This window comes from Anastrepha ludens, chromosome 2 (genome assembly GCF_028408465.1).
Source record: "Anastrepha ludens isolate Willacy chromosome 2, idAnaLude1.1, whole genome shotgun sequence".
Lineage (NCBI taxonomy): Eukaryota > Metazoa > Arthropoda > Insecta > Diptera > Tephritidae > Anastrepha > Anastrepha ludens.
This window is the reverse complement of record NC_071498.1, coordinates 57,649,703-57,721,597: the sequence shown is the minus strand read 5'-3', so window position 1 is coordinate 57,721,597 and position 71,895 is coordinate 57,649,703. Positions and strand designations below refer to the sequence as shown.

At 35.7% G+C, this 71,895-nt stretch overlaps 5 protein-coding genes and 1 long non-coding RNA gene across 6 annotated transcripts in view; 3 read left to right on the top strand and 3 right to left on the bottom strand.

The window, feature by feature from the left end:
- LOC128871540 (arrestin domain-containing protein 17) overlaps positions 1–834 on the bottom strand; it is a 4,524-nt gene extending 3,690 nt beyond the window's left edge. The window contains exon 1 of the mRNA XM_054113375.1: positions 574–834. Coding sequence (XP_053969350.1) covers positions 574–688 — 115 coding nt within the window. The 5' untranslated portion in view covers positions 689–834. The remainder of the gene's footprint in view (positions 1–573) is intronic.
- LOC128871542 (uncharacterized) lies at positions 101–1,715 on the top strand. The gene is made up of 3 exons (XR_008456040.1): positions 101–442; positions 1,545–1,580; positions 1,639–1,715. It is a non-coding gene; the product is annotated as an uncharacterized LOC128871542 (long non-coding RNA).
- A 995-nt stretch (positions 1,716–2,710) lies between these two features.
- Positions 2,711–8,185, top strand: LOC128871539 (PAX3- and PAX7-binding protein 1). Its single transcript, XM_054113374.1, has 14 exons — positions 2,711–3,098; positions 3,221–3,630; positions 4,851–5,085; positions 5,160–5,339; positions 5,494–5,812; positions 5,974–6,163; positions 6,235–6,358; positions 6,425–6,613; positions 6,693–6,841; positions 6,902–7,106; positions 7,173–7,365; positions 7,447–7,606; positions 7,680–7,843; positions 7,913–8,185. The coding sequence occupies exons 1-14, from the start codon at positions 2,873–2,875 to the stop codon at positions 7,962–7,964; spliced, it is 2,796 nt and encodes a 931-aa protein (XP_053969349.1). The 5' UTR covers positions 2,711–2,872; the 3' UTR covers positions 7,965–8,185.
- Positions 8,186–9,687: 1,502 nt separating this feature from the next.
- LOC128857709 (E3 UFM1-protein ligase 1 homolog) lies at positions 9,688–12,800 on the bottom strand. Its single transcript, XM_054093455.1, has 9 exons — positions 12,604–12,800; positions 12,345–12,543; positions 11,812–12,282; positions 11,414–11,744; positions 10,885–11,341; positions 10,683–10,827; positions 10,457–10,622; positions 10,037–10,384; positions 9,688–9,969 (listed from the first exon to the last, which is right to left on the bottom strand). The coding sequence occupies exons 1-9, from the start codon at positions 12,678–12,680 to the stop codon at positions 9,830–9,832; spliced, it is 2,334 nt and encodes a 777-aa protein (XP_053949430.1). The 5' UTR covers positions 12,681–12,800; the 3' UTR covers positions 9,688–9,829.
- A 2,156-nt stretch (positions 12,801–14,956) lies between these two features.
- Positions 14,957–22,929, top strand: LOC128871538 (E3 ubiquitin-protein ligase RNF123). The gene is made up of 18 exons (XM_054113373.1): positions 14,957–15,259; positions 15,405–15,651; positions 15,953–16,098; positions 16,186–16,671; positions 16,739–17,008; positions 17,079–17,161; positions 17,229–17,428; positions 17,494–17,809; positions 17,902–17,965; positions 18,036–18,189; positions 18,332–18,520; positions 18,587–18,700; positions 20,195–20,321; positions 20,704–20,866; positions 20,929–21,289; positions 21,389–21,754; positions 21,815–22,058; positions 22,141–22,929. Exons 1-18 carry the CDS (start codon positions 15,096–15,098, stop codon positions 22,458–22,460), a joined length of 4,014 nt encoding a protein of 1,337 aa, XP_053969348.1. The 5' UTR covers positions 14,957–15,095; the 3' UTR covers positions 22,461–22,929.
- A 6,523-nt stretch (positions 22,930–29,452) lies between these two features.
- LOC128871537 (soluble guanylate cyclase 88E) lies at positions 29,453–42,802 on the bottom strand. Its single transcript, XM_054113372.1, has 9 exons — positions 42,410–42,802; positions 39,396–39,883; positions 38,938–39,061; positions 38,582–38,717; positions 35,713–35,839; positions 35,434–35,638; positions 34,080–35,356; positions 33,123–33,689; positions 29,453–33,026 (listed from the first exon to the last, which is right to left on the bottom strand). Exons 1-9 carry the CDS (start codon positions 42,575–42,577, stop codon positions 32,849–32,851), a joined length of 3,270 nt encoding a protein of 1,089 aa, XP_053969347.1. The 5' UTR covers positions 42,578–42,802; the 3' UTR covers positions 29,453–32,848.
- Positions 42,803–71,895: the final 29,093 nt, after the last annotated feature.

Sequence of the window (71,895 nt, the reverse complement as noted above, 5' to 3'; positions counted from 1 at the left end):
AAGTAAATCTGTGGAAATGCAAACGTGTTTTTGTATATTTTCAAATATAAAATAGATGCACTTAGGCTGGTGCAGGCCCACGGGCGTAAAGGGGGTCATTGCCAGCCGTCTATAGACAGAAATCAAAAAAATTAAAATAACAAATCATACTCGTAAAGTGAGGCACGAAACCGCTTTTTCAAGTTTCGTCGATCGCTAGACAAAATCAGCAACACCAACTTCAGCGTATTGAGGAGATTTGTCAGTATTGGGCACGCAAAATTTAAATTACATTGGACTTTATTGTATACATAGTACGTGTAGCAATGGAGCCGGCTAAACCTAATTCAAAAGAGGGGAGTTAGCATTGAATGTTAACAATGTTCCCTAGTAATGGGTGAAGAGTTCAACATATAATCGACTGCTCCACAATGCGATGATGTGATGCGCTATGTCGTCATAGGTGAGTAATGCAGTCGAATTAATTCACTAAGCCCAAATTTAATACTAGTTTATGAAGTAAATTTTAATGCTGAAAGTATGCGCATGCATATGTATTTTGAAATTTTATTGTAATATTTCCGACATTCCTACCTCGTACTTTTTTCGTTGAATCGAAAGTCAATTTCACCTGTCCGTTAATTGTTTGACCAGCATAATATGTATTCCATGGGTTGTCTAATTGAATTTCACAACCTTTCAGTCCCATTTTTACTTTTATAATACACGAAAAAATCAAACTAGAATTAAAGTTTAATTTAAATTTTATATTTTCCTAATAACAAGATTATAATAAGTATTCGCTCACGAAGTACTGGACTATTTAACACACCCAACTAACTAACAGCAGCTGCTGTAGCTACCAGTCATAGAAGCAGACTAATGGAGTGTGCTGCCGTATTTTACCAATATTCTGATGAGGTAGTTCACGATGATTCGGTTAAAATTGCAGTTGCTAGTACTAATAAAATTACCAGGGTATTATTTCCTATTAAACTTTTTGATGAGTCTTTGTGATTTTAGAACAAGTTTGTGGTTTATTTAAATAGTTCGGCAAAAAATTTTAATAAAAATTAGAACTGTCCTCAAATAATTTACTGAAGCACTATTTGCTACCATAGTCGATGAAATTGTATTGTATTTCGCGTGCATTTTGTAACTAAGGCTAAATGATTGTACCTCTATTAATACACATTCCAGTGAAGATTACCAACACAGATTCAATTTAGGAAAATAGCTGCTAAACTGTGCACGTTTGTTTGTCAAAATGAATTATTTATTTTCAAATTAGAATTTTTAGAATATGTATATATACATATATATATATATATATATATATAATATATATAGAATATATGTTAAATATATACAATATAAATATATAATACATAATTTTTAATATAAACAATTCTATGCCTTTGGCTTTTGAATATTATAAATACTGTTAAAAACACTTCCACACTTAACGCTCGCTCTAACAAATTTGACAGTTCATTTTAAGTTCAAAAATATGTTCGAAAATAATACAGGCGCGAACTAGAATACACCAGTTGTTTTCTTTTCAGCCCAACCATTTCGTGTTCTATCCTTTTTCCAAGTTGGTAAGAACTATTTAACTTAAATTTGAAATTAAATTAAAAAACATTCATTCCATTCCAGCGTTTACAAATATTCAATTTCAAATTAAAAATGTATGCAGAATTGTTTTTTTCTCGAAATTTAATGAAACTTTTTTCAGATACAGTAGTTAGATAAACATTTAAAAATTGCCTCAAACTTATATTATGAATAAATCCTAAACAAATTAAAAAAATACTGGTATTATTTTAGTCAATAAGGACCTAGTATAATTTCGTAGTCGAATGGATGGTGCGTGACTACAATTAGGGACTGCGTCGGTTCGAATCTCCGTACAGAAAACAGGAAATAATAGAAAAAGTTTTTTCTAATAACGATCGCCCCTGGGCAGGCAATGGCAAACCTCTGTATTTCTGCCATGAGAAAATTCCCCATAAGAAATATCTGCCGTTGGGAGACGGCCTAAAACTCTAGGTTGCGCCATTTGCGGAAGAACATCAAGACGTACACTACAAATAGGAGGATGAGCTCGGCCAAGCACCTAACCGAAGTGTGCGTGACAATTATATTATTTTACAATATCTTCTAATTTATATAATATCTGAACTGGAAAGTTTATACATAAGCTTGGTTTATCACAGCAATGAAATATATAAATACATTCACACTTTTTTACCAATATATTCACAACTCTCTCACCTATCACTCTCACAAAAACGGCAGCTGATGCTACAGAATAAAATTAACAATTAAACTTGCAAAGTAAAAAAACTTTTTTTTTTTTTTAGTATAATTTTATATAATAGTAATTCTTAAGATTAACAAAAGTTCAACCACAAGTTATATTGTTTGTTTCATACTCGTATAACGTAGCATTTAGGACAAATTCTCTTTCTATTTACACTATTTATTAATATTATATTCTAGTTATTAAAGCAGATTTGTGTAAAACATAAAACGTCCGTTGTTTCTGCGGAACCTTTTAAATGTTTTATTTTAATGGGTCAGTCAAAATATTGTGTTTTGCTTGAATTTGCGATTAACCGGTTAAGCCAGAAAAATGTTACATAGACAATTACTAGCGCCACTACGCACGTATATCATAATATGGCGTTGTGTACTCCATAATATGGCAACACTAGCTGCTTGGCTTGTCAAAAAAGGGCAAACGTCAGATATAAAAATTGCAAATCTTAAGCCAGACGAAAATTAGTTTTTGTATTAATATTAATTCATTATTTTTCTGAAGATTTCTTTCCTAATTCATAGTGAACATTATAAAATAGTGCTTCGTCAAAAAACAACAGTAGAAATAATGTCACTATTTCGAAAGCCAAAGAAAATTCAAAGACGAGTGTTTTCGAGCACCTTAGACGATGAGGATGAAAATGCGGTGGATGCAATCGAAGCGGATGTTGATAGAGAGCAACCGGTGCAGATTAACAAGAAAAGCAAAGATGGGAGCAGCAAAAAGTCTAGTAATAAAACAGACAAAGTCGAGGAACCGAAACCAAAAGCGCTATTGAGTTTTGCAGACGATGGTAAGGGGCAACGAATATACGGGGTGGTTTTGTATGTGGGTGTTAGGGGTATAAAATCAATACTGTTCAATTAGATTATACCAACAAGCATACACTAATGTACTATTCTCATTAATTTCTAGAGGAAGATACGGAGGTATTTCAAGTACGCAAATCATCAAATAGTAAAAAACTTATGCGTATGTTGGACCGAGAACGGCGCAGAAAGCGAAAAGAGGAACGGCAAAACACACAGTCATTTGCAGAAATTGGTAATAGCGGTGGTGGTGGAGGTAGCGGCTTTACAGGCCGGCAACGAGAACGACAACAATCGCATGACCGCTTCGAAAATGGAAAATCTACCGATGTCAGCAACAATAATATTTCTCACAATTTAGGTTCAACAACATCTAGTAATAAATATAAGGGTACAGCCACTTTAGCAACCACGGGCGAAAAAGCAGTAGGCACAGCCTCAGCATCTGCTGTAGAACAGTGTAAAAGTAAAAAATCTGATAGTATCCAAACAGAAATACGCACAGACGACTTTGTGGTAAGGTTATTATTATCAATTTCCCTAAATGTTTTTTATAAAAAGAATTTAAAAATAAAAAAAAAGAAATATGTGTAAAAGCTTTTTTCGCGCAGCGCCCATGATACAATTATGCATGGGATGTTCATATGCGACAAAGCTACTAAGGCTTTGAGAAAAAAGCGGGGGAACCATATCGTAGTCGCTGACAAAAGTAAATCATTGAGCACTTACTCGTACAAGATAAATTTGAAATTTGGGAGCTGTTTTTACAAGGAACGCTTTTTAATAGAATACACCTATGCATTTTCGGGTTTATGACGAGTATTTGAATAAACATATTTTTAATTCTTTATATAATGCTCATGTTAGTTGAAAGTCTTTTGGCGGCTGCTGATTATGAAATGATTCCTTTTGAAATACTATAAAGACTAATGTGGTGCAGTTGAAATATATTTACAAACACCGCTTTAGTTGCTAGATGTTAGTTCTTTCGGCTCTAAATAATGCATTTAAAACATTTCGATAAAAAAGGAAATTTATTTTTTAAGTTTTGTAAGTTCAATGATTTTTGGGCTTAAAAGGGCTACTTTCATATTGTATGTTTCCAAAATTGTTTTGTAAAAAATATTCTACTACAATACTATAAGAATATATTTTTAATTTAATATTTCTACTTATTTATATATCTTGTACTTAACTTATGAAGCAACAAAGCTCAAAATCAAAATTTTATTCGTTCTCAAAATACATAGTTGAAATTAACTGAAAATATTAGATTATTCTACAAGTTGTACTGATATTTGTTACTGTGTCATAGTCAATATTGTTATGGTTATGTAAGGATGCCAATTTAGTGCTGAACTTTTAAGTAATTTAAACAAAAAAAGGGGGTAAATTAGATTAACCCTGTGTTATCTACTGTAAATGTATGAAATCTTCATTTACAGAAATTCCTAAAAAATATTTCGATTGCTGTGGTACATATCGCGAAACCCCGAATTTATTTCAAATACTACTTAATACAAATATTTAATGTATTAATAAAATATTAAAAAAATAAGTGTCTGAGTGTAATGCCCATCAGACTTTTTTTCACTTTTATATAATGAAACGAAAACTAATTAAATAGTTATTATTTACAATAAGTTGGCATCTCTTTTTCTACTTCTTAATTTCAAAATACCTTAAGTTTACCAATAAAATATATTAACATTGTTTTTGTATAATATTGTCCACAGCTTGTTGTTAAAAAATCTGAACCCGATGTTATCCTTAATGGGCGTGCAGCAATATGTGCCGGTCGTAACGACATGTCCGAAGAAGACGAGCCCGAAGAAGAGGAGGATGATCGAGATAGCAATCATCGTTTCTCTAAGCCTGAGCATTTGAAACAAATGTTAGAAAGTGGTTCTATACCGGACGCGGCAATGATACATGCAGCTCGAAAACGTCGACAAAAAGCCAGAGAGCAAGGTAAGCTAACTTCTAATTATATTCATATTTTGTTGATCTAAATCATTAACACGCATCTTTTGATGTTTGCGTAGGCGATTTTATACCCGTCGAAGAACCGAAAGCGCCCGTGAAGAAGGGTAGTCGGTTGGCGCGTGAAGATGTGGAAGGTGACAATTCGGATGATGAGGAAAGAATGGACATGACAATCATGACTGGCAAGAAGGAACGTGAAGAACGGCGTGAACAATTTTACGCCGTGGAAAACAACGATTGTATGTAGCATTGCGCACTAAAAAAAGTGCTACTTAAATGTCAAATGGAATAAGGCGACAATTTTATTAATAATTTAGATTTTCTTGCATAAATAATTTTTTCGAAATACGAACATTCATAAGTGCGTGTGCACTTCTTTACCTACAATTCTAGATACCGATGAGGATTCCGATCGCGAAATGCATGAATGGGAAAATCAACAAATACGAAAAGGTGTTACCGGCGCACAACTGGTGAGTGCCCAACATGATGCGGTACTCTCCCGGTTTATGATAAAACCTGCTGCTACCAATGCATTGGAATATGTGGCAGAGGAACAATCAACATCGACACTATTAGAGCAGGCGTATGCTAAGAGCGCATTACAGAAGACACAACAAGTATTGGGTGGAGCAACCAAGACGAAAAAGGAGAAGGGAAAAGCGGTATCAATGCGCACACCGATGGAAATACATGATGCCATACTAACGCGGTGAGTTCTACATGCAGTTCGAAAAACCGGTGTTATTAAAATTAGTTCTACAGTAATTCGAAAAGGTGCTAATGAATTAATTATAGTAATAACCCGTTTTGATTTGAATAGAATTTTTAATATATAATATTTTACTCTACTTTACTTTTATTAAATAACAGTTTGACAAAGTTGCGAGAAGTTAACGAAAAGCACGTGTCTGATATCGAACGCATAGCCAATGATTTAAAGGTATTGAAACTTGAGGAAATGGATTGCACTCAGAAGGCCCCAACAGCGGCGGCAAAGTATCGTTTTTACCAGGAGCTTAAATGCTATGCTGCCGATTTGGTGGACTGTTTGACTGAAAAGGTTGGTAGAATATGAAACCAAATTCATGTTAATGACAATAAGCACTAGTTTTGACTTCACTTCTCTTGCAGACTCCGATAATCAGTGATTTAGAGAAGCGCACCTTACAAATATATTCAAAACATCAACATTTCCTCATCGAACGCCGCCGTCAAGACGTACGCGATCAAGCTAAGGAAATGGCTGAAGCTTCAAGTAAAAACTAACATTTATAACAAAATTATCCAGACACTAAATATCATATCATTTTCGTTTGTTTAGAACCTGCCGGTTCACGTCGTGCGCCCGATTCAGAGGAACAGATACGGCGTGCTGCAGAGCGTGAAGGTAGACGTACTCGCCGTCGTTGTGATCGCGAGAAAAATGAGTTGCTTATTTCGCATTTAGATGGCATGTCCAGCGATGATGAGACCGCAGATCGCTACCAAGAGCAGTTGCAAAACAATTTAGGTAGGTAACAATGGCTTATTCCAGAATAAAAACAATACTTTATTTGTATTTACTTTCTTCTTCTTCTTACTTTAAAAAGACCAAATCCAAAAAGAATCTGAAGCAATATTCAACGACGTAAACGATGACTTTTATAAAGTCGAACTAATCTTAATGAAATTGTATGCTTGGCGCAAAACCGACATCAACTCCTACAAAGACGCATTTGTTAGTCTGTGTTTGCCTAAGGTGAGAAATTGTTATATGATTGTTGTTTAAAATATTCCATAAATCTCGCTTATTTGCTAGATCCTGGGTCCTCTTGTGCGTTTTGAAATGCTGTCCTGGTCGCCGCTGCTGGAAGAGTACAAAGATATAGAAAAATTGAACTGGTACTCAGCCTGTATGCTTTATGCTTGGAGTGAGGATGAGACCGAGTCGTCTTTAAGACTTGACCCCGATGTTAATTTGGTGCCGACAATTATTGAGAAAATTGTTTTGCCTAAAGTAACTGGTGAGCATATGAAATGAGGCGCAACGCTTTCTATGCAAAACAATTTGAATACAATTTAATTTATAGATATTGTCAATCAGTGTTGGGATCCACTATCAACAACACAAACATTGCGTTTAATCGGTTTTATAAATCGTTTAGGGCGCGATTTTCCCCTTAAAGATACGTCAAGACAGTTACAGCAATTGTTTGAGAAGATTTTAGAAAAAATGAAGTTGGCTTTGGATAACGATGTCTTTATACCAATTTTTCCCAAGCAGTAAGTATAAAGCCAACACAACAACAACAACAACAATTGTGTAACTAAATTAAAAATATTTAATTTTGAATCGATTTTCAGAGTGCAAGAGGCAAAGACATCGTTCTTTCAGCGTCAGTTTTGCAGTGGTCTCAAACTGTTTAGAAATTTTCTAAGCTGGCAGGGTATTGTTGCTGATAAACCTTTGCGTGAATTAGCAATAGGTTCATTGCTGAACCGCTATCTACTGCTCGCTATGAGAGTATGCATATAAGCTGTCATTGCTAAAAACTTTAGTTGCTAAACTTTTACTGATTTATTTTGCATTTTTGCAGGTTTGCACAGCCAATGATGCGATAAGTAAGGCTTATATAATTGTTAATACATTGCCAACAGTGTGGCTACAACCAGAATCGGAAACATTGCAGAATCTGCAATTACTAATTGCCTACATAAAGCAGACTTTGGATGCCTTCGATGCAAAGAATCCACTTTTTATGTAAGTAAATATGGAGAATATTTCAAAATTTACCTTAAATTAATATTAAAAATATATTCCGACTTCTAGCCAAACCTGCGATAAAGCAAAGCAAATTCTGCAACGATTACATAGCTATTAATTACTTCGCACATTATGAGGTACTTATGCATAAAATTTTATCACGGCTGCTTGACGTTTATCCCAATTTGGTACAACAGTTGCGATTCCCTACGCTATGTATATATTAGTAGTTGACCTAGACCTAGTTGATACTATTATAGATGTTTAACTAAATAGCTATAAGCAATTTTTCAGACTCCATAGAATTTCAAATAAAAATAAAACACTGTAACGATTGAACATTTTTTATTACTTATTGTGCAAGTAGAGGCTGTAAACGTTTTTTACGATTATTAGGCTACTGCGAACTGCGACCAAATCAAGGTGTTCCGCATGGTGGTGCCCTTTCACCCCCGCTTTTCACCTTCTACATATGAAGCTCCCTTAGTCACCAGAGGGGTCTCCCTGGTCTTCTATGCCCACGATTGTTCGATAATGGCGTCGGGCAATGACATTGATAGCCTCTGCGACAGCGTAAACGCGAGGAATCTACAACTTTTCCCACTAAGTCCACGGCAAATGCTCTTTACCACCTCGGGCTTGTATTACTACTACAACAACGACAACCTGTACAAAGGGGGTCAAACTACAGCTAAAGGTTAAAGTCGACGACACACCAATACCGACAGTAAACAACCCCAAAATTTTGGGAGTTACTTTTGTTAGTTTGCTCTCCTTCTCTGGGGACACAACGGCAATTCCTGCTTAAGTTCAAAACCGCAACAAGGTCCTCAATTCGCTAGCCGGCAGTACTTGGGGCAAAGATAAAGAAATGTTGCTGGCGACATTTAAAGCAATTGGTCGCCTGAAACTAGTGATACGCAGTGAGCAAAGCTCCAGACATGCCAAAATCAGGACGGCCAAGGTATGCCTTCTGATGTCCCTTCTACAACACCTACATAACGAGGAACAGATGCTCCCAGTCAAGTAACACAATAAAAAGAGCAAACAAAGTTTTCACCCATTTAGGCAGCTTCAACTATTCCGACGAGATCCAGGACAAAACTAACCGCCAAATATTGGACCGGTCAGAGTTAAGACACATGCCAAATGGCATTCATAGGGTGACACCACCTTCCTAAACTCCTGCCCCTGAATGCCGTAGTCGGAGTCCAACCATCACCCATATCAGATGAAGAGATTCAGCTACCCCGAGAAACCAACGCAACTTTAGCACAATTACGATCTGGATACTGTAGCAGACTAAACTCCTACCTATCCAGAGGTAACCCATACATGCGCAACAAATGTCCAGCATGTGAAGGCCCTCCGCACGATACTAACCACCTTTTCACATGCCCCATCAAACCTACTCACCTAACACCCCTTTCCCTTTGGACCCAACCTGTCGAAACAGCAAGTTTCCTGGGCCTACCGTTAGATGAGCTAGATGAAGACGATCGGTGATTTCGATACACTGACAGGGCAAAGGTACTGCTACAACAACAACAACAACAAAGTTTGGCCTAGTGCAGGACATTCACAAAAAACTTGCTCTGAATTTTCAGTGCCCATTTCACAGAATCGACAGATGATGGACCAATTTTGTTTAAGTGATATCTCTGGCTGCAGTGGCCCGTAAAGTAACCAATTGAAAGTCTTAAGCCCACTCTGCTGAGCGGAAGTTGCTTATCCGAAATACCTTTGGTCGCCGTTAGGAATTGTTTCGCTTGTCGGTGACCGATAGAATTTCGCTGTGTTCAACGATTTTCATTACAATCAATATAATTAAAAAACCAGTATTAGTCATTATTCGCTATAAATCTGTAAATAAGTTTATTGCAAAATTAAAAAAGTAAACTTCAAGCATTGGATGTAAATGTGTTTCGCTTTAGGTAAAAGGCATATCACTAACGAGCTACTTTTGTATAACATTGAAGCAATCTATTCAGTTTTTGAAGTGCCCGGCTTTTCATAAGACGCCGCCAGCTCCTTTATGGCACTCTGCAGATTTTGCAATTGTTCGTTTAAAATTTTTGCCTCTTCGCTGTCTTCTTTAGCTTGCAACAATTTCAACACAAAATCTATAAACAAAAAATAGTAATAGTTAAAGAAAATATAAAATTCGTTTAAAAAGTTCTCTGCACTCACCATGATACTGCATAAGTTGTTCATTTTGTTCGTTACTCAGACTGGGGCGTATGAAGGCGAGTATTTGTGCTACAAATTTACCGGAAGCGTGTAGTATACAACCAGTCACCGTTGTAAAGAGTATTAAAGAAACTAAATGTAGCACCAAAGCGGGCTCTGTGGTCTCTTGTAGCTGCTGTATTAGTTTTTCTTTGTGTTGGACAATGAGTTGACGATCTTTCTTCTTATCCACTTTCTTGATGATCATGCTGCATGCTTTCAATACACCTTCGATGGCTGCAACAAATTCCTCTATTGTTTTATTGGCCGCTTTATTGAGCTCCAACAAGACAGTTTTATATTCAGGATCTACAAAAGAGAAAGTTTTCGACGTATTTTATATGTTGCAAATTTCAAATGCAAGTATTTCCGAAAACCTACTACACTCCTGAGCGATCTTAGTGCGTTGATCAACATTGAGGTTGGTCGTTTTCGTAGTTAAATTGGATTCACTGGCAATGTAACTGGTCAATTCATTGCAAATGTCATTACCAAGTGCTTTGAGTAGATATTTGCACAATTGAGCTTGCGAATCGGCGGGCAATAGCTGCACAATATTGTTTTATATTAGTGGCATGTTACGAAGCAATTAAATTTTTTCACAAACCTTTAAACCCTTTTCGTATAAACGCACATCAACGAGTAACGTATTGATGCGCTCCTGCACGGCAGCATGCGTCTGACGTCGATTGGTTTGCGGTGTTGCCTCGAACAATTCTTGCGCTTTCGCAAGTGCCACTTGGTTTAATTGACTTTAAAAAAGACAAATATTACAATATTTACTATTTATTAATGTTGAAGAATCGAACCTATAATACAATCCTGCAATAGTATCGGACAGGTATTCCAATCCTTCCTCTTCCAAAGCCTTATTGATTATCTTAACAATTTCCTCAATTTTTACCATCTCGAGGGACTTGTTAGCTTTTTTGCCTGTGCCGGCACGTGCTTCTTGCTCGTCATCGCTATCGACGGTATTACCGCCTCCACGCCCACTTCGCTGATGCTTTTTCGTCGATTTGGTTTTAGTTTCGCGCCCTTGGCTGCCTCCACCAGCCTTTCCAATGGCAGCTTTCTTGCGTCGCTCTTCCCGCTTGTCCGTCTTAGAATCATCGTCAAAGTCGTGAACAGCACTCGATTTACCTGAAAGCTGTTTCTCGGCTAAGTATTGCTGGTATACCCCACTCTCAACGGCAGTTTTTGCATTTGCATTTGCCATTTCGTGACAGGGCTGAATGAGATTATTTAGATATTGCTGTGAAAATACTTTGCGAATAAAAAAAATATATTTATATTTTTGAACTTTACATAAATTTCAGAGTACAGTAATTTGCTTACCAATGCCTTGGAGGAAGACAAAGTTACCAGGTGTTGAACCTTTTCGTGACATTATCGTGTCAAACACTTCTTCCATGTCTTCTTCTGACATATTAGAAGGCAGTATAGTAGCCAGGTCCACATAACTTTTTGTTGCGCTGCATTCATTTAAAGAGCTGAGAACGGTGAGGTCAATTATTTTCGAGCCGATGGCACACCGCTTCAGGTAGATGATTTCTTCATTGGGAAATTGCTTGCGTATAAATTGTTTCGGATCCGAAACCCCTAATTTACTAACACCCTCATATTCCAAAAATCCATTTTGTTTATAAAACGAATTCACCCAGTCGGCCTAGAAAATACAAAAATATAACATAAACTATGGCTGTATATATCGCTAGCCCTGAAGAGCAGCTTACTTGCATCTTTGTGTAGATTAGAGGAATGTATTGTGCATTTTGCTGCTTGGAAGAAACATGACCCGCAGGAGCAATCTCGTCAAACAAAGAATGAAATATTTTTTCTTGCACATTAATTTGCTGTAGTATGGTTGCAACATTAGTTGGACGCGTTATCGCTTTTAGAGCGCCACGAATTTTAGCCTTGCAACGCTGTGTATACGCTTGAGTGAAAAATACACGCGGGTTGGAAGCATCCTGTCGACCGCGTATGATCTTGCCCAAATGCTTCTCCATAACATCATGTTGCAGAAAATCAGAGGGCAAGTCAAATTGTTGTGCCAGGTCAGATACTGTTATTTCACCCTTTTGCGATAGACGCTCGTTGATCTCTTCTGCGATTTGTGTGATGTACTGCTCACTAATCAGCTGACCCAACATGAAGTGTATCTCTGGATCAGTTTCTGCAATCCGCGCAGCTATTGTCTCAATCTAAATACAAGATAGGGACATATATAACTGTTCCATTTATGCATTTACTTTCTTTTACTTACTCGCGATAAATCCACATTGAGTGCCTTGCTGACTTCCACCAAATTAATACGTCCGCCGTTCACATACAGCTCATCCTGTATTTCACGTTCCAATTGATCTGGTGTAATATATTCCTTGCCATCGTTGGTGAAGAAAGCTTCAAGCAAATTTTTTTCCAGCAACAATGTAACGAGTTCAATGCAATTACGTTCGCTAAGGCTAAGAATTTATGAAAGAAATCGTTTACACTTTTTATTTATATATTTTTAAGACGCATACCGTTGCAGAGTCGATGTCAATTGCGCCTTCTGGAAATCTGCGGCCAAACGTTTAATCTCTTCCCAATCGGCACTCATTTCGGATTTTTATTTTCCAACAAAATTTTAACACAACAATATTTTATTTCGTGACAATGTACAAAAATGTTTGCATTGCCTCCTACACTTCTCGGGTGCCAACGAAACAACAAAATAAACACGTCGTCAATTCCGTTCATTGTGAACTTATAACATGTGGAAGAAGAACGTTATTGTCAAAAACTTACCTTTGAGAAATGTTTGGTAGCAAACATTAAAAGCGACCTTTATTAAATAGTAATAGTAAAACTGTTAAAACTATTTCTTGTTCGGATTTTGAAGTGAAATTTCTTAGAGGTCGATGGACGAGCGAGAATGGAGAGTAAAATTTGGGCATTTTCGTTCCGCGATAGAGAAATAAGATATAACGTAGGGGAAAAGGAGAGAGAGAGCTATACCTTATACATATCTTAGATACAATTTAGGCTATTTTTCTTGAGTTTTTCCCTGTAGCTGCTAAGTTCTAGTGCGACTCTGCCTACTTTTTGGCGTTTGTTTGTTGGTGCAAACTTGTAGGAAATATATTTTTGCTGACTACTTTTTGGCGTTATATTTTCGTTTCCTGGCTAGTGTTTCTGCGTACTATAAAGTGCTATCCATTCTGGCGTCGGATTTATTGGTATTGCCTTGCGATACTTTGGGCGGTCCTGGAATCGCTGCGTTTGTGCGGGTGATAAACGCTCGGAGTAGTTCGCGTTGTTGCCACGGTTTGTGTCCGGCGATTACCCACACCAGTCGACCGTTCTTCGTTTTTTGTAAATTTTGTCTATTTGTATTCTCTGCAAATGTTGTGAATTTATTTAGATATATATTCTTTCTCTCCCTCTCTCTCTCTCATTCTCTCTCTCTCTCGCATTCTCTCTCGGGTCTCTCCCTCTATCTTTGTCTGCCTTGAAAGTTTCACTTCTGTCATGTGTACTACGTTACACGCACTTTTTTTCTTTTTATTTGAATTTTTATTTTAGTTTTTTTCTATTTGCTTGTTGTTTTTATTTTGCCTTGTTTTTTGTACAAAATTAGACAGAAAATTCGAATGCCAACCAGAGTTGCTAATCAAATCATTTTCATGCAATGGATATTTGGCAAAGCAAATTTGTTATGTTAAAAGAAGAAAATTTTCTCATTTCGCACTTATTACAAGAGGCAACATTATATAATACTTAACAATCGCTTATATAAGGAAAAATAGAAGAACGAAGAAGAATTGGTAGGAAAAAATTACTTGGTTTGACAACATCAAAGATTGGACAGGTATCAGGCCAATTGTTAAAGTAACAGAAACACTAAAAATTAAAATTACGTTTGTAATTAATCGCGAAAATCTAGCATGGATCAAGAGATGAGTGCATACCTGTGAATATTGCTTCCATAAAAAAAAAATTTGCTTTTATTTTTCTTGAAAAAATAAAAAAGACAACGTGACAATGACTGAATTGCCTATTTGATACCGAGCTGAATAAAAAATGTAGCTCAATACTTTCAGGCCATGTGTTGTGCCTTTTCTGATTTATAAGTACTATTTATTTATTCCTTGGAGCAATTCAAAATAATACATTCAATAATTAATTACAATATGTAGTTTAAAATTGGTGTACATATTTAAAAATGTTATGTTATGCTCTTTGTTAGAGTGGATACTACCCTCTTCCAACGTCTTCTATCATATGCATAACTCCGCATTTGATTCCAGGAACCAAAACTCTCGCTTTCAGTACATACCGTTCGCACCCACGTCATCTATGGTCATCCACGCTCTCTTTTCCCAGTCCAGCTAATGTATGAGTTGATAAGCATACTGTTTGTGAGCGCGTAGAGGTCTTCATTTGAATTGGTGTTCGGCCAGAAAGATCGGCAAATAATGCGTAGGCAATTGCTAATACAAACGAGGAATTTATTGCAGATCGCTTTCGCGACTTTCCATGTCTTTGAGCCGTACAGAAGGACTGATTTTATGCTTGTGTTGAAGATCCTTAATTAAGTGTTTCGGGAGTCCCAGACTTTTTCAGCTTTTAAGTACTTTGTAGGAATTATAAAATATTAATTTGAGGGCGAAACGAAGAGAAAAAAACAAAGAAGCTGTATTAGTAATAGAGAATGTTGATATATAGAGAAGGCTCACGTTCTCTGGTAATATCACTTTGTATGCATTTGGCTTGACGTATTCCGTCTTTAATTATTTTTCAAAATATTTCGTGTACTAAATAATACAGATCACTCTGTGTATATGCCAAAAAAATTCGTTTCATTGCGACCAGCTGTGAATACAAGAAGCAGCACCTTTCAATAAATCAAATTTTCGAAGGTAAACAAAACTCGTATTCGTTACTTTAGCCTTTTTGAAAAAATTGTTTAGCTGGAACAAAGCAAATAGAAGCTTTAAATACAAATGCATTAACGGTGCACTCACACAAAATTATGTCAATAGCAAAATTATTTGTAAAAGTTTTTGGTGAGGATATTTTCGAACAAATTAATGCTGCTCAAAAACAACAGCCAGAGGACGAGGATGATGAGGCTGGGTGCTCCACAATGCAAGATACGCCAAAAGCACCCAAACTGGATGAATTGAAGCTACCCGAGTAAGTAAAATATTGCTGCGGCTGCAAACGTATTGAGCCAGGCTCAATTAATGGTCGAATTCCAGTCAGAACTACTCCGCAGCGAATGCATATTATTTCATTCATTATATGCATATTTTATGTGATTATTATTATTCTACTACAGCCAAATGGTCATTGTGCGGAATTGGCTAAACGAGCGTCTGAATGTCATTGAGTCAAATAGTGCACAAGCGACGAAGACACAGCGAATCGACATGGGCTCTAGGCTTGGTCCAGAGCACACGATATGTGATATTGATTTTACATCGACAGTGCGGATATCAGCCGATAGGCTCTCGCTGCGTTCACAAGGCAGTTTCAATACTATAAAGGCAAATGTTTGCGTTTATGGTGGGCGTTGGATGTATGAGGTAAGCAAACACGTTTACATTGTAAATGGTTTGAGCGGTTTAATGAAGCATGGCATGTGGGTTCGATGCTACAGTAGTGACGTGATGGTGGTGGTAAAGGTTAATAGGACAGTTTCGAAGTGTAATGACCTTGAGTTGAACGTGTTGCCAAGTGGGTTAACGATAGAAGGACATTTGGCGGCTAAATTTAAAAATATGAAAATTTTGTATGTGACAATATTTTTAAGTATACAGCCAAGAGTATATTTTTTTAGATTTGGTGTAGACATATTTATACATATATTTATATGCATACCTTTAGGTACTTTTGCACAGTAAAGGCGTGATGCAAATCGGATGGTGTTCCAATAAATGCACCTTTAATGAGAACAGCGGCGTTGGTGATACGAAATGGAGTTATGGTTATGATGGTAGCAAACAACAAATATGGCACATTTCCACATCAAAGTGAGTAAAAAAAATTAGTTAATCAGAGCAATCCTTAATATTCGATTTTTTTTAAAATAAATTCTAAACTCTATTTTTCGATAAAAGGTATGGCGACAAATGGCAAATTGGTGATAATATCGGTATTACTATCGATGTTGACAATGAAACAGTTGAATATTTCCGTAACGGAATTTCAATGGGTGTCGCTTTCCGCAAACTAGAACGTGGTCCAGGCATTTCATTCTTTCCCGCCGTTTCACTCGGCTATAATCAAGGTTTACAAGTGAACTTTGGCAATATGCCTTTTAGGTATCCAGTTGAGGGTTTTATGCCGATACAGGCGAAACCTATCGTACGCTTACAAAAAGCCGACTTGTTGCTTGGCTATCTAGTCAATTTAGCCGCTGTACTGGTACACAATCCAGTGTGTAAGAAAAAGGATTATGTGGAGGGTAAGGTATCCACGAAGAAAACAGTGTATGTTGTGTTCGCTACGCTGCTGATTGAGAAATTAACACAAGTATTGTTCGATCCATATGTCATCGAAGACAAATTGTTACCACATATTGTCAATTTGTGCATGATTGCTAAGTAAGTAAAATCCTATTACCTGCTATACCTGCACATTACATATAAACACTTGATATTTTACCTAAAGCGAAACCGATAAAGAGCCGCCTAAATTACCGGGTACACCTGAAAGCACTTTGGGCGCGCTACTCTCTCTTCTGTGGAATTATTTGGAAAATGAGGAGGTGAAGTTTGTAATGCGTAAACTGGTAAATGCCTTACTGTCAACATATACACACACACACACGGGCCTGGATTATGAGAAGCAAAAGCGTGCCATCACCGTGCTCACTTGCATGTGCACGAATGTTCAAACACGAAAAACATTTCTGGAATATAAGTTTTTTAAAAAACATTGGTAAAATATAATATTTTTTCAATATCCAAAATTTCGCTTTTATTTAAGTGAAACTTCCTTTACTTTCTAGTTTGGCCTTGCTAATGTACATACGCCCTCCAGAATATAAATTCATGCAGCAGCTGGTGCCTGACTCGGATGTCTGGACAGATGGTTTGTTCGGAAATCAACACATCAGCAAATTGTATATCAAAAACTTATCTTCTATTCAATTTTACAGGCATTGGTGGCCCTAAGCTGAAGTACCTTTCGCAAGTTGATAAAATTACCAAAGCCACCGAAAGCCTTTATAATGTGCAGAAAAATCTGTTAATTCTACTACTCGCTAACACGGATGGTGATGAGCTAGCACCGTCGAGTCGCAAAATATTTATATCCAAGTTGCGTCGTTACGTGATGGATCTTAGTATGGAGCAGCGAGTAAAAAAACAAAAGATCATTATTTTTTGCCTGTAAATTGCATTCGAATTCATTTTGCCCTACAGCCTTTCCATTCGTTCTTCCTTATGCAATCTAGCATAATGCATCCGATGGAGTCCACAGTCGCGCTATCATTTATTTGTATACTCATAGATGTCACCAAAACGTTGTTTGAGAGTGAATTGCCTGCGGCACAGGTGGAAATCAAACCGGACTACTTCTTTGATGGTACATTCGAATACCAACATTTTGATCGTGTTGGTGGTGTATTGTCTCATCTGCGCAAGGTGCATCGCAGCGATATCTCAACATATTTGGGTGTGGAACGTGCGCAAGAGTTGCTTGAGGAGGATCGTGCAGTGTTGCGCGTTGGAGAGTTGGGTGAGTGGAGTGAGCAGAAATTTCTGACAAATGTTTTTATGTATAGATATGTGTATGTGTCGTTAATGTTTCGGTTTTGTTCGCTATTCTAGTTGATCCCGGCATGTTTCTTACAGCAACGAATCTTAACAATATCGCCATTGCAGGCGCTCAAGGGTAAGCATACGCACTTCTATTGATTTTTCTTGTGTGGAATTGTGGTAATCGATTTTTAAACGACTTTTAGTCCCGCTACAACATTCACGCATTTCTTGAATCCGCGCTTAAATCCAGTGCAAGATGCAACACCGGGTAATGGCGATGCGGAGAGTTCGCTTTCAGAGTTATTTGACATTTGCGTGCTCTACTACTATTCGGTTGGGCATAAGTACATTGTTAAGGTGCAGTAAATTATAAGGAATTTGGAATAATCATTAACGCATATATACTAAACAAGTTAAATGCATTTGGTGCTCTACGATTCATATCTAATATTTGCTTTTTATTCTCGACATATGTACAATATCATTGCGTATGCTTTAGATTTCATCAGTGCGCGATGAAATTGCCGCTTTAAATGAAGTTCTGCGAGAAACAAAATTCTATCGCGAGGATGTCGAACGCAAGTTAAAGGTGTTGGAGGATCATGCGAACGTGTGCATGAACGAAAGTCATTGCAATATTGTTTCTGATCTGAAGCAGAAATTTAGTCAACGCGAAAATGTATTCGCAGTAAGTAGTAATGCGTTAAAAGAATACGAATATATTGGAAAATGTTTCGTTTTAACTCCTTTGTAGAAACGTTCAATCGATTTGGCGCGCAAACAAACCTGGTATCGTGCAGTCGCGCTTGGGAAACAACGCCGTATGATGATTGTGTGGTTGTTGGAGAAAACGCTGCGTACATTGAATGTAAAGTGCTTTTTTTCTTAGATTTGCCATAAATTCTGTGACAAATTTTACAATGCATACGGCGAGAACAAATTCACAGAAAAAAGTTCCGTTATTTTTGCTTTTGACCGTATGCATTGCCTACTCATAAATTATACTCAGTTTCGTGGAAAATTTCGCTTGTTAACAATAGAGTGGGAAGCTAAGAAAATCGGATTGTAGTGATAGCATTGCTGGGATTGCATTACATAAGTGAGATATTCGAATTGCTGAAAAAACTAAATATTTCTAGAATGTTTGTTTACTACACGAGTAATCGTTTTTCCCAAACGTCTGAAGTGACAGACAGAAAAAGAAGTGGTCGTCCTTGCGTGCTTCGAACCAGTGCAGCCATAATCGCCGTTCGAGAAAAAATTCACAGAGATTCCCTTAGAATGCAATAATGTCCAAGGAAATGAATGTATCGACCAAATTAGAAAGCAAAAAATCATGTCCAAGGAAGTGAATGTATCGACCAGATCCATGTCAAGACTTATTAGAGATGATCTCCACATGAAAACCGTCCGCCGCTCAACTGGTCATCTTTTGACAACGCGCTTGAAGAAAATTAAACTTGATAGATGCAAGCATCTTCTTTGGTGGTGCGCAGTCAAAGGTCATGAAAATATTTTTTTCACCGATGACAAAATTTTCACTGTTGAATAAGTTTTTAATAAGCAAAACGACAAAATCTATGCTAAAGCTTCTAAAGACGCCAAAAATGTTGTTCCAAGGGTTCAGCGTGGCCACCATCCAGCCTCCGCATGGTTTGGTGGGGAGTGTTTTGTAAAGGCGTTACATCTCTTCATTTTTGCGAAAGAGGGGCTAAGACCGGGGCACAAGTGTACCAGAAGGATATCTTAGAAGGCGTGGTGAAGCAGTTGTACAGTACTCTCTTCAATGAAGAGTGTTGGATTTTCCAGCAAAATTCCGCCCCAACCCATAATGCAAACACCACGCAGCAGCGGCTAAAAAACAATATTCCTGGGTCCATGGCCGCAGAGGATTGACCGCCTGGAAGTCCAGATTTGAATCCATAGGAATGCAGTTTGTGGTCAGAATTGGAGAACATGGCCTGTTGAAGGTCTCACAGAAATTTGGAGAGTCTCAAACAATCTTTGGTTCGAGCAGCGATATGTATATCCATAGAAACCGTGCGTGCTGCAATAGCTGCATGCTGCAATAGTCTAATCGTTTGAAAGCTTGTGTAAAAGCAAATGGTGATCTTTTCGAATGAGAACTAATTTTTTTTTAATATTTATATGATTAAATAAAATTAACTTCATTAAAAAAAGTATTATAATTTCATATTTATAACGAACTTAACTTGTAACAGAACTTATGGCAGGACTAAGTAGATCGTAGTTTTAAATGTTTTATGGGCTAATTTCAATTAATTTGGCCCTAACGATTTTCAAAACTCTTCAAATAATCTAATCCAAATACCTAATTTTAATGATGTATTACCATTTTAAGGCATGCTCACAACTTGGTCCATTATTCTCATTTGTACCTGAAGTGTATATCAATATACTACCCATTTTATTGGACACCGCTATGGATTTCAGTCATCACGATCTATATGCGCAGTTTGAAATAACTGGTAATTTTTAACATGATTTGCAATTAGATTTGAAAAAAAAAATACATAAATTTCTACACGTTTTTTCTTTTGTTTTTTTTATTTTTATTTAATTTTTTTTATAATTTTTCATTTCTTATTTTTTTATATTTTATATTTCTTATTTTTTTATATATATTTTTTTTAATTTTTAAACATTTTTTTTAAATTTTTTTTAGCTTTTTTATTTGTTTTTATTTTTTCTTTTTTTTTATCTCAATTTGTTTTTTTTTTTTATTATTTTTTTTTTTAATTTTTTTCTTTATTGTTTTTTTCATTATTATTTTATTGCTTGCATATAAATTCAAAATTATTTTAAATTAGTTAAATACATTTTTTTGAAACCATGCATATTTCTTCTTAGACGCTGAGTGCGCTGTCAATGCATCAGCAGAGTTTCTGGGCTTACATTCCGCTGACCCACGCATAATCTTAGCTTCGTGCAAGGATTCTCTGCTACAGGCTCTGGGCACTCTGACCTGTCATAAAGCTGGTGTTCGTGCTTTGGAGCGTTCACCAAAGAAAAGGTGAGTGTGCGTGTAAAATGAATTTTTGCCTCAGTTAATTTGCCACTCTCCTCACCTCACAGCCAAAATGCGCTTGTCAGATCACTCTTGCGTCCTTATGAAAATCGTGCCTGGGGTCAAAGTAATTGGCTGCTTTTGCGTTTTTGGCTTGGTGATGGTTTTGCCTATCGCGATTCGCGGCAGCCAAGCATATGGCAGGGTGGCAATCAGCCTGTACAAATTGGACTTTGTAGAAGTCGTGCCAAAAATGAGACACACACCGGCCTATTACATCATATTGCGCCTGCCAATTCATCGCGGTATTTCCAAAAATTGATTGGACAAAAGTTGTCCGAGGATGAGCCATTCGCAACGGCTTTTCTGAATTCGGTTTTGAGTCAGTTGAATTGGGCATTTTCGGAATTTATATTGCTGTTGCAAGAGGTAGTAGCTATGTATTAGAAACTATTTTTATTACAAATTTAATATTTAAAAATTTAATTATTAAAAATAATTTTTTATTTTTTGTTGTTTTCGTCTTAGATTCAGAATACCGCACACCGTCAAGAGAACGCCGTTTTCGAGCCAAAGCAGCTGAAAATTTGTTCAATGTGTTTTGAGTTGACCGTTTCATTGATGCGTTGCTTGGAAATGATCATCACAGTGGCGCCAGAAATATTCCAAGAACCTTCACGTTCCAATAGTGATTTAATATTGAATCGTGTGTGCCAACTTATTAGTCAAGTTTTGTCGCGTGTCACAGTGCCACCGGGCTGCTTCCAATTCATAGTCGATATGTGCTCCTCCGACTTGAATTCGGTAACACATTTTCCGATTATTAGCGCAGCACTGGGTATTTTGGTGGCATTGCTGCGGTCTGAACTTGACACAGATCGTAATCCACAAAAGGTTTCCCAAACACTTCAAATTACATTATGCTAACTTGAAATAATTCGCTTTCTCCCACAGGTGACACGTATCACACGCGCGCTTCTCACCGATCCCAGCTTTCAATTTGCCAATTTGGAGTTTGCGTTGGGTGAGATAAAAACGCCAATATTGCAACAAGCGGAAATACCGCGTGGTAATTTCGATCCGCAAACACGCGCACATATCGATCCGTTAACCAATGATGTGCGTGTGCCAGTTCCATCGACGTCATCGAAAAGAATACGCGCTGATCCGCCAATCATTAAATTTGCACTATCTGATTGTAAGTGGATTGCTTGCTTCTAACTTTCTATGTATTTACAGCATTCACTAGTTGAAAAATATTATTAAAACTTTTGTATCAGATCCCACGCACGTAACACCGCAGGAAATCGAAGAGGTGCGCAAACTTATCGATATGTTGCGCATAAAGCAATCGCTGCTCTCGGACATAACGTTGCCTTCGGAAGATTCGCTCTGTCCTATTTGTTGCGCCAAGCCAATCACTGTGATTTTCACGCCTTGCAAACATCAATCGTGTAGCAATTGCATTATGCAACACTTAATGAATTCGAAGGTGTGCTTCTATTGCAAAACACTCATCAAAACTATCGAAACCAATGAGGGCACAGTGATTTACAATAACATCGAATATACGTCAACGCCCACATTCTTTGAAATTTAGTTAAGTTGCGCGCCCACTACTACATCAAATAACTGTAACCCACCTTGATTCTAGTCAGCCCTTTGTGACGACATAACTAAACTTAACTATGTACTACAACAAAACTGCCTAAAATGATATCCTTGAAATTGTTTACCAAAGTTACAAATTTTTACAAAACGAAAAAGAATTGCATTTGTTTTTAGCTTTAATTGTTATTGTGATACGCTTTATTGTTCGAATCAACACATCTAAACTAGCTGCACACACACATATTTGCGTGCATATGGAAATATATGCAATCGAATAAGTTTGCAATTATTTTACTTCACTTAAATAGAACATTCCCAAGCAATTTCTATAAGCAATTTTAAAGAAATTTTGTATTTTATTGCCATTGCAATTCAAATAGCCAAATTCAAAATTAGAAAATAATAAAAAACAAAAAAAAAAAAAAATAAGTATTTGCTATAGTATTTATGCATAAATCGGGAGAAACGCAGCTTTTAAAATTTTTATGAAATGAGTGTATGTTAAAAAAAATATATATAAAAAATAATACATTGTTTATGCAGCTATTCAGCGCTGAAAATAGTATATTATTTTTGCAAAATGCACTTCTTTCATGAATTTGAAAACATGGAAAACATTTGGTTTTAGATACCATTCAAAAGTTCTATATATACACCAAAAATTAAATTTAGTATATTGTATGCGTTTACTGTAAAAATAGATAACAAATAAATAAAAAATCTATTATATACATTAAACACTGCCAAAAATAGAACAATAAATGTGATTATAACATAATAAGAGTAAGAAGATATGCATAGGCCGCCGTAGGCGAATGAGTTGGTGCGTGACTACCATTCGGAAGTACGTAGGTTCGTATCTCCGTGCATGAAACGCCAAAATGAATAAAGTTTTATCTAATACCGGTCGCCTCTCGGCAGGCAATGGCAAACCTCCAAGTGTATTTCTGCCATGAGAAAGCTCCTCATAGAAGATATCTGCCATACAGAATCGAATTAAAACTGTAGGTCCCAAAAATAGGAGGAGGAGTTCGATCAAACACCCAAAAAGTGTGTAAGCACCAATTATATATTTAAGATAGAAGAAGCAAAGCATTGTGCAAGGAGCAAATAGTTATAGACAAGTCAGTCCAATGAAACCCCGCTCACCCCGCGGGGTTAATATTGGAAGTGTTGTAAATTTTGTGGAAAATATTCAAGATCGATCTGGAACACTAAGGCAAACTAAAACACTTTCTAGCAGCACTTGAGAATCATCTACAGGAGAACTCCCTGCACAGTTGGCCCAAAGCGCTGATATGCATTGGTGCCGGGAGCGTCGATCACAGCGCGAGGATGTGCCGATGAGCAATTTTTCGTGTGAATTTTTCATGGGAGAGTATACAACGTCAGAATATGTGAAGAGATTAACCCTCCGATGGACAGTTTTTTTAAAAGGTTCGGTTGGGCAACCGGGTTTGGTCTTTTTTCGTCCTGTTCGACGACCTCTTTCAAAAGATTATATCCATAAATCGATAGAAAATTAAATTTTAGGAAGCTACCTGGAAGCTCAAGTCGTAAGCTTTAATAGAAATGTTTTGAATTCAAAAAAAGTCTGGCCAGGAAAGTCTGGTCAGGCTCGGGTGCCCAACGGAGTATTTATCTAAAGAGGGACCAGTCTAATGAAGGCATTGCCATTCTATGGCAGTGAGCCATGCGCAATCTTTTGCTTTCTTTCAGGGTAAATTCTATCTAGTCCTACAGCATATTGGACTAGCATTCATAGGTAAAAGCTCCAGACTGTATAAAAGCATTAGGTCTGCAGGAAGTATTGTGACAACGATAGGACACAAAAGACCTTCAAGTCGAAGATCTGAGAGCCATTTTTTCATTTTAACTCTGCATTCCAGTTAAATGCTTTACACAGCTCACTCTACCGAATTATCTATGAGTGTGGTGAGTTTCTAGACCAAGTTTAATAATGTAGTGCACAGAATCGTTAGGTATTTTGAAATAGCCTATTTCTTCACACATTAGCGTCTGAGAGGAAAACCGATGAAAAAACGAGGAAAAATCGAGAAAATGGAAATTGCAATTACAAAACGCATACCTGCATATACGCATAGTCCATAAAGTCTGCGTGCCACTTAATTTGATTAAAAACACAATAAAAATTTATAGCTGAAAACATATTTTATTTATTTATTCTTTCCTTACATTCTTAAGTTACAAAAGCAAACTAAAATAACGAGAATCCTCACTACACAGTTTACATAACGGTAAGTACCATAATTGCAGCAACATGCAAATATAGCAACCAGTAAGTCTGCGTGCAGTTTTAAGACACATGGACAGAATCTTTAAAAATAATATACAAAAACCAAATTTAATATTTTGTGACTTTTGGCTATCCACGATGTTTTGGGACTTCACTTAATCTATTTGACATTCAGTTTACTAACTTTTCTGTTTCCTCAGTTATAATCTTCGCTCTCCTTACTTGTTTTTACATACTGTCGAACTCGTTTTTCCAATAGATCGCGCACTCAATAGGATTGAGATTCGGCGACTGTAGAGGTGTTTTGATCTGTTTTGGAGCGTTGTACGAGGGCTAAACCTTAACGATCTTGGCTGTGTGTTTTGGGTGGTTATCTTGTTAGAACCAAAACCAAAATCCATGATTTCCGGAACTATCTTTAAGATTCCTTTTTAAAATGCTCAAATACCCCCATTTATCCATTGTCGATTCAATAAATTTTAACTGATTAACTTCACCATCGCCGTGTTTGACTGTACCAACAAGATTTTGTGTCTCAAGAGCAGTCTTCTTCTTAATTTGCTCGATAACCGCTTACTTGATTTGATCCTTTCTTGACACACCAAGTGAAGCCAAGTCTTTTTCCAACTGATCTTACCAACGCAGAGGAGGACTTCCTTCCTCTGTTACCACCAGCTGGTACCGCATCGAATACTTTCAGAGCCGGAGCGTTTGTATCCATTCGGACAACATGGCCTAGCCAACGTAGCCGCTGGATCTTTATTCGCTGCATTATGTCTATGTCGTCGTAAAGCGCATACATCTTATTGTTTCATCGCCTGTGATATTCACCGTCGCTAACGTGCAAAAGTCTAAAAATCTTCTGAAGAATCTTTCTCTCAACCACTCCAAGCGTCGCTTCATCGGATGTTGCCATCGTCCAAGCTTCTGCACCATACGTTAGGACGGGTATGATAAGAATCTTATGAAGTGTTAGTTTTCTTCGTCGCTTTGCTTCTTTATCCAGTTTGAAAAACGCAGAACTAACAACGCCATTGTTAAGGCCGATGGTGTCAATATCATCAGCAAACGCCATCAATTGTACGCTCTTATAAAAAACTGTGCCGGAATAAGTTAATTCTGGTGCTCGCACGATCTTTTCCAGCATCAGGTTAAAGAAGTTACACGACAGCGAGTCACCCTGTCTGAAACCTCGTTTGGTATCAAAGGGCTCGGAGAGGTCCTTCCCAATTCTGACGGCGCTGCTGGACATCGCGGCATATAAGCAAACCCTTGAAAAGTTATTGGGATGTTCATCAGTAGGAGGGGAGCGTTTTTCAAAAATGAATGAAAAAAATTTTTGTAATATAAAAAAACATAATTCTTTTTCACACAGTTATTTTTTAAATATCTTTTATCCTAAAAATAAAAAATTTATAAAAACTTTATTTTTTTACAAAATCTTTTTAAAAAAAAATATTTTTTTTTCCACAGAATTTTTTTTTTAAATAGCTTTTATCCTAAAAATTAAAAAATAAATTATGAAAATATTAGAAATAACCAAAGACCAAAATGAATAAATCGCAAAATTATAAAATTTTTTGAAATTTTGATATTTTTTGAATTTTTTCCTGAAACCTCGTTTGGTATCAAAGTGTTCGGAGAGTTCCTTCCCAATTCTGACGGCGTGACAAGCCTATAAATGAACAAATTTATAGACGAATTGTCGGCAATGCCCAAAATACTTGCATCATTTAACATAGAAACGCTCAAATCCTAGCGTGGCTTTACACTTTGAAACATTTGCGGAAGCGAAAAATTAAATAAGTTTTACTTTTCAAATATTTTTATTTTCATAATTTCGTTTCACTTATAAAGCTGCCTAAATATTTATAACAAAGCACAACAACGACGTTAGTTTCGAAAACAATTTTGATTTAGTTTACCCGTACAAAGTCGTACAGTTGGATAGAATCTTTTTTTTTTGTGATTATGTAAATATGTTTATGCGTGCCTTTTTTTGCTTAGCTGTTACAACTCTACAATTAAAACTGTAATAATCAGAATTTAAAAACTTCAAATTCACATTAATGCAAAATTTTAGATTTATTTCATTCGCCAATTCCTGTGTTAGTTACTATGCATAAACTCACATTTAAACATACAAACAGTTATGTGTAGTAGTAACATTGCTGTTAAAATGTTTTTTTTTCTCACCCCCGTTCTCTTAATTGTATACTCGTTTTTAAAGAAATTCAGCTCAATTAGATATTTGATTTCCATAGCACATTTTTTTATATTCAGCTGATCGTTTATGTTTCTAGAAAAATATCTTTGGTTTAGTAATTTCCTTTTTTGTACATTTCTTTTAAATTTTATACGATATGCTTACTCTGTTTTCATCTCAATTAGGTGGTACTTTTACATAAAATTTGACATCAACATTTAGAATTTCATTTGGTGCACAAAATTCAACATTTTTATAATCTCTTTTTTTAACAAACTTTAAGTAGCCTATTAAAATAATAATTAACTTTGTTGTCCATATATGTATTTGTATGTATAAGAGTATTTTTCTATAATATATTTTTTGTATTGTTCTTCTTTTCCGCATTTCTTTTGACTAGAATTTTTCTACTAAAATTTGATTAGCCCATACTCGTATTGTCGTTTGAAGAGGTATTACTTTTAGTATCCTGTTGTATTTTTCGTTTCTTTAGTTTTTTTGTTGTGTTTGTTTTGAATTCCAACATTTTTAATTACAGTTATATACTATTGGTACTTAATTAGTACCACATTAAGTAATTAATAAATATATACATAAATAACTATTTCTTTAAAAGCTCAAATTTGATATTAACATTCAGTAAAGCCTTTGCAATCTCTCCTCGAAATCAAGTTTAGCCTTTCTATATTTTTACCTACTAGTATTCATATTTTTTTAAAAAGGTAATTTGCGTTTCATTTGGTACTTATATAGTATTTATTTTTATTATTTCTTGCTTTGTGGATGTGTAAGTGTAATGAAACACAGTTTTCCTAACTTAAACATTATAAAATTCGACTAAATTGCTGCTCGGAAAACCAGTCCAGAGACTCAGAAACTCACACTTAGAATTTTATAAAGCTTCACGTTTTTTTTTGTGTAAAATTTTTAAATAAAAAATTAAATTTAATGTAACAATGTCCCCATTCAAGAACAATTTTTCATAGCATATGCCCCACATGTTTTATTGTATTCTGTAACTGATTTGATACTACCTATTTGTATATTAAAATATGCAAATATGCATATAGAAATATGCAAAAAACATACATTTTATGTCCTTATGCAAATAAAAAAATTAAATAAAATAAAAAAATAAAAATTCTCATATATGACACATGTGCATGGGAAATAATTTCGATCGAGTTTTGATCGGACACTCACCGGCTTCGTTAAGGGGCTCAACCAGTGTGAAACTTTGAAAAATTCAAAAAAATTTTTTTCATATTTTTCAGCAAGCAAGCAGCAACTTTTTGAAGAAGAAGAAGGTGAATTATATGGGCCTGGAATAGCAGATTAGGATTAGGTATGATATTTATCGTTTTATAAATGTGAGATCAGTATTTTTTTCTTTAAAAACGTTTTTCTCAAAATAGCGTTTTCTTAATTTGCTGCCACTGTAACTTAAAAACTAATTTTACGATCGACTTGAATCTTGTTTCCTCATTTTAAGTATTCATTTTTACATTGAATGACCCTCCGATATTTCAATCTAATAAAAATTGTAAATTTGCGATGTGAAATACTATCACATTTTCAAGCTAAATTTTTATACTTTTTTCAAAACTGCGGGATTTTTTTGGATTTCGTTTTTTCACCACAATCCTGCGTTAATCAACGCGTGATACCATCATCTTTAATGACTTTTTTGTTTTTTTTTTATTTCAGGCACTCTGAAGACCGTAACAAAGGCAGCAGTGGGGAAACTTTTTTTTGGACCTTCGAGAGATGCCCTATTATTAGAAGAAAAGTCCAGATTTTCCTTTGAAAAAATTTGTACTTGAAGTTTAATTATATATTAATATACTTACAAAGTTTTAAAACAATCAATGTAAAACTTTTTTAAAAATAAATTTTCAAAAACCACCTGTTTTTTTGTCAGTCACACTGGTTGAGCCCCTTAAAGTGCGAAAGAACCAAAAAAAGATACTTCCAAAAACTATTTTGCATGAAATATTGAGGATGGATCTTAGACTTCGCCACTTCGAAATTCAAATTATGCCAGCGCTTAAGCTGAAGGACTACAATTTGCGCAAAAATATCTGCAAAACACTACCTTTTGGTAGAGCTGAAGCTCATTTTCTCATAAATGGAAGTCAGAAAAAACCAATAGGAGAAACCATCTTTGAAGAAGGTCGTTGTGGTCGTAGCAGCATAAACATATCCAGACATGTATGGGAAATGCTGCTCGAGTGATAGTCCTTGGCCGGATATAAATCCGTAGCGACGAGTAATGTAGAATCGACTGTCTTGGGGACAAAGATGGCTTTCAGCGCCCTGTCTTCCTCGCTTATTTCGGTTTTGGGTATTACCATTATTACACATTCCTCTATTAAAGAGAAAAAAAATTGCGGTCATAAAATTAAAAATTTATCATATTTTAAGTAGGCTTACTTTTTATACAGATTTTTTTAATATTTTTGCTGAATTTCAATTTGAACACAATTTTTAAATTCGTGCACAAATGCACACAGCGGCGAAAAAATGTTGCTGGCATCATTGTGGCAACATGTTGCGATCTTTTTCATAGCGTGAATAGAGTACAACTTTGTCGTAAAATTATTGTGAAATTTCATGCATATTTCGCAGCTAAACATTTTAGATAGATTTGGGCAGCTATTTCACATGAAATGGAAACGCGGTGCTTTGCTGTAAGGCAGAAAAAATTTAAATAAAATTAAAAACAAAAATATAATATTTAATATTATATTATTTTTACTATGCACGTTTTCACACATCGCTGCATGAAAGTACAATATTTCTCTGCCAAATACCTAAAAAAAATCCGTCTATAGTCAACATGAAATTAGTTCATATACGATTATACAGTGAGTCAAAAAAGTTTTGGTACATTCAGTTTTCTTACAATAATCGTAATGTTTTTCATGGTAGTTTTTGTTTGTTTGTTAAAAAAATCGTCCATACTATAACAAAAGCAACATATTTTAAAATTTTGAACTTTATACCATACACTTTATATATTATATCATACAGCGCTTGGGTGCTTGTCCGCTTATGAGAAAAGTATTTAAAGAAATTTTTAAGGATTTGGGGTATGTATTGAAAAAAGTGTCCGCTTATGGTACACTGTATTTTCATGACAAAACCAACGAATTTGTATGAAAAATATTGTGAATATTGTAAAAAAGATAACGGTGCAAAAACTTTTTTGGCCGACTGTAAATGATTCGTGGACTAGTACGATAAGAGGCAAGTGTGGGGAAACTTGTCACATGTATAATGTGTGGTTCATTGGACAGGGAGCCTCTTAAAAAAAAAACAAGACGAACAAAAAAATAAAAAGGTAATAAATAAAAATAATATTGGATGCCAAATTTAGGTCTTCCACCTTGAATTTAGCAACACTTGGTTTGTGTCGGTTGCACAGTTAAGCGAATACAAAGGGTTACATATGTCTATAGCGATATCGCTACTCGGGTTTCGATGAATTTACGGAACCTGCTGTTAGGCTGACACCATTTTTGTTTGTTAACCAGCAACTCTTTCTTTCTATTCTATTCCAATGTATACAATGACATAACCTAACTCAAGGCGGTGTTACTAGAACAACTGTGTTTTTAATCATTTTGGTGGTTTGAAGGTCAAAGTGATCTATTTTGTTCATACCTAGGATGATAGATTCACCAAGTGTGACCATTAGCTATGGTGAAAAACAAAATTGTACGCCACGTCACAGGACCCTCAGCAGACGGTTTCTGCCCGTTCGTTTCACACGTATTCATACACTCGTTTATTCAGTCGTTGTTCAGACGCAAACGAAGCAACATAAGTGAGGACTATGTTGATTTTTTTCGTATATCACCAACATAATCCCAATTTTTGTGTAAAGACGTCCGTTGTTTCGTTGGCCTATCAGCCGATTCTGTGAAATTTGCTGAGAGCTGGATTACGGTCTTATATTGGCCATTCTGATTGTTTATATATATTTTGTTTGCAGTTCGTGGAAAATTATCAGTTGATTTTGACATTCACACTATCAAATTTCAAAATACATCTAAACAGTTTTTTTGTACAACTGCTACCACCTTGTATGAGTTCGCTTTACCTTAACTTTACTTTGTTATTTAAAACAATTGGCTATTTTGTTATTTTCCTCTCAGTTCTCTCCCTCGATTCTCCAAGGTGTCATACCTTGAAAAAATTACTCTCAAAATTATCCTTCAATCTGTATAATGATGTATCGTATTCTACCATTCTTGTGTAGGGTCGAAAAACAATATTTTTTCACAGTTGTCATGTGTTTTTAGCTTTTTCTATTTTTTATTGTTGCATTTGCAAAGCGGCCACCGAAGCTGAGATCGTGTATCGCGATTTTGGGTTACTTCCAAAAATAGGTAAAAAAGGTAATAAAAAAGCAAAGAAAAATACTAGCAACGAGAGAGTAATACAAAATCTTGTTTTTAAGCGTATGGACATAAATTGTACCAAATTAACAACTAATCATCTTACAGGGTTCGGTACTTGAAGAGTAAACAACTTCAGACCGCTTGCGCAGCTGATGCACGGGCACGGGTTAATAGTGTGATTGCATTATATTTGGCTGGAAAATCACAACCAGCGATTGTTCGTGAGCTCGATCCCCTTAAAGTAAATAGAGTTTTTGTTTATCGCACCATTACTCGTTACAATGATACTGGTAGCATCGTGAAACGTCATGGAGGTGGTCATCAAAAGACCGCAACGTCACGAGAAATGGTTCAAAAAGAGAAGAAGTGACTTGAGCGAAATCCCGGATGAATCGCCACATACTGAAAAATGATCTCAAATTCAAGTCTTGTAAGACCCAAAAGGCGCATGATCTCACATCAAAGCAGCAACAAGCCAGACTTGAGAGAGCGGAGGGGTTGTTTCGCTTGTCCGAAAGCTCTCAATTTCCGTACATTGTGTTTTCTCACGAGACAATTTTTCAAAAGGAGCAATTCGTAAACTCACAAAATGATAGGGTTTATTTGACCGACCGTTTCATACGAGAATTTGAGTCATCGATTGGCCACCTGGAGGCAGCACCCGCCACAGGTAATGGTTTGGGTTGCTGTAATCGCAGATGGCGCTCGTTTTCATCGAGCCTGGTGTCAAGGTAAATGCGATTTATTATCAGGAAAGTATTGTGGAGGATACTTTGAAGTCGAGGGCAGACAAACATTTCGGTGGCAGACCATGGACGTTTCAACAAGACTCGGCACCGTCTCACGAAGCTCGAGTGAACCAAGAATGGCTAAAAAACAAAGTTCCGAACTTCATAATCTCCACACAATTGCTCACAAATTCACCAGACGCGAATCTGATGGATTACCCTCTTTGGGCCATTTTGGAGAGCAAGGGCAGAACTAAACGATTCACCAGTCTCGAGGCGCTGAAAAAAGCCATTGTACGCGAGTAAGCCAAAATACCTGCAAGTCACATTCGGGCAGCTTGCGATTCGTTTCTGGATCATCTCAAGGCCATAGTCAAGGCAAAAGGTGGACATATCGAGTAAAAGTAAATTAATTTTTAATTTTGTTTTATTTTCACACATTTTTTACTTTGAATTGAATAAAATTAATTTTCCAGCCTAAATGTATGGCCTTTTTAATTGGTTACACTTCGAGTACCGGACCCTGTATATGCATGAGTGCCTATATATCTATGTGTAAGTTGTTCTGATAATCCTAATTAATTATTATATTAGGTACCTATATTTTTATTATTTGTTTTTTTTGGTACGAATTTGGATTTGTTTCGTATACCGAGCATCTCCTGATCTTTCAGGCATTTTTTGCATCCATACAAAAGTATATATATATAGCACCTTCTTAAGCATACATTTTTATACTCTTTCGTCCACCACCTTACAACGTCTCATCTACTGCCATTCTTACAACAATTGACATGCATTGGAATGCACTCGATGCCGCCCATTGGAGTGATTATATCCTGTACAACACTGGTGTGCAGTTGAGCGAGCATGACTGAAACTGTGACTGTTACTCATTTTCGGCTCATGAGCATGATGACAAGTGGCATAGTGTACAGACGAATAGCTGTGGTTGTGACTGGGGAAGAGGAGAAATTATTTATGTATTTAGTTCATGAAAGTTCATTGGAAGCTCCTTTTAAAGTGTCTTCATCTTCTAATTTATATTACTTACCCGTGATGAGATATGCCCGAGTCTGATATGGAGTTTGTCATTGGTGGACCAGGTGGTGGTGGCAAAAATAGCGGGCAGCCTCCTCCTCCACCGCCGCCTAGACCTTCATTGCCACCACCTTCATCCCGAAAGGCGGCCATGCGGCGCATATTCGCACGCTTGTTTTGAACATCGACTTCATTTACTTCTTCAATCATCCTGTCTAGTTTTTCTATCGCTTTCGTTTGTTTCGCGGCGAGGAATGCTTTGCGTGCTGCCTTAGACATAGGTAGAGGTGCAGAGTTGGAGCGAATTGGTGGTGAACAGGGGGACAGAGATTCTTGTGATGACATACGACTGTTGCCGAATGATATGTTCTTACTTGCTTGCGCAGGCTTTATAGCTGACGTTGAGGGAATGGCAATTGCGGTTACCTTCGGTGCCACTGGTATGGGTATGGAGACTGCAGGAGAGCTTGGAGCAACGATCGCTTGTGCCTTCTCCTGTTGCTGCTGCTGCTGTTGCACAGGTGCTGGTGTAGCAACTGGCTCTTGTGTTACGGTAAGGCTACGTGAAAATGTGATTTTTCTAATTATAAAGAGAAATTATTCAGGAGTTTAAAAAAACACAGCAAACCAGAAAAATACATTTTACAAATAAGAATAAATGGTATGTCTATAGTTTGTTACTCTGGAAGTTTTACATGTCAATGAAAAGTGATGGGGATACAGTTTGTGAATAATTAATCAGTCCAAGGTGAGATAGAGAGAGAAAGAGAGTGGTGAGGCTTATAGAGTAGCGAATTGCATAGAACATAGTAGTAGTTAACCTCAAATATATATCAGTAATGTTAACCGCATTTACACATAAAATACCTCGCTATGTAAGTCCGTAAAGCTCCTAAAGTCACCTTGACCTCTGAAAATCATTTATCTCTCTCAAATACACTTTCAACGTCCTCAGTGTTCCGACACCTACCTGGCCTTGGACTTTTCCAACGAGGCTGACGATGTTGACGGTGCTACTTTGCATGTGACAGTTTCCTGTGGTGGGGCCGTGGATGGTGGTGTTATCTGATCCATTGCTGCTAGTTCTTCTGGCGTAAATTGATCCGGATTATTTGGACGTGGTTTGGCCGGTGCGCTACCTATGCGAAAAGTAGGTGCTGGACTGTAGGGACATATTGCAGAGCTGGTGCCAGTGTTAACCAACGAGGTGCGTGAGTATTGCAAGTCTTCCAAAAATTCCTCTGTGTCTAAGATGAGTGAACCGAAAATGTCGCTGGGCGAACGCATAAAGACATGCCCCATAGAATTAGATCTCGATTCACGGCCACGTTCATTGCTGCCATATGAATTGCGTATAGGTGAATTTGCTATGCTGCGACGCGCTACATCCGTAAAAGTTACTGGAGAGTATATACGTCCACGTTCCTTACCAGCACTGCACGGCACTGGTGGCGTTGAACTTACCACATCCATTGAGTTGATCATAGCACTTGTGGCATTAACCAATTGCATTCGCTCAACTGAGCCTATGACTGGTTGGGCAGCAGCTGGCATGATAGCCTTCAATGTTTGTGATACACTCAAGCGTCGATCAGATGTTGAGGCTGCTGTAGATGAACTAGAGCTAGTCGTGGCGGCTGTTGGCGCAGTGAATGTTGAAATCGGATGGAATAGTTCGGGTGGCAACTGTAATGATTTACGGTTTTCACATTCGTCCAACCAATACGTCTTCATAGGACCCTTTCCTTTAACATCGATTTCGCCCCGCTCAGTTAACTTATAATAGGGGCTAAGAAATTGCTTTGCTGGCTCGGATACGTGCACTTTCATCGCTGCACCCGTGGATTCCATGCGTGACGCCGTATTAACCGAATCGCCAAATAGACAATATCGAGGCATTTTCAAGCCTACAATACCAGCAACCACTGCGCCAGAATGTACGCCAACACGTATGCGCAAATGCTGTCCCGTAGAGGGATCTTTCAGATCGGTAATGGCATCAACCATATCCAAGGCCATATCACAAACTTTATCTGCATGATTAGCAGACTTTTCTGGCGCACCCGACACAACCATGTAAGCGTCGCCAATTGTTTCCACTTTATACACATTGTTTCTTTCGGTAAGGGTATCGAATATGGAGTACATTGCATTAAGCATGGATACAACTTCCATGGGTGTGATGCGACTGCAGATTTCGGTGAATGTGACCACGTCAGCGAATAGTATAGACACACAGTCGAACATCTGTAAGTGTTGAGAATTTTGGGTTAGAGAGCATAAGGGGCGAGAATGATTAATATTATGTTTTTTTTATTCTTTACCTCACATGTATCAATGGGGTTTTCGCCACGTCTCAAACGATCGGCCACCTGTTTCGGTATCATCTGATAAAGCAATTCGTCTGTACGCCGCATTTCCTCATCCAGCTTACGCATAGATTCTTCCAGTTTCTTTGACTTCTGCTGCTCCTGATCGAGCGCTAATTTGAGTTCGACGGATTGTTGCGTACCGGCCAACATGAGATCTCTAGAGAATTGAATTACATAAAGGCAGATTTTTACAGTCGACTTGAACAGGGTGGGTTTTTCTTTGTTATTAACCTGCTAAAGTCATGCATTGATAAATCGTTGATATACAAGCCGGTTGTAATGAGTGAGTTGAGATCAGGCATAACCGGCGTGCCCAAGAACATGATCATGCGCCAATTTTCCATATAAACCATTTGACCTAAATGAAGAAAGTTTATTCGAAAATAAGTGAGTACAATAAGTTAGATAATTGGAGCAAAAATGAATATATTTCAATGAAACTTAGTACACATATTAGTCTTTGTCTAAGGTAGTTTGGTATTGAAATGGGCGAAATTGATGAAACACACAAATGAAACAAAATTACTCGAATTAAGAAATATGACACAAATAAAATTTTGAAAAATGGGCGGTGTCACGCCCGTTTTTGGGTAATTGCGTGTATCTCGATAAGGACTTCAAAAAATGTAATACTCGTCTAGTTCTGCACTTTACTTAGATAGGTTTAAATATTATTGAGATCGGATAAAAATCACGTCCAAGTTTTATAGGTATACAAATAGGCGAAAAATTAGTCATAAATTTTGTTTGCGCGTTCCAAACTGCAGCTGTCTAGTTTACAAATATCAAATATGATTGATGGACGACGGCATTTGCAAAAATTATAAAACTTCCGATAGGGTGATTAATTTGGCGCCATCTTGTATTTTACCCACTCTTCGTGTGCTGACAGTTTGAGTTCCTTTACATTCTTAAACTGACGGACATAACAGAAAATCTTGGATTACGAGGGCGGTTCAATAAGTACCCGTGTTTGATGACAGAGGGCTTTCCTGAGGGAAGTTAGTGTTAACATCGTGTGCTTCCATCTATCAAACGATGGCAAAACAAATTTCAGACTGATTGATGGGTTAGTTTGGATTTGGCATCTTGTCGACTAAGACGTGTTTCGAAATTTTCGGTAAGATGGAAAAAGAACAGTACGGTTCGGTAATTCGTTTTTTGGATGCTATTTATGGGAACGCTTCGCTATCGAATGACAGCAGACATTGGTTTAACGAACTTAAACGTGGGCAAACATCTGTTTTTGATGAGGAGCAACCAGGACGTCTGGCAGGCGTGGTTACCGAGGAAATCATTGAAAGAGTCCACGACATGGTTCTCGCTGATCGACGAACGAAAGTGCGCAAAGTAACAGAGGCCATAGGTGTGTCGACCGTAACGGCAATTAATATTTTACATGATAAGTTGGCGAAGAAAAAATTGTCTGCCTGATGGGTACCGCGATTGCTCAGGGTGGACACCAAGCGGATGCGGTTGTTAACTTCGAAGCAGTTTTAAAGCAATCTAAGCGAGATGCGAAGAAATTTTTGTATCGAGTTGTCACCGTTGAGGAAAGCTGGGTTCAACATTACACTCCAGAAACAAAGCAACAATCAAAATATTGGATTGCTTCCAGTGAATCTCCTTCCAAGAAGGCAAGATAGTCCCATCGGCCGGAAAGGTCATGGTGACGATTTTTTGGGATGCGAACCGTGTCGTCCTCATGGATTAAAAAAAAAAAAAGAACGATCACTGGACGATACCCCAGTGAGTTATTTGACCGCTTTCACAAGAAGTTGAAAGAGACGCGGCCGCATTTGGCGAAAAAGAAAGTGCTGCTTCACCACCATAATGAACCGGCACATTCATCCGGAGTTGTCGCCGACAAACTGCATGAAGAAATGGCTCGCGGGAACAAATTTAGTTTAAACGAGGAAGTCAGAGACAGACGCGTATTTTGGAGAGTTCCACAAATCCTAGTTTTTGTAGGGGTTAAAAAATGGTCGGAGCAATGGGAGAAGTGCATCTTTCTAAAAGGGGACTATGTTGGAAAATAAATAAAGTTTTTTGAAAAATTGGTGTCTTCATTTCTAGCACGGGTACTTATTGAACCCTCCTCGTATAAGAAGTCCCAAAGGTTATCGAAGGCGTTCAAGTCATGACCAATCGAGTGTTGGAATTCCTCGATATTCCAGAAACTCTCTACTTTTCGAAGAGCGTTGAATGACGGCATTATCCTGCTGGAAATATATTCAGGCTTCTCTATCTAGCTGTTGTGTATAATAAATAGAGCTTAGCTTGATGTTAATGCAGCCAGTAGGAGTACTTTCTTTATACTCGATGCCTCTCCAGACCTCAACTGAAATTGCGCTGCTGACGCACTATTTTCGGATAAATTTTGGAGCACCGATATTTTTGTCAACCGTCACTGCCATCCAAGTTAAACTTCTTTTCATCCATTCATTCCATTCCTGAACCTCAAGTTTTTAGCAAATCGGAGCTGGGCACTATGTGCCTGGTAAGAGCTCTGGTTTGTCACGCTTATTTTCATAGAAAAGCTTCAAATCCCTTTTCATTATTTAATGCGTTTATTGTACTCCTACTTCTAAGCCCATTTCCTCAATTATTTCTTTCGCACACATATTTTGACCTCCCTCTCTGCCCTATCATTAACCCGCGGGGTCTTTCTGATCACTTTTGTTTATGAAATTGTCGATGACACAGCTAGACCTTTCCAATCATCGCACGATCTTCCGGTTGGATAGTTCTTCCTCGCAGTAAGCCTTACTTTATGGTATTTTTCCCTTTGCAAAGGATGCCCCACGCGGTATTTTAAAACAACTACAAAATGTTATTTTCTAAATAAAAATAGTATTTCTAAGGTTCGTTCACTTGCGCTGCAACTGCGACGCAAATTAAATGATGAACTTGCCCTTGTACTACGGTAAAAATATCGGTTTTTTATTCCTAACATACCCACTAATGATATTATAGTAAGTCTCTATATGCGCTTTTAAAAAAAAAAAAATTGTTTTAAATTAAAAAATTTTTACCCCACAAATTAAAATGATCAAATAAGTTTGCCTTAGTTATTTTTTCGGGGGTTTTATATAAATACCTTTTAGCCGCAACGTCTTTTCCGGTTCTGATCCATCGTCGTGCAGCAATAGTTCAGTGGAGGGCTGAATATCGACCCGATCTGTAACGGGCTCTACTGTGACCAATTCGAAAATATTATTTGTTCTATTTAAAATCTAATGAAATGTAGAAAAATACAAGTAACTTGCCATTAGATTGATTATTTAGCTATTTGCTGTTGGTAGTTCAAAGTGGTTGGTAAATTTGTAGCAAAATATTAACGTAAAAGTATTTCTTTAGAATTACCATTACATCAATCCTGATTCAAACCACATTCAACTGCCATTTACTGCTTCAGTAATTACACACCACTTCATTAGCTTGAACTCTACTTACAGTTTGGAATTTGAAGGCAATCAGTGGCCGCACCAAATCGAACCAGGCGGTAATTTTCTGGCCAAGCAGGTCGGGTAGAATGACCATTAGAGAATTACCAATGCTGCGCACAACCATATCGGCACTGCGAAGCGGCAATAAATTTGTGACCCCGTGAGAGAAGAGAAATTATAAGAGGAAGCATGTGATTAGTAATGCATTGGAGGCATCGTAGGCGAAGTGTAACAACAAATGGTATGTGAACAACAGCTGCATTCCATGCAAATGCAACAGTTAACATTTCTGCGCTGAAATGCACTGCTGCGCCACATAATTAAAATCCACCACAAGCGCCATTGTCATATTCAAATTACAGACAGTCAGTATTGACTGCTTGGCAGCCACAAACTACACAAGCCCACCCCCCGTCAACTGACATCCTAATTGGCCACCCTCAATTCACCGTAGCGTATACTTACCCAAATACAATGCAAAATGGGAATATCTCGAAGAGCACATGTGCACTGATGGGTAAATGCTTCTCCTCGCGTGTCATCGCCAGCGATGCCAGTGTGAATGCACGATTATCGAATGTCAGCTGAAATGTCACATGCACCGTATCGAAGAGTATCTCCTCGCGTACCAGTTCGATATGCATCTCTTTGTGGTAGAAGTGTCGCGCCACTTCACGGATTTGTCCCATGGTGTAGTAGACAAAACCGCGCCGCTTCGATCGATAGTGCAATGTGAGTCCTTGTCGAGTTTCATTTTCACAAATGAAGGAAGGCGCTCGCATGCGCGGGTAGGAGAATTTCAAGTATTCGTGCAGATTATCCAGACCATTGAGAAAGTCACGCATATGTCGTCCTAGTACGGATAGTACGCGATCGTAACCGTATTGACCGACAAAGCCGACAAAGTACACACCCATTTGATCCATGAACTCACGCTCGGAAACGCCAAGTACCTGAAGTGTGCAAATAAAGCGCAAATTATATGAAAGAACTTTTTTCAAAGAGGACAAAAAACATTTTTTTCCGAAAAATTTTTAGCGAAAACAATGTTCTAAAATTAGTTTTAAAAATGTTCCAAAAATTTATTTAAAATTATATTTCATCCCAAAAAGGTCTATGCGTGGCTTATTGCCAACCAGGCTAACCTAACCTAACCTATATTTCATCCCAAAAAATAACAAAGGAATATTAGGAATATAAAAAACGATGATATTTAGCTTAAAAAAACTGCATACCAAACTTTGCCAACATTTAATAAGTCTGAAAATCATAAAGTTTTTTCAACATTCTTTCAAGAATACAATCTCCGCAAAATACCTATGAATCGCGGATTGTAAGTAGATGGAGGGATCAGACGATATGCAAAGTCAGCAGACCGTTATGGCCTACTTACAACCAAAAAATAAACGTCAACATTGATAAATATGTAAAAAAGGGATGCCTGCACGCACGGTAGGGATAACTGGTTTCTGACCAATAGGTGAGCAAACATCCAAAATCCTTAGAATTTATACTGCCATACTAGTAATCAGCCGTAGAGGTCACAGAGAGGTCGTTGGTTCGAATCTCGGTGAAAGCAAAATTAATAAAAACATTTTTCTAATAGCGGTCGCCCCTCGGCAGGCAATGGCAAACCTCCGAGTGTATTTCTCCCATGAAAAAGCTCCTCATAAAAATATTTGCCGTTCGGAGTCGGCTTGAAACTGTAGGTCCCTCCATTTGTGGAATAACATCAAGACGCACACCACAAATAGGAGGAGGAGCTCGGCCAAACACCTGACAGAAGTGTACGCTCCAATTATTTATTTTTTTTTTACTTGTAATCAGCCGGAGAAAGAGGCAAATATCTTCCACTTCTTTTGTAAATGCCCTGCCCTTTGGAAAGCAAGGTTGTTAACCCTTGGCAAAGCGCTTTTTGAGAACTTCGAAGAACTTGATGGTACAGAGATAAACAACCTTATAAGGTTTCTCAATCGCTCATACTGGATAGAGCCGTGTAGGAATCACCCGTATAACGTGTTGGTAGCGAGGAAGTGACAAGAAAATGGTGCTGAAGAGCTAATTGGATTCTTGGGGAATAACCACTTAACACGTTCCCTGTCCCAATACAAAAATGCAAAATTGACGGACAAGTCCAATATTTCACAATTTCTCGTCAATATTACGTTGCTGGCACTTTGTTGATAATGAAGCTCCGTCTATACAAAATAAAACCACTTTTGGACCTTGTTATCAATAACTGGAAGAGCTTTCTAACACCTGGTGAAGGTATCGTCATTGACGAGTCGATGATGCCCTTTAGAGGCAGGATATCTTTCCGTCAATACAACCCATCAAAAGCTCATAAATACGGCTTGAAAATCTATAAACTGTGCACAGAAGAGGGGTTTGTCTGGAATTATGATATTTACATAGGGCGTGACCCCGAGATTGCTGATTTGGATAAGCCTGGGAGTGTCGTAATAAGAAATAATTAAAAATAATTTGTGATTTCTGCGTAAAATAAAAATATTTTTCGTATGTCCCGGCGTTTTTCTTTACTTTAGTATCGTACCAGCACGTCCAGTGCAGAAACTGTACAGTTCCGTTACGTCCAGTCGAATAATTTGCTTTAGAAGTTTCATATACCCCCTGACACACATATGGCTCAGGAACGTATCAGTGCTTATCAGGCGCACATTTTAATTCTCGTATGACAGCCTGTGACGTGCTCATGTCATTTTTCATATATAATTTTTAAGAGCCGTATTTCGATTAAAAATAGTGAAGCCTAAAAAAATATACATTTTTTCATGTTTTATTTTAAAACAACATCCAAGCCCGTTTTTTCAAAGGAAGTTGTTTATTAATAACTGAGGTCGCTTCAATTGGCTAGTCTAATTCATTCCGTCTCTATCTATTGATTCTCTATCATGCTTGAGTAGACAATATCACTTATAAACCATCATTTTTGGTGAACAGAAGCCCATGTTAGCAAATATTATCTCTTCCGGAATGGTTTGCGGTGCTTTTTCTTACTTAGTAGGGAGCTTAATCACAGCATGAAACTCAATTTCTCGATAGTTGATGTGTTATTTCCGATTGGCGTTTTTATGCGACAATACCTTATATATTTTATGAAGGTACGCCAAGCCACTGGGCCATACAACTTTCAAACTAATAGGACGTGAATTCCAGTGAGCTTATGTATTTTATATGCTACGAGTATTTACTTATATAATATATATGCATGTAAGAAAAGTTCACGGTCATTAAGAGGCAAAGTGCACTATTATAACTCAGATAATCTATGTATGTATTTACATACTTCTCATGTTAAGACGACCAATTAATAGCCCATTACCCTTGACTTAAACCAATTATTTCGCCTTTCGTTTGCTTATTCTTCTGCACAGTCATATGCGTACTTTCATAAATATGCACTTACAAATATGTATTGGTACTTACAGCCATACGATAATCCGCCTCAATCGACTTACCTGTTGCGCCTTCTTCGCCAACTTGTTCAGCATATTCTCTGGATAAACTTGATGCACGCTGAACGAGGGCGAATCGATACCAGCTTGGCGACGTATATCCTCCCATTTTTCTTCACCATAAACGGATTTGATATACTCGGAGAGATTCTCCAACAGTAAACCATACATTTTCGGCTTAAGATTCTCGCGGTTAAGCGCTCAAAGGTGGAGGATGTGCGATGATGGCGCTGATTACGTTGTTTGTGTGATATTTCTCTGTGTATGCGTTTACTTACTTATATTGCTTGAAGAGTTATTTGTTTGTATGTGTGTACAGCTAGTGATGGCTGACGCCATTAATTAATTTGCCATCTTCCATTTTTGATATTTCAAAGACATTTTTGCTGAGTGCTGAGAGTGCTGCAAGAAGGAAGAGTAATGAAAAAGAGAATAATTGAAATTGGGCTGTTAATAAATGGTATCGTCGGTTTCATTATGTTGAATAACTGTGTAACGGATAAGTTGTGAACTTGAGGCTATGATTGATAAATTTTGTTGCATTTACGACGAGCAATTGAAAGCGGTGCGAGTTAAATTCTACTCAACCGATTCAAGAGAAAGGATAGTATTACGATTTTGGTTATGGAACAGAAATTGATAGCCAAGAAAATGTGGAATGTGCGTAAATTTGTTAAAGTGAATATCATTTGTGAATTAAATATTTAAAATTTAATGTAAGTTCAGAGTTTTCGCTTGCTCAAGTAATCAAGAGACAATTTTGATTGGCTTAAATTTTAATTACAAAATTATGAAAAATCAACGGGAATTTTGAGCCGCTTTGAAATTGCACTTTATTATATTAGAATTTAATGAGCTGCAAAATTGTATACCCAATTTCTTGAAACTTCTGCTTGAAAAATTTTAAATTTTAACGCAAAATTTTCGAATTTTTATAAATCTTTATTATAAAATGGGCTGTATTTTTATAAAAAATTGTTGGAAATTGAATTAAATAAAGTTAAAAAATAAATAAATAGCTATAACATTCCATATTCCTTTATAATTTTGCAACATAGGTTATTACGCGACTTAAAAAGAGAACAAAACATCTTAATATATTTAAATATTAAAAATATCTAAGGTGATCGTCATAGCAGAGTGAGTTTGTGCGAGACTCCACTCTGTTCGAGGCATGCAACATCAATTTAGAATAAGTTTTCTCAAGTAGCAGTTAGACCTGAGTATGTAATGGCAAGCCGCCGAGTGAGCTTCTCACAAAAACTATCTACCATTCAGAGGTCACATAAAACTGTAGATCCCTTCATTTGATTCCTCATCAAGACACACTCCACAAATTGGAGGATGGAGTAGCAAACATCTAATCGCTCAAACATCTAACTAATCTACCTAAGCGCGCTATTCAAATAAACTTGCTACATTTTTGGCCCCTAAAAAGTAAGTTGTGAATTTCTTACAGAAAGTAATGATCGTATTTATTAATAAAATGCCTATGCAGCTCCCAATAAATCTATGTCTCACTATCAAAAAATGATGTCCTTCACTAAAACGTTTACGTGAGTGGCCTTATATATTTTGTAGGCCCCTCCATTTGTGGAACAATATCAAGACGCACGCCACAAATAGGAGAAGGAGTTCAGCCAAACATCTAACAGAAAAGTACTCGCCAATTATTTATTTATTTTTTGGTTTGCGGTTTTATTTTATATTTGCATTTTTGTCTTATATAAATGAATTTTAGGAACATCAAAAATGGTCAGGCTATACTCTCAACTATACTCTTTCGCGATAGGTAAATGGTACGACGTATTTGAAGTTCTGCTAAGTTTAATCTGCGCTAGTAGAAAGGAATGGCAAAGCCTACGATATGCTGGCAAAAGAAAATTCACAAAAACATATATATATACCTATACATGAATATTATATTATATTTTTTAAAACAATCGTGTTTACATAAACTTTTCACCGATAATTTTCGACGCCCACAATAAATAAAAAAAAAATAAAAATGAACGTTTGAGTTATTTATTTTTTATCATTTTATCAAGGAAAATAATGTTTTATTTCATCATAAAATATAATCAAAAAATATTTAATTTAATTTAATAAATACCTTCTGCTCAAATATGAACGAGACGTTATCAATAAAACGATCCGCGGATGACATATGGCAAAAATAAATTTTTTGTACTGTAAACAAGTCAAGCTCGAGTGTGTTCTTCGAATTTAACGATGGAAATTCAAGTTGAACAAAGAATTTGTTTGAAATTTTGTTATTCCAACAAAATTTCGGCTTCAGACGCCTTAAAAATGTTGCAGACAACCTATGGGGACTCTGCTCTATCGCGTGCACGTGTTTTCCAGTGGTACAAACCGTTCAAAGAGGGCCGTACATCGGTTGAAAACTTGCCTCATGAACGTCGTCCAGCAACATCAGTAAGCGACGAAAACATCGGAAAAGTAAAGGAAATTGTGCTTGAAAATCGCACAAATCGCAAAATCGGTTAACGCTGAATATTATTTAGACGTTTTAAAGCATTTGAGCGAGAACATTCGTCTTAAAAGGAAGGAATTGTGGGACAACAAGTCATGGTTCTTGCATCACGATAATGCACCAGCTCACTCATCACGTCTTGCTCGCGATTATTTGAACAAAAATAATGTTAATATCGTTTCGCAAGCACCGTATTCGCCTGATATGGCTCCATGTGACTTTTTCCTGTTTCCCAAGCTCAAGTTACCGCTCCGTGGAAAACATTTTGAGACAATTGAAGTCATAAAAGAGAATTCGAAGAACACACTCGAGCTTGACTTGTTTACAGTAGCACAGAAAACAAACGCTGAAATGTGCCATGTAAGCTTATAACAGTCCTACCAAAAAACAAAAAATTTATTTTTGCCATATGCCATCCGCGGACCGTTTTATTGATGACGTCTCGTTCATATTTGAGCAGAAGGTAGTCTTTGTTCTTTAATCAACTACTTTTTGAAAACAACTTAAGTTTCAAATCATTACTTGGAAAAAAAGGCCATCCATAGTTTTTTATATTAATATTCCCACTCTTATTATTTCATTTATTTTCGCTTAAAATTCTCACTTCTTTTATTTTTCTCGGGTAACTTTATTTGCTAGAAGCAGAAATTTTTGTATATATATATTTCCAAAAATCATTTAAACCTTTAATACTTGAATGTCACCTTTAACTAAAACTGTATATTTGCCTAATTCTTACTGCAACCCAAAGCATATAATAGAATTAGTAAAAACTTAACGTTGTTTTTTTGCAGCCGAGTGGGCAATAACATTTTTTTCTTGCATATTATAAGTATATAGTCAGAAATAATAAAAAAAATAAAAAATAAATAAAAAAATAAAAATGATAATAATAATAATAGAATGTACGTCTGATCTGTGAAGTGAACTACATTCGCATAGTTCATACCGCAGTGGGTTACTTAGTTCACTAGGCATACACAGCGTTGCCCAATTGTGGGAAAATTCGGCAGATTATGTCATATCTAGTCGAATCAAGAAAGTATTTAATCAACGAGTGTCTTTCAAAAGTGATACATTGATGTCAGTAGTGAATAACTCTTAGGCGGTACCTTTTTTATGCCATCTTTGACTTTTGTCAAGCAGACAGGTGTACAATTTTACACGATAGAACAACGCGTTAAAATTATTGTAACTTATTATGAAAATTGTCAATCTTTATGACCAACATATCGCAAAATTCGTGATTATTTTAGTGGGAATAATCTTCTGAATGAGTCGGTTGGTGAAAAAATTTCAAATTGGACATTTAAATGATGCCATTTTTCACAATTATTTGTGATCAGATTCCATTTTATTTTAGAACAACATCCAGGCGCGTATTTGAAAGACCCTTTATAAGCTACTGTATTCCATTCATACTGACAAGAAATTCTATATATCCATCTCAAATTTTGTTTAAAAAGTTATTATAAAAGAATATTGGTTTAATGGCTTGGTTGGCTCCGATAGAGTATACAGGTAAATAAAGTGCATTTTCTTGAATGCATGAAATTAGACTTGGACGGTTATTGCTTGCTATTATTTAACATTTGCTGTCTTTGTCGATCATCGGATTAAAAGTAAAGCGAGTGAGTCTGGTGGTGAACGAGAACAACACGAAGTGCCCCCAGTAATGTAACAAATAGTCGTCGTTCTCGTGGATACACGTTGACAGTTAAGATTTTTAAGTAGTAAGAGGCTGCGTTTATTTGGGAACCATAATAATGTCCGACTGCTATTTTGGATTAAGTACGAAATTAAGTAGTAAAGTCCGCGAACGACGAATAAAACTAACACTTCATAAAGTTCTTTTCATGCCCATTGTATGGCGCAGCAGGTTGGACCATCACAGCAGTGTTGAGTGCTTCAGAGAATATTCTGCGCTGGGTTTTTGGTCTTTGCACTTTGGCGCCGGTGCGTATCGTAGGCGATGGTACAATGAGTTGTATGAACTTTACGGCGACATAGACATAGTGCAGCGAATAAAGTAGTGCAGCTGGTGTTAGCTGAAGAATAGGAAGGCTTACATTGCGCTGGAAAGATCTGATGGAGAAGAACTTGACTCCGTTTGTTAAACTCGGTCAAATGCGGTTATCGCGCCAATCAAGAAGAGGATAAGAAAGTTATTTCAAGTGACAAAAAAAAAATTTGAGCATTCATTATATGGAGAATATTAACAAGAACATCGTGATACTATATAACAAAGTACAAGTTTCCATAATTTCAAGCATTCGTTATATGGACCGCCACCAAAAAAAAATTGTCAAAAATTAACGCGAATTTCGAGCTTCTTCATAGTTGCACTTTATATAAAAACTTAATGGAGTATACAACTGGATACACAAACTTTTTATGAAATTTCTGACTGAACAGTTTGAAAAGCTGATGAAATTTTTTTTTAATTTTCGCTAGATTTGCAACTAGGATTTATATGGGTTTTGTAGCAAAAGGACTAAATTTTCTTTATGAAAATATTAAAATTAAATAATATACAAATAAATTGTTAAGTCTTTAGGTCATTGTGTTATAGTTATTTACCGCCTTATTTACTAAATTGTTCAATAAGTTTTAATAAGAAGTAAGAAAAAAAGAACAAACCCCGTTTAGTGCCAATTTTAACCTTTTCAAAAGTGTAGTTTTAAATTTCTAACCCAAACTTCCCTTAAGAAATAAATACCTGCTCACTTTTCAGTACACACAATATCATGTGGCAACACCACACTTTTCTATAAATTATTAATAACCTGTTCAGGAGCAATACACCTTATTTCAATCTAAGCAAACCATTCGATTTAATTAAGCTATTTTAGCTAGCAAAGGTGCGAGTTGCAGAATCCCATTTCGCGACAGGCGTGATGGTGCAGCATGACAACTTGAAGGGACGCCATTAATATATCAACACAAATGATTTGCTATGTCAATATTAGATTATTTACGCTGCGACGTGAACTGCATTTATGGGTATATATGAGTATGAGTGTGAAGGTGAGAAGCCGCCAGTGAATGCTTTTCTAATGCAATGCATCGAAAGCTGAGAAACTCAAATCAAATCGATTTTAAATGCTTAGACGTTGCTATGTATACATATTTTTATTTTTCATAGTATTTGTGTGTATATTAACGGTGAATTTTCCTAGCATTTTTCAACCTCATACATTTCATGTGCTCTCATGTGTTACTTATACGCCCCATACACCTATTCTGCTTGTCTTGACAAATAACAAGAGATTTATTTAACCTCGGCTTTGGCTTCGACATATTTACATATTTTAAGTTCTAGTAATATTTTAAAAAGTCGAAATTTTTTTATTAAAAAATAGGCTTTAAAACACTTGGCTGCGCAACCATTGGAAATGACTAGCGATAAATTCATTCTTCAGTGCTGCAGTGCTGCTGTATACAGACAGACGGTGCTGCTTGTTTCACATATAAGTAGATTATTGTGTTTGCATTACTAATTACTCAATTTTGAGTGTTAAAAATTGCACTATGCTACAGTGATTAGCTTAGTAAGAAGACGTTAATTTGTGTCGGTGAATTTTGGTATGCCGAATTCGAAAATTGTATGTGTACCGTCAAATGACTATTCCTTTAAAACTTAAAATTTCCCTTTTTTTCACAAAAAAAGTTATATAGGTATATGAATTATTGAAAATTCGAGCTAATGCTTTGCATTGCTCCTTTCATCTAGTTAACATTTCTTCACAAGTGCTGTTAAGGCACCATAAGAATTTAACAGAAGGTGTTAACATGAAGCTGGTAACTTACATGCATTGCGATCAAACAAAATTAGCTGACCATGATGGCCTTAAGCGGTATTCTTCCGACACTTGGAGTCAAATTTGATCAAAATTAAGATGCGATGGAATATTCTTAATGCCCATAATTTAATGAAATATGTTTCAGCATTTTTCTTTATTCTAAACTAGCCGTACTCGGCGCGCGTTGCTACGCCAACAACTAAAATAAATTTAAGAAAAATAACTTTAAAGAAAAATCAGTACACAAATATTCAATTCATTCTAAACCATTTTATTGATTTTGTTTATTTCGAAAAAATCGGTTGAACGGGGCAGAAGTTCCTACTCTGCAGCGCCACCTGGTGGCAGCAATGAGGATATTCTACAAACCTTCTCCAAATATTTATAATAATCGGTCCAGTAGTTTTTGAGTTCATCGAGGACATACAGACAAACATTCATTTTTATAAAATATATAAAGAAGAAGAAGAATATATGATTTGAAATTAATGAGATTTAAATTAATATATTTTTATTCTTCCTTTTTATTACAAAATCTGATATCTTTAAAACCGTTACTTATTTGTTGTACCCTCCTGAACGAAAATGGGCTCGGCATAAATGGTGGCGTTCAGTCTTACTCGAAAAATAACAACTTTAAAAGTTCCTATTCCTTTAATTTACTTAATATTTGTTTAAAAGGAACAAAATTTGATCAAAACTCAGATTCAATGGTAAATTTCTCATGTTAAAGGTGGATTTAGCGCCCAATGCGTCTAATTATTCCACGGTGATATATAATATAAAAAGAAAAATTAATTTTGTTGCATAGAATTATAATAGATATGGTATGTACTTGTATTGACGGTTGACGGGTGCTGGTGGAATTTGTCGAAATCTTTTGCTACCTCGGCTACTCTACCATGGCAGATGGCGGAGCAGATGAAGATGCAGGCTAAACAAAGTAAGGGCGACGTTCGGGTGAATGCGTAAAATATGGGGGAATTCTGGGCATTCTAAACTGTGAATATTCAGCTCATGCGGAAGAGAAACTTAGCTGGTTTTTAACATCCCCACACAGAGGCTGCAATCTTTCGTCAAGAAAAGAGATCAACGAATGAGGAACCCATCCTGCGTCAAATCAGATGCAAAAGGTGGCGATGGGACGTTTAGAAAACCACCAGATGGTATCACGAAAAGAGCACTGGACCTGGACTGGACTGGGACCCGCAAGTGAACAGAGGTCGCGGTCGGCCAAAGATCACTTGGAGAAGGTTGATGTTGCGCGAGCTAGCAGATGTCGACATCACATGGAACGGCACAAAAAACACCTAAGAACCGTGTAGGATGTGTCTGATTCCTCTAGTAAACGTAGAATATTTTTTTGCTCTCCAAAGTGTTCGATTCCACTCAGTGTCGGCCGAACAGTGATAAAATTTAGTTTGGCCTAAAAAATGACATTCGTACGTTCCCGAAAAATAAGTAAATTACAATGTGAATACTCCAGACAGTTTAAACATACTGTGGATGCATTAATACGACTGCAAGCCAAGGTCACTGCATATATTTTTACACACATATATATATAAAGTGGTATATGCAAGCTTAAATGTTGATTTAACTGTTTAATGCCTTGTACTTAAGGGTTACACCAAATTTTATTGCATTCTTACAAATAAATCCATACAAATATGCTGCAAAAAATTCAGTAACCTGCCACTGTGGTACTAAATCTGAATCTAAATTGAGGTATTAAATCTCTACTGCAGACAATTATATAGATATTTAGTAGGCGAAAGAGAGCATTGTTTGGTATAAATAGACAGTTCCAAACGCCACTAACCTCTGTTAAATGTGGCGAGTAAATGAAATTGCAGACGCAATGGATATAATTTAAGTTAAAACTGTGACAATTCTGGCGAGCAGGAGCTGCCGATGAACTTTTTTGTGCTAATGTAAATAAAACGAAAAATGGAATTAAATTTTCATTGCTAATACAAATAATCGACAAAAGGCCGGAACGACATACCTAGCCGAATAATGTGAAATAATTTGGGTAATACTATTTGCAAATCTGTTCGATGTCTTTAAATTTAAAAGTGAATATTGTGCTAATAAACAGATATAGTACACATACTCTCAAATATGGGGTTTACAGATTTGGTCCCAGCGGAGCTAAATCTTTTAGTTTGCTGTGACATTCTTTTATTTTCTTTATTACAATGTGAGGATGCAATGAGTAAGCAATATATTTCCACTTTTTTGACATACCAGAATGAAATACAAGTAATATTCGTTGTTGTATTTTTGTGACCACTGAATTGTCAACTACTCTGTATGTATGTATGTATAAACATATTTGTACTTATATATCAACATCAACAACAGCACCTACAATGTAAGTTCCACCTAAAGATATCCAAGTACATGTCAAGGCGCTTTTGATTGAATTCAAACTGATGGGATGGGACCATGTTGGCCATTTATTATGCCATGCACGCAAAATCTCAGTTACAACTGGACTTATTGGCAAGAAATATCTTTCGAATGATTCCAGTTGGCTGTAAAGGTATGAGTGTTTGTTTATCTGCTTCACCACATATTGGGCATTTTTCTTAATATATCCGGCTTGTAAAAGGCATTGAGACAGTTCTTGTTGTTGTTGAAAAGTCAATTCAAGTAACACTTGAGTTGGTGTACTCATGTAACCAGTCGACCGAACTCTTCCAACTGCTTTACGGTTTCGATTGACAACATTCAGTGCTGTGAACGAAAGTAGCATAATTTATACAAAATATAAAAGAAATTGTAACAAAAATGTTTGCATCACAAGACAAGGGAAATTCGTACATAAGTACTTCCTGCTTTACTCTTCAGCTTCAGCTATGGTTATATAATGGATATGAAAATATTGTATTTTCAATCAAATGCCAAGGGCGATAAATCAACACCCCAACAATTCACTATTTACGGATTATCCAAGCAAGCAGCGACAGGCCAGCCACTCAGTCAGCTCCCTATGATATATACAGGCAGACATACATATTTATATACTTATTATAATACATACATATATTTCCGTAAGAAGTGCGACATTGCCTTTGCCTCTTCAACCGACTTGGCTCACGATTTTGGAAATTTGTAAATAAGCAAATATTTATATGTTAGCTAATAAACACATTTGGGTGGATATGGCAGCAAAGTTTATTTGAGGTTTAAATTGGTACATCATACTGCTGGCGTTCTTAGAAGTAAACAAGCTTTATTTTTTTAAACAAAACATGCAAGAAATCTCTGAAATAGCTTTGCTTATATTAGCTTGCAAATTTCTTAACGGCGAGCATTTTTTAGGTCTGCGAACAGCCAGTAGTCGCTGAGAGCCAAATCTGGCGACTACGGCGGATGTGCAAGCAATGCGAAGTTTAATTCATGTAAAGTATTATAGTTTGGCATTGTTTTGATTGACTTGGGACACGCTTTAAGTTTTTACAGGTGGCGCAAAATTAGTCATCCAATTTTCTTTTTGAATAACGTTTTTACTAAATAAAAAAAAATAATTTTCCGTCATCGAATACTTCCTTTTGACCTTTACACACTCCATCGTTTGTCTGTTTGCATACTGCAGGAGTCTAGTTCACAAGTGTCAAATATGATCCACGTACGACGCCATTTCCGAAAAATATAAATCTTCATATAGGGTGAATAATTTTGCGCCACTTATATTAAAACCTATAATTGTATGTCTATCACGTCTACACCTTTAAATAAATTAACTTTTAATAGAGAGAATCCAAACACATTGTACTTCAGCGTAATTTTCTTGAAAAATCAGTGACGCATCAACCAATAAAATTCAATGAGACCAAATGTAGTGAAAAAGAGCACAGATTAACAAATTAAAACTGGCGTGAAAAAGCATATTTTCACACACCATTGAGACGTGCTTCAGGCAGACAATTATTGAGGGTCACCTTAACGAAAATGTAGGGTAATAACAAAGGGGGATAAAATAGATAGAAAGTGGAAATAGCGCCGATGATCAAAGGATTGCGAGGGACGACAGCAAATAAAGTGAATAAATGTGCTTATGTATACATACTTGTATGTGTAGTAGTTAGTGAGATTACTCGGGCGTAAGAGACAAGCTAATGTGCGCTGTTAAGACACTGGTGTAAAAAATAGTTAGTTAAGTACGAGTAAATGTAATGTTTTCCCCGCTTGAGACCACATCGAAGTCATATCAAAGCCCTATTGCTTATTGCTGAATACTATTTATTACGTGCAAAAATCTACTCGTATGAATTAACTAACACCCTTTTGCAGATTAAAAGAGATTACCGACAGTCACATTTCTTTCAATGTAAAGGGGCTTAATTTAATTATGGAAAAATATATATATATACATATATTATTATTACTATTATTATTATTACATATATTTTTTATAATTATGATATTCCTCTTTTCCTCTTTAATGTGTCTATTTATACTGGTTTTGCGGCCGCCGTAGCCGAATGGGTTTGTGCGTGAGTACCATTCGGAATTCAGAGAGAGAACGTTGAAACACGAATCTCGGTGAAACACCATAATTAAGAAAAAGTTTTTTCTAATAGCGGTCGCCCCTCGGCAGGCAATGGCAATCCTCCGAACGAATTCTGATGTCCCCCAATTTGGGTCGAACGAAAAATCCCACTTTGACCCATTTAGAGTGCTCCAATCGAGTCCAAATGTATGACCGACCCCCACTAACTTTGTACGGCCGATACACCCATGCCAGTGGCACACCTCCTGGAACTCCCCTGGGGGTTCCCCATACGATCATTTCAAAATATCACCATTTTTGGCCTTAACATGAGAAAAGAAAACTAAAAAGTTCGACCCAAATTGGGGGACATCAGAAATCGTTTTAGAGGTATGGTTCCCTCGGCAAAGTTTCTTATTTTGATCCCTAGAATATGATTTTCACAGAGCAATGGGCGATTTTTTTGCCTCCCCACAAAAGACACTAAAAGTTCGACCCAAATTGGGGGACATCAGAATTCGTTTTAGAGGTATGGTTCCTTCGGCAAAGTTTCTTATTTTGATCCCTAGAATATGATTTTCACAGAGCCTCTCCACAAATCGACCCTAATATATATACTGGTTTTGCAACATGATTCAATGATAAAAGGTTTGCTCAGTAAGCAAACGTTCTCGTTCTCTCTTGACAAATCGGCTCCCTTAGCAAGATACTGGGTTGCTAGCTCTAGAAATCTTTAGTAAAAGTGGAGGAAAGGTAAAATTTGTAGAAAACACATTTCATTTTCGACATGGACTGCTTAAGAGGAACAACTCGCTCATGAGTTTTCATCGGTGTGTTCAGGACTATGGTAGTATGACATGGAATACATACCGCTTAAGTCAGGACATCAAAGAGTATTTGACGTAATCCAAGATCGATGAGTGGAGAATTTACAAAGCTTTATTTCTTGTGATATGCTGATTTAGAAGGATTTCATGTTTTGCAAAGAGCTAGCATTTCCCAAAGAGTTACGACAAGGAGAATAATTGGATAGTCCCGACGCGACCGATAGCATTGCATATCTCATTATAAAAAAGTAGGAATTGACGGAACTTGTTTCCAATAAGCCCGCCATACCATGGATGAATGAAGTGTCAAGAGAAGGCTTAACAAAGCACAGTACCAGCATGAAAAAGCTCCTCATAAAAAACTATCTGCAAGAATCGGCTTAAAACTGAAGGTCCTTCCATTTGTGGAACAACATCAAGACACGCGCTACAAATAGGCGAAGGATCTAAGCCAACCAACTAACAGAATTGTACGTGTCAATTATTTATTTAAGTTTATCAAAATAGTTTCATATTGGCGGAGATTCGCAACTTCGCGATCGGTTTTAAATTTAATAATTAATTCACAAAATAAAATTTTGGATTAAGTGAGATAATTTCTTGTTTTAATATTAGACTTGGCAATTTCCGCGTATAACTTCTATTTTTACAATTATTTACTTTCCAATATTTAATAAAATTAATTTTTTAAATCGTTCGGAGTTTGTTTCCATTTAAGTAAGAAAGTACTTTTTTGCTACCATTTTTACCAAAAAGGATTTAATTTGTTCCACCTTATTCACCTTCTTAAATACAACCTTTTGTAAGGGAGTGTCAAAAATCGAATGTCACTAGTGAGCAAACCTTTAATAATTGAATCATGGTTTTGCAACAGCGAATCAACCCAGTAACCAAGATGTTGGCTATATTTTTCTGTACTTCGTTATGACGCACAGTGATTTAAACAATAGACAAAAATCAAAAAATTAAAAGCAATATTTTAGAAAAACTAAAATGGAGATAAAATCTTCATTATATTGCTCAAATAAAATCACCTTAAGTTTATATTTATTTTTTGTTTCCTTATCAGTAAAATTATGATAAAGTCTACCTAAATAAAATCCTATTTTGTTTTTTTTAGATTTGATCAACAATTATTATTGTATGGTAGTTCGTTCTGAACGTTTCGATATTTTATAGTTTGACTCGTTTATTATGGCAAATATTCAGCAAGGTATTTAAATATTTTAATATATGTTTGGTATTTTTCTTAATTTTTTTTGTAAAGTAGTCATTATTTTTAGAAAACTCTATTTTTGGTAAAAGGTCCCAAAAGGTGCCTTTCCAAATTTGTTGTTATTTGATATTTTAAACTGTTTTGTTTTTAAAGGTATAGGTCTTTTTTTGCGTAAAGTTGTACTTTATTCCGAATTTTTATTTTTTAGGTTCTTTGTCAAATATAAAAAATAAAGATTTGGTCGATACACGGATTTCATTGCCCAAAAAACAAAGGAAAAATAAGTTAGTTGAAAAGGTTCTAAACCTAATGAGACTTCAGACTGTCACAAAAGCAACTAAGCAGGAATTTGAAAAATCTGTTAGCATTTTTTGTGGAAAAATATATATTAAATGGCAAAAAAATTTTCGCAGAAAAGAACAGTTTTTAGCCAAAGAAAGCAAATGGCTTAACTCTGAAATATATATGACCTCATCACTAAAAGCTATTCTAAGAAAACCAGCTGTTCCAGGTAACACTTTTGCTGAACAAAGCACTTCTCGTGGAAGACCTTATGTGGCTTTTAGGGAGTCAAGTGAGAAGATTAAAAAGAGGCGAATTGAAGAACTGGTCTCAAATAAGTCTTGGAGGAGCTTTCTTTTGCGGTAAAAGAATTATCTAAAAAAAGTAATAGTCAGGTTGAGTTTAAGGAATTCAAAAAACATTCATTGACTTTACAGGAAACTTTAGCGCTTTATCTTCAGTTAGATCTTTCTCAGAGAAAATATATCTTACTTAGATCAATTATTAATATTTTTGTATTACTGAAAAATATTTTTGTTTTTATTATTTAAAGTTTATTATATAAAGTTGGTGAATGCATTAAAAATATTCCTAGCTAATTAAAGAGGAAACATAATTTTGATTTTTTGAAATGTATAGCAAAAATTATTGTTTTTAATAAATTAATATTATTAAAAGTTCAATGTTTAATATTCTAAAATTTTTCGGTTATACTTCCTGCCTCCTAACTTAGCCCAGAACTTTTTTTTCATGCTACAGTTGTAAGTCTATACATGAGCTACACAACTGCTTTTATTAAATTAAAATCGGTAAAGTAATACAGGAGCAGTGATTTTTGTCCGATTAGCCCATATACCTGAATCACTGTGTGACGTCCCAAACGGATTGAAGTATCTGATACACTGAAAAGTGATTTAAGGCGCCTCCAATAGTAGAGTCTTTGAAAAAACTGGGAGTTAATCGACGTTTAATGACTTTGCATTCGGGTCTCAAATATATTATCTAAAACAGTGCAGGAATAAATTTAGGTATGTGCGTGGGTATTTCTATAACTCCTAAACTGTACATTAGGAAGCGATGAGTTGTGAGTTCACATTTGAGGGTTTATAAGTTGTTTTAGATTCATTAGAAGCTGCTGGAGTTGATATAATTCTCGAAACATTTTTGGTGATTGGACTCGTAATTAGAATATAGAGTTATATGGAATATCTTGACTTCAAGAAAAATCACAACACCATAGTTTTTGTGTTTAGTTTTCTGGGACTACTATTGATTGATATATTTTAGAGTTTTCTTATTTTTATTGTAGGATTTTTTCCTCACTTAAGCCTTTATTTTAAAAGTACTTTCTTTCGAAATCTGTAACTCTTTCCGATCTTTGAGGGAGCACATGAAATTCAATACAATAGCATTGCCCACCATTTGAGGCCAAGAATGTGTGGACTCAATTATTGATATTTTGAACTAAAATGAAGCGTATTGCGGAAAAGGATAGGGAATTCTGCATTGATCGAAACAAGTGATAGACTTACCATGAAGTAGGACTTAGCTTAACTTAAAATTTTATCCGACCTGTTATAAGGAAAGCTGTGTTGGTTAAAGCTTAACGTAACGTATTGAGCAAACGTTGCCAATTTCTTAAGTCAAGTTTTGTTAAGTTAAGTCGAGTTTACACCAAACGAGTTTTAGTTTTGACCATTCAAAAAAATAGCATATACTGATTCCGATAGTCTAAAAGTTTAGTTAGTCTAAGTGTAATTTACGTAATTAACGTGTAATTGTAATTAACTTAACTTAAAATTTTGCCAATGTTGTTATATTGAAAGCTGTGTTAGATAAAACTTAACGTAATGTGTTGAGTAAACGTTGTCAATTTCTTAAGTTAAGTTAAATTAAGTAACGCTTACACTAACTGAGTTTCGATGATGACACTTCATCATGAACATAGTTTCTACAGTAAACAATGCAATTTAATACTGCATTGAGGAACATGAGGCACACAAAATACAAGTGACCACAATGCAGAAACATTTTTCGTTGCATTGTTCAAACTTAACATTTCCAGCTATGTTTTACCATGGGTTACCTATAGAGGATTCAATTTTGCTTTCAGGTAGGGATGGAAATCTTTATTTTGACCTTTACGTGCTCCATTACTTGTTTTTTTGTATGCCATTTCCAAAAAATAGAAATCTTCCGTTAGTGGGATTAATTTTGCGCCACCTTGTACTTCGGTCTAAGTTAAACAGCGGTAGTTATTGCATTTTGCTTACGTACATAAAGATGTTTGTTGATGGGTGGTACTAATTATATATATATATAATTGGCGCGTACACCCTTTTTGGGAGTTTGGCCGAGCTCCTCCTCCTATTTGTGGCGTGCGTCTTGTTGTTGTTCCACAAATGGAGGGACCAACAGTTTCAAGCCGACTCCGAACGGCAGATATCTTTATGAGGAGCTTTGCCATTGCCTACCGATACACCACTACTAGAAAAATATTTTTTTTAATTTTGGTGTTTCACCGAGACTCGAACCTACGTTCTCTCTGTAAATTCCGAATGGTAGTCACGCACCAACCCATTTGGCTACGGCGGTCGCCTACTAATTGCTTCTAGGAATTTGTGTGTACTAATAAAATACCAAATATTTGAGTAATAAGTGGGGCTTATTTTTTCAGTATTTACATTAAAGTCTTACAGTCGACACTTTTAAGGAATTAAAATTATAACAAATCATGTAGAACAAATAGCTACCAACGCTATCGGATTCAACAATTAAGAAGCGTTAGCGAAGCGAGTTGTTGCTCATCTACAGTTGCTGTCTTTCCCACAACATTTAACATCTAAGATTTTGAGTGGAGAAGAGCAGCCAGTGAAAAAAAATAAAAATGATCAAACAAGAATTTTATATTTGAACCATCTTATTTGTGGCTGTTGCTCAAGCTAGTGACGCTGTTGCTTAAGTTTCATAGAATGTTAAGAATTTGAAAAGAGGTGTCAGCAAAGTGCGGCGTCGTAAGGTCATGTAAGACCAAAGCAAGCTTCCGAGTACACGCAAATACAATCTTGTGAAAGCAGCGTACATACTTTCATACTATAAATTGACATAAACTTATATATAAAAACATCTTATATATGTATAAAATGAACACATTTGTAGGACAGAGACATAGTTGTGAGTAGGTAAATAAAATCGCAGCTACGTGAAACAGCAGTGCCTGAGTCATCAGTAGCAGTGGCTGTGACAGTGGCAGTAGTACTAGCCTTTGAAGTGCAGCACTTGAATTCAATTTAATTAGTGGTAAATAAATAGCATTACAATAACAATAAAAGAAATACTAATGAACTATCAGTTGACTGTTTTCTACATTCCTCTACGCACTCGGCTTCTTACACATAGCACTACAGTTATGCTACTAGGTAACTGTATCAAACAAAACCTCCACAATCAACTTAACTACACCTATGTGTGTATGTATGTATGTGTGTATGTACAATTATAATAAATGTATGTTTGAGTAATAAATATCTCCTTGATATCCTTCAGCTTCGTTAGTCGCGTATACATAACAGCAGACAAGCAAGCAGCTACGACGACGTTTCAGTGTAGGTGGGGAGAGAAATGAGTTATACATACATACAGACATATGTATGAGCTTATATAGCTTACAACGCAATTTGCAATTTATTCAACAACTTGACAATGTAATAAAACTACTCTACTTGTTAGCTATTCCTTACTATTGCATGCCCACATTGGCTTACTTGTCTGTACGAATTTCCTTGCCACAGTTTTCTTCTTCGAATATCAACTTATGCAAATATTAATGAATTCGTTTCAAATTGCAAGCAAATGGCAAGAGTGCTCTTGTTTCTGCTGCAAACCTCAAAGTATGTGTGTATGCGTGTGTCTGGGTTGACAGCATTGATATTTGTACTGTCTTCAAAGAGCTTAGCGAATTGCACAAATTGCTGGTATTTGTTTATACTGTAAACTGATCCAGAATGCTCTTACTTGTTCTAAGGAATAGTTAATTGTAAAGCCAAATACATGCATTTTATCAAAACAAAAAAAAGAAAAAAAATTCTTTGAAAGTTAAAAGTGGAGTTGCCGGGCAGCAAAGGGAAACATTATTTGTACATTAGTAGATAAAATTGCTTTTTTTGCATCACCGACTACTTTTACTAGTAATCAAAATATTGTCTCTTACATAGCTCTATTGTTCTTAAGTTTCTTTACTTAAATTGACCTGATTTTAAAAGTAGCATAACTGCTGTACATTTCTACATACATACCTACACAGCAGGCGGAAAAATGCAACTATTTGTTTTTACAAAAGTATGGCTCATTGGTTAACAAAAAACCGTATACTATAAATCCAAATTTCCAACTTTGACAAAGTTTAGAAAAGTTGAATAAATTTTCATTCAAATTATAAAATTTTTAATCAGAATTAAAAAAAAAAGAAGGTGGGTACTCAGTGCTATGGCCCATTTAATTTTAATGAAAGTTGAACAAATTTTCATAAAAATTTTAAAATTTTAATTAAAAAAAAAAATCAAACATCAAAATTCTAGCTGATTTTTTAAGATTTTTTTGAACAAAAAACCGTATAAATCAAAATTTCAAAAGAAAAAAGTTTCAAATCGCCTACACAGGCGAACTCCATAAATTGGAGGTAGAACACGGCAAAACACCCATTAAATGGTAAGCATCGACGTTTTAGAAAGCGCTTTTAGATTTCGGTAGATAAGTTTCTCCAAAATTTTATTTGAGAAAGATAAAAATTTTGTTTTAATTGGCTAACTAAACCAAAGCATTGCTAAGTTGCATTCACAGCTAAAAATAGAAATTAAAAAAAATAAATTTTAACAACGATTGTTTTGAATAAGAACCTTTCCCATCCATTTTCAAATGCCGTAAAATATGCATTTGCATGGGAATAATTTTAGTGATAAATTCTTTGTTTCAGATTCGCCATTTATCATTTGAAAATTTTACCCCGAAGAAGAGTATTAATACAACACGAATAGACTGCCATTGTGTGGTCATCCACCTAATTGGTTTTCAAATTTTTCACCCACCACTGAAAGTCACTTGCGCGTGTGGCCTTCATGTGGTCTCTGTTCTCTATAAAAATTTTACATTTATGAGTTTGTATTATTATGCGGTAGTAATACTTTTAAAAAGCTATTACATTTATACAAAAATACCATTTTCGGGAGTAGTCATATACATACAATGTGCCATAAATATATAAGCACTTACAGATAAATCGTAAATCCCACAAAACACCCATACTACATCCCATTTTGCTGCCACATTTCACTGCATTTACCAAGGAAAACCTATTCGTTTTCCAAACAGATATCACAATGTGTAAAGTTAATAAACCATATACATTTTAACAGCTTTTACATTTGATTTTGCTGCGATTTGATTTGTGTTTATTTTACATTTTCGTAACCGAAAATTTGAATATTTAGCTTACCGATGATGTGGGTGATTGTCAATTTTTCATTGAACACATTTTTGGATACAAATTAAAGGGAGTCAGTTTTTTGTGAGGATTGCGCATAATTTGTTTTTATCGCCGATTGTTGCTGTTTTATACATGCAGGGTATTTTGACTTCGTGAGTTTGCCGTGGCGTATGAGTAACTTCGAATTTTATGAGTGGACAATATTTGTAGCCAATAAAAATTTGGGATTAGAGGAACGAAAAGGTTGAACGGGAATTGTATAAATTATGCGGATATGAGTGCAGAGTAGGTGTGAGCATAAATAGGTATTTCCATAAATTTTGCTTCTTGAATATAATTTCCTTTATTTGGCTAAGCTGTTAAATCATGTGAATATTTGAGTAGAAATATTTACTTTAGAAGGAGCTGTTCTGTACAAATAAAAATTAAGCCAAAAATTTGAAAGCACCAGAACACAGGTTGTGATTATTTATTTTTTATTTAAATTATTTTGTACAAGATTTGTAAAAAATCGAATTTTTCTTTAAGGTTTCAAACTTTTTAAGCAGAATTTACAAAAAAAATTTAGGTACGCAAATGTTGTCGTTTTACTTTCTTTATTTCATATTAAGTTTAAATAATTACAATGGCATAATATAAAATAATAGAAACTACGACTATAACATAAGTTGTCGGAGGTACAATATAATAAATAATATGGCACATACTAATTTTTTGTTTTTTTTGTTATTCAACATGGCTTATTCAAAAACTTAACCTAAAATGAAAATATAAATCAATCAGTACACAACGAATAACCAGCAGATTACGAGAATTCATTAAGAACAATCTCCCTGTATTCGAGGCAGCTAGATAAGAATTTGAACGGAGGTTTATAATCACTGCCGTTCCATTATTTTCAAATAGATTAAACATTTTTAAAGTTGTAAGGTGACATTTCACAATAAAAAAATTATTTTGCTGTTTTTTGTTCCATTGAGTGGTGAGTTACAGGGTGTTAACAATGGGAAGTCAATAAAGGGAAATTTCGGTAAGAATTTATACGGAGGCTTATAATCACTGCCGTTCCATTATTTTCAAATAGATTAAACATTTTTAAAGTTGTAAGGTGACATTTCACAATAAAAAAATTATTTTGCTCTGTTTTTGTTCCATTCAGTGGTGAGTTACAGGGTGTTAACAATGGGAAGTCAATAAAGAGAAATTTCGGTACATTTTCCATTTTGTCTTTGATAAAGGCGAATAAGCAATCAGGCCGCTGAAATTGTGAATGGAGCTTACGGTGCCGACACTGTAACAGCTAATAACGTACAATTTTCGATTCCGTTCAGGCATTTTTGATATTAAAAAAATGTCGATAATGTCGATAAAATCACAGAAATAATCGAAGTTGAATGGCATATTAGTACGCAGCATCGCTCAGGAGCTGAAGATCGACCATAAAACAATTTTAAGCCGTTTGCGCAAAAATTTTACCCAAAAATAATGTATTTCTTTTTCTTTAAACTATTATTTAAGAGATCTAAATAAATAAATAATTTTCATAACGAAAATTTGACAGGTGCCAATGAAGTGCTGAATATTTTCTGGAACATCCAAGTTACAAACTGGACATGCGGTAGAAGTTGCGTTTTAAAAAGATTTTGGAGTCCTCCTCTTGTACGAAGGATCAAGCTTATAGCATAAGTAGGAAAATCGTCACTGAAATAGATAGAGCAGGTGCAACCCGTGCGATGTACCATAGAGTTGGCTGAGTTTAAAAATATCGATAATTCTTTCACATTTAGTTTTTCTATAAACTTCAAGGAACCAGATGAAAATACATTTACGGGCTCCATACTCAAAGTTTGGGAAAAATACTTTCATTTTTTAATTTAGCGTATACCAAAGCGCACAATATCTTTAGCAAGGATATACGGAATTCTGTCCTTTGACAGAGAAAAGGTATGCAAACAGTGTGGAAATGTTATAACTCATTCAGTTTTAGTACAATAAAGTGGAAGTTTGAAGTGGTTGAACGTTTTTATTGATTTTTTGATAATTTTCTCCCTGAATGCACCAAACTTCGCCTTTTTATATGGAGAAAATGCTGAAAACGTTACAAAAAAGTCGTCTAATTCTTTCATGGAGAAAACGGGATACGCTCTCAAAAGGAAAAAATAACAAAAATCTACGAGAGCTTTGAGCAACTTACAAATTGCATTTCATGATATTAGAACTATATTGGCCATAAAACTGCATACCTAAAAATTTCCCAGAAATCATGTATACAATTTTTAAACTTTGATGGAAATTGGATACATATTTAAGAATTCCGCACAAAGGTTGATCCTTGGATCCAGATGGTTTTTGTTATAGAATGAAATATATTTTCATGAAAAAAAATAATTGAAATTAATTTGAAAGAAAAAAAATGACAGATTGTGTGTAATAAATAAAATATCGCCAGAACAATGCTTCCGAATTGCTTAAAAAAAAAAACAAATCAGTTCATAGAGCACTGACGGCATCATCGGTCCTTATTTTTTTTCGAAATGAGGATGGAATTGCAGTTACGGTAAATGGCAAGCTGACTGCATTTTGTCTCCAAATATTAATTAACTAAACATCGTTCACATTTGGTTCCAACAAGATGACGCAACTTGCTATGTATAAAGCACGTTAGCAATCGATTTATTACAATACTTAAGCCATCATTGACGCTACAAGGCCAGATTTATTGGAAAAACTAATCAAAAATTGGACTGATCGAATGGACCATGTAACTCGTAGCCGTGGGGCATATGCCGTATATCATAGTATAATTATCAAATTATAATATTTAACAAAATAATTCATTCCAACAATATTTCTGCTTGCCATTATCATTTCTAGTTTTCATGGTCTTAAAAAACATCCGATATATGCCGCTGGCAGTCGTAGCCGAATGGGTTGATGAGTGACTACCATTCGGAATTCACAGAGAGAATGAGGTTCGAATTTCGGTGAAACACCAAAATTAAGAAAAACATTCTCTAATAGCGGTCGCCCCTCGGCAGGCAATGGCAAAGCTCCGAGTGTATTTTTGCCATGAAAAAGCTCCTCATAAAAACATCTGCCGTTCGGAAACTGTAGGTCCCTCCATTTGTAGAACAACATCAAGACGCCCACCACAAATAGCAGGAAGAGTTCGGCCAAACACCCAAAAAAGGGTGTACGCGTCAATTATATATGTACGCGTCAATTATATATATATATAATTATATATATATATAGTATATATATATATAATAGGTCTATTTATAAGTTCGTGCGGTTTTACAACAGATGGCGTAACTTGATTATTATTCCATCGATCCACATTTCCAAACATTCATTGGAGAGCTACTGTCGTAAGGCACAAACGTCAGTATAAGTTTTTTATTTGAAGCGTAAACAACAATATTTTTACCACACTTGAAAATGTCGAATTTCGTGCCAAATAATGTGTTTTTGCGGGGAATTCTTCTTCATTATTTTAATATGAAGAAAAAAGCAGCCGAAAGTCATCGTATCTTGGTGGAAGTTTATGGTGAGCATGCTCTATCTGAGCGAACGTGCCAGAAGTGGTTTGCACGCTTTAAAAGTGGTGATTTTGGCTTGGAAGACGAAGAACGCGAGGGTGCGCCGCCAAAGTTCATGGATACCGAATTGGGGGAATTGCTCGATCAAGATCCGGCTCAAACGCAAGAAGAGGTTGCAAAAACTTTGGGAGTTGATCAATCAACCATTTCCAAACGTTTAAAAGCCATGGGAATGATCCGAAAGGTAGGCCATTGGGTGCCGTATGAATTGAAGCCAAGAGACGTTGAACGCCGTTTTATGGCATGCGAACAACTGCTTCAACGGCACAAAAGAAAGGGTTTTTTGCATCGAATTGTGACTGGCGATGAAAAGTGGGTCCATTACGACAATCCAAAACGTCGGGCAACGTATGGATACCCTGGCCATGCTTCAACATCGACGTCGGCGCAGAATATTCATGGCCTGAAGGTTATGCTGTGTATCTGGTGGGACCAGCTGGGTGTTGTGGATTATGAGCTACTGAAACCGAATGAAACGATTACGGGGGATGTCTACCGACGACAATTGATGCGTTTGAGCCGAGCACTGCGAGAAAAACGGCCGCAATACGCCGATAGACACGACAAAGTTATTTTGCAACATGACAATGCTCGGCCACATGTTGCACAAGTGGTCAAAACATACTTAGAAACGCTCAAATGGGATGTCCTACCCCACCCGCTGTATAGTCCAGACCTTGCGCCATCCGATTACTATCTCTTCCGATCGATGCAACATGGCCTGGCTGACCAGCACTTCCGTAATTACGATGAAGTCAAAAAATGGATCGATTCGTGGATTGCGGCAAAACCGACCGAATTTTTCACAAAGGGAATCCGTGAATTGCCAGAAAGATGGGAAAAAGTAGTAGTAAGCGATGGACAATATTTTGAATATTAAATTTGTAACCATTTTACGTCAATAAAGTTTCAAATTTCGAAAAAAAACCGCACGAACTTATTCATAGTCCATTAGATATTTTTAAGTTGACATTTTATTTAAATTAAAGCAATTTAATAATTATTAAAATGCAGACATTTTGATAAAAATTAAGAATATCGCAATGACAATCAATTAGAGCGATAAATAAAGAATTTTTAGAATAACTCGAATTTAGTCTCCAGACTTGTTTAGACGCATTTCGGCGACATTCATTGTTTTTGGACTTCCGTCTCCCCAAAAATGGTAAGAACCAAAAATGGTAAGGACCGAAAAGATGATGATTTTCAATAATTTTCTTTTCGCTAGTCAATTGCTTTATTTTACAAACATAAAAATATAGCATTAATACATCATGTTTGGACTTGACTTAAGCAAAATTTAAAAAAAAAAATAAAAGAAAAATTAATTATTTTAAAAGGTATGGTTGCTTGTGTGGAGCCCGTTTCTCCAGAAGTCCCTTGCGGGACTCTACAATTCCTTGTAGATTCAACTAAAATTAATCGGTTAAGAGAAATAAGTTTTATTAATAGATAATCTTGGGCCTGATCGAAACTTCTATCAGGTACGAGTTTTTTATGTTTTGTCAAAAGCAGTATACATTTTATTGAAATCTACTAAGCGGTTTTTAAGATACAGTGATCCCCACTTCAAAAAACATAGTTTTGAGCAAAACGCATTTTAAGTTTTGCTACTTGCTCTCGAACGCTCCGGAGTGCCCGAACGCTCTTTTCTAATTGTTGAATAACTCGATAAGTAGTTGTCGGTTTCACTTAAAATTTTCGCACAATATTTTTAAGAGGCTATACTTTAAGAAAATGCAAAAAAACAGAAACCAATTTTTTGAAAATTCTGACTACCCCTAACCCCTCAAGTTAGTTGTTAGTTAGTTAGTCTCATTTGCATGCATTCGATGCCACATTTTCTTTTTAAAGCAAGATTAATTACTCAGTTCAGTGAAAGAAAGGAATTCAACGTGGCGCAAAATTAGTCTTTCAATTTTGTTTTTGCATAACTTTTTTACTAAATGAAGTAAGTAATGGACATCTCCTTAACTTTAAATGACTCTTGCGTGCTCCATTACTTGTTTTTTTGCATACTGCAGCTGTCTATAATAGTTCACCAGTGTCAAATATGGTTGTCGTACGAAGCCATTTGCAAAAGTTATAAATCTTCCGTTAGGGTGATTAATTTTGCGCCATTTTGTATAATTAAAGCAGCATTTGAGGATCTAACAGCTTGTTTACGATCAACAAATATCTTAATATGCATTTAACAGTTATTTTAGGTAGTTTGTCATAAAAACGACAGTGTGTGCAATCAACTGCATGCGTACGCAATTATTGCACCATCCTTCAATAATATTGAATGGCCTCTGAATATGTAGAGAAAGGGATTTTACTGCATACCCTGTAAGAAACAATGGCCGGTCATGAAAATTTGATGGAAGCTGTTCTTTTTTTTTAACAAAGAAAGTATAATGAGAGTGTATACTTGAAATCAGAGAGCTATTATTTTATCAGTGTTGGCATAGAATACGCTTCAGCTTTGTCATAACATGGCCATATTGAAGCTAGCATTCGTACGCCGAAATTGTTCTGCACTCACTAAGCCTCGCATACATACTCAAAACATTGTATTGTGCTTTTTTCAGATCGAGGTTAGAGTATGCGGTTGCTATCTGGAAACCGTACCAAATAGGTCTCTGTAATCGAGTTGAGTTTAGAAAGATTTTCTATGATTTATGCTCCGATCTATAACCTTATCGGAACCTTCACCAGCGTACCGCTATCGATGTTTATTGATTGACTTGTAAACACTTGATAGCAGAATATTTTATTCATTTACTGTTAGTGTTATTACCAACTGCTACTATTGCTTGTCTGAGTAAAATTCAGTTTAATGTTCCTAACAAGAAACAGTTTGAAACATCAAAAAAGGCTTTTCTAGAACCAATTATGGCGTGAATGCTCCGATTTTTAGGCCATGTGCGTAGCTAAATTTGTTTTTCAATTTTTCTGGTGCTGGTTTTATATTGCCGTATGCTAACTTAGTCAACCATCTTATACCGTAATAATTGGTTTACTACTGTACATTAGGCCGGTAATGTCTGTTATAGGCTATCCATTCAAGACTTTATATACAAATAAACAAATAAAATTAATGCCAACATTTCTTTACAATAACGATGTTATAAAGAAGCACAGAATAATGCTGATTATATACGTAAATATTTGTATTAAGAACTTTGGGGTTTTGAAATTTAGTTACAATATTTTTTATTTAATTTGTAAGAATGTGTAAAATTAACTCTCTGATTTTGTTTTGCCTAAAAACGAGAAATTTAAGAAAAATAAGAGAACATTTTGTGGTTTCGTATGTTGGATTATACTTTAGGGCTATATTATATTAGTTCAATCCATTATTTTATCGTAAAATTCAAAACATTATTTGTTTCGGATTGTCCAATTTGGGTCAAAAACTCTAGTAATCGATTTTCACAAACTTCCCTTGATACCAATTACTTATCCCTCAGGAAGTTTTACAATGAGAGAAAAATGTGGTTATCGTTTGGTGCCAGGTGCGAACTATGTGGTGTATGCATTAACACTAGAACTACGAAGATTTACCATATACCTATTTCAACAAACCGGTAATTTTGACCGGTTTTTTTGTTTAACTACACAAAACAGTAGAAATTTAGAAATAAAACTAAAAATTCATAAGATAATTAAATTTTCAAGCAAAAGAAACATATTTTATTCATTTATTGTAATTACATAACATAAAAAACAAAAGTGTGTATGTTCTCCTCTTCATATCACTGGATACATAGACTTACTCTTTATCAAACTGGACCGCAGAAATATTTGTTGATTTGCAAACAACTTCGGATATATCTTCGCATATATTTGTTATATCTTCAAGAAATTTTGTTTTTTTCGAATGTGACGCCATTTTCAGGGTAATAACTTCTAACTGAAAACTATAATTTTATTTCCCTTTCTAATAATGAAAAAAATATTCAATCAGAAACCACTTACAATGTATGCAAGAATAATGTGAGATTATAAAGAAATATAAAAAATATTCAATTTATTGTCATTTGCAACTATACACGGTAAGTAAGAATACTAAATTGAAATGTTTATATGCTACGATTTATGATAACTTATCAGTATAGGGGTTACAGACTGACTGTAGAAATTGTATTCATATTACGGATTTAGTATAACTGTATATACCATATTACAGTTAAACAAATTTTCGCATAATATATGGAAAACGCAAAATCTTTGAATTCCGGGAATTTTCCATATTCAAAAAGAATATTTCAAGAATATACAAAAATCATTCATCATATTTTTTTTTATGACCGATCAAAATGACCGGTTCATATATTTAGGTATAACACATAGTTAACTCTGAAAATTGGAAGCGTAAGAACAAAATAATCTATAATATTATTCTATACACAAATTTCATAAAAATCATGACATTATCGAAAAAAATGTAATTGAAATATTTAAGAGGAAATGGGAAATAAATGTTCTAACCGGTCATTTTGACCGGTTCGTAGTTCTAGTGTTAAACTTCCCAACTGAGCTCCCGCAGTTTTAGGCGAGTCACTAAAAACGTGAGTGGCTGTGTGTTGTCCTGATGGAACACAACACCTCTTCTGTTGGCCATACGAAAGCAACACATAATAAATGATTCCTTTCAAGTCCAACCGAATACACAGTATAATCTTCCTTGCCCTTAGTCCTGGATTGATCACCGTTTGAGCTGCTTCATCACGCTTTGACTACGATCGTTTTCACACAATATTGTTGTATGCGACTCATTTCTCATCCTCAGTCACTATCCGTTTAAGAAATGGGTCGTTCTCTTTTCATTTGGCCGAGGCTTTGCAGATGGAAATTCGATCCATCATGTTTTTTGGTCTTAATTGGTGTGGCACTCAAACATTGAGGTTCTTTTATGGTATAAAATAGTTTTACGGTCGATCTTTAGCTCCTGGATGATACTATGACTACTAACATCGCGATCAACTTCGATTATTTCGACGATGAGACTGCTTGTGCGAGGTGCATCTTTAACATGAAAAATGCCTGAATGGAATCGACGAAACCAAAATTGCACGTAATTGTTAATAAAAGCTTTTACAGTATCGGCATCATAAACATCATTCACAATTTCAGCGGCCTGGCTTGCATTTTCGTTTTTATCGAAGAAAAACTATAAAATGTACCGAATTTTCTCTTTGTTGACTTCCATTGTTAACATCCTGTAACTCACAACTGAATGGAACAAATAAAAACAGCAAAAGTATTTTTGGTGTGAAATGTCACCTTGACAACGAGCATAAACTTAAAATTGTTTGACAGAGATATCGAGCAACTACAACCATCTATTGAGAAAATAATGGATTTCTTTTTCCCTAAACATATTAGGGGAAATAGGAAGCTCTACATGATTTTGCATTTGATTTACATAATGAAACTAATATTTTTATAATTATATTTTTGACTAATCTTCAATTTCTGGTGGTCAGATTCCAAATTCCACAGGTTTTATGAACATTTGTGACACATCCCTGCATTATGAATTGATTGTTTGTATTGTTTTTGAACCAGGGTATATTAAAGTGATCCCTGTTTTTACAAAAAAAAAACCATTATTTGATTGAAGCTTTCGAGATCCCGGAACTTCACTAAATATATTGGAATCGTTTGTAGGGGTTTGAACCAAATAAATAAAACTCAAAACTTATTTGATTATTATTACAAAACCTTTTAATGTTTATGATTTCCATCAAATTTAATTTAGTATTTAGAATGATAAAATAATAATAATTTTTATAAAAAATAATTGGCTTATTGACCTTTAAAAAGAAAAAAAAAAAATTATTCGGGACGTATTTCAAAAACGTAATGGATACAAACAAAAAAACAATTATCTTATTGGCTTTTTATTCAATTTAAGAAAATGTATGTTTCGGGATGGGTTTCGGGATCCCGGATCTTCACTCAATATATTCCGAAATCCCGATCTCAACAAGTAAGTAGTTCCTTAATTAAGAATTGCTCTTTTGTAGCGTTGTGAATTAAATAAATTCTATTCACAACCTATTTATTTTGTTATTTATTTATTTATTATTTCAAATTTTACACATTTTTTGATTCTCGTAAAAATTGTATGTTATGGTGATACTAGTTTTTATAAAACAAAGACACATTTGTGCTTATTGTATTTTTACTGCGTTTAAGAAAGTTGTGGTTCGGTACTAGTTCCGTGATCACAAAATTTTACCCATAAAATATTCCGAAATCCCGACATTAACAGTAGACTCTAATATTGACATCTCACCTACGCATACACACATTCATATGTATATCTAAGTATGAGTAAAATTAAGCTAAATAACAAAGGCTTTCCAATCAATTATCCCATATGTACGCCTTTCCTCCGTTAAATTTTTAAATCAAAACAAAAGCATTGACGTCAACGACAGACACAAGCGAGATAAATAATAGAAATCAAGATTAATTGGAGGAAGTAGGAATTGGAAATAGCGTTTGATTTAATATCGGCCCCCATTAGCGGCAGACGTAGTCTACTCGGCTTGTGGCACTGGGTTAAAAAACTATTGCCTCCAGCGCATCGGCAAGCAATGGCAACTCTCCAAGTGTGTTCTGTTATGGAAAAGTTTCTGATAAATATTACTAAACGTTCTCAGACGAAAATAAAATTAAGGCCTCTCCCCATTCTAGGTAATAATTAAGACGTCTGTTACGTTATATGTAAATATTTTCTTAAATCTTTCAACGTTAAGTGGCCAGTTTATTAATATGCGAGCTCATTTAAGTTGTAATATAAGCAAATAAGTGATATGAGTATACGAGTATTTATTAAAAACGTAGCACCATAACATACAACGACTCGTGATTATTAAAAACGTAAATACATTTTTCTGGGACATCACCAACCCACCATAGATCGCAGGAAAAGCTTGTCCGAAGATCTATCAAACGATGTATGCACCAGTTACATCAGCGAAAAGGGAGGATTGGGATACCTTGATTAACTGCTGCGCTTCGTGTCAACTCAGCGAGCACTGGGTATCCACACAAGTAAGGTCGCGAAGTCTTTCTGGCCATGTGTGGAGCGGAGACGCTCGAGGGATCTTAGGAGGTTAACAAAATCTCAGCTTTCGAATTTAATGGGTGCTCTTAAATTAGGTTGGGTTAACCGGGATGCTTATCTAAGACAAGGAACTCGGTTGCCCTAAGGCCCATTGTGCACCATTGTGTACCTGCATTCACAGGGAATGTGTTGTACCAACTCAATTTCTTTTTCATC

What these genes read in the sequence shown, in the direction of transcription:
- LOC128871539 (XM_054113374.1), top strand. Translation starts at nt 2,873, where the DNA reads ATGTCACTATTTCGAAAGCCAAAGAAAATTCAAAGACGAGTGTTTTCG. An exon ending in ATTGAGTTTTGCAGACGATG is followed by an intron (nt 3,099 to 3,220) that starts GTAAGGGGCAAC and finishes ATTAATTTCTAG; the next exon opens with AGGAAGATACGGAGGTATTT. An exon ending in ACAAAAAGCCAGAGAGCAAG is followed by an intron (nt 5,086 to 5,159) that starts GTAAGCTAACTT and finishes ATGTTTGCGTAG; the next exon opens with GCGATTTTATACCCGTCGAA.
- LOC128857709 (XM_054093455.1), bottom strand. Translation starts at nt 12,680, where the DNA reads ATGAGTGCCGATTGGGAAGAGATTAAACGTTTGGCCGCAGATTTCCAG. An exon ending in TAAGATCGCTCAGGAGTGTA is followed by an intron (nt 10,385 to 10,456) that starts GTAGGTTTTCGG and finishes TCTCTTTTGTAG; the next exon opens with ATCCTGAATATAAAACTGTC. An exon ending in ACAACTTATGCAGTATCATG is followed by an intron (nt 9,970 to 10,036) that starts GTGAGTGCAGAG and finishes TTTTGTTTATAG; the next exon opens with ATTTTGTGTTGAAATTGTTG.
- LOC128871538 (XM_054113373.1), top strand. Translation starts at nt 15,096, where the DNA reads ATGTCAATAGCAAAATTATTTGTAAAAGTTTTTGGTGAGGATATTTTC. An exon ending in GTTGCGCGTTGGAGAGTTGG is followed by an intron (nt 17,810 to 17,901) that starts GTGAGTGGAGTG and finishes TCGCTATTCTAG; the next exon opens with TTGATCCCGGCATGTTTCTT. An exon ending in GCCATTGCAGGCGCTCAAGG is followed by an intron (nt 17,966 to 18,035) that starts GTAAGCATACGC and finishes AACGACTTTTAG; the next exon opens with TCCCGCTACAACATTCACGC.
- LOC128871537 (XM_054113372.1), bottom strand. Translation starts at nt 42,577, where the DNA reads ATGTATGGTTTACTGTTGGAGAATCTCTCCGAGTATATCAAATCCGTT. An exon ending in CCATTTTGCATTGTATTTGG is followed by an intron (nt 39,062 to 39,395) that starts GTAAGTATACGC and finishes GCCGCTTCGCAG; the next exon opens with TGCCGATATGGTTGTGCGCA. An exon ending in TTGGAAAAGTCCAAGGCCAG is followed by an intron (nt 33,690 to 34,079) that starts GTAGGTGTCGGA and finishes CTTTATAATTAG; the next exon opens with AAAAATCACATTTTCACGTA.